The sequence below is a fragment of the Indicator indicator genome, chromosome 7 (assembly GCF_027791375.1).
Source record: "Indicator indicator isolate 239-I01 chromosome 7, UM_Iind_1.1, whole genome shotgun sequence".
Taxonomy (NCBI): Eukaryota; Metazoa; Chordata; class Aves; order Piciformes; family Indicatoridae; genus Indicator; species Indicator indicator.
Window position 1 is genome coordinate 8286461 of NC_072016.1, and position 72089 is coordinate 8358549.

The window sequence follows — 72089 nt, forward strand, 5'->3', positions numbered from 1 at the left end:
CCCAATGACAGGACAAGGGGCAGTGGGTGAAAATTGAGGCATAGAACGTTCCATGGAAACAGGAAGAAGAGGTTTTTTTGCTGTGAGGGTGACAGAACACTGGAACAGGCTGCCCAGGGAGGTTGTGGAGTCTCCCTCTCCGGAGATACTCAAAACCCACCTGTATGCTCCTTTGTGATCTGCTCTAGGTGATCCTGCTCTGGCAGGGGGTGTTGGACTGGATAAGCTTTCCAGGTCCTTTCCAACCCCTAACATTCTGTGCTTTCGTGATAATCAAAGCATCTTCTCAACTAGCACGAGATGCAAGAGCTCCATCTAGACAAAAGGCAGCTGCTATACACCAATCCATCTATTTAAAATACTGTTTATTTGTGATTTAACATTAATTAGCATTACATCTATGAGCGATTTTCAGATAACATTTATATATTTTTCCACAGGACACAAGAGTTGGCTGGCTCATTCTTTACGCCAAAGCAAGTAAATAGAGGCATTAGCAAAAAGGTGCAAATAGTTCACGGTTGCATTTTAAAAAATATTTATGCACATTGCATTCATTTTTAGATATATTCTTAAAAAAAGTTATGAAAAGCGTAGTTCACAGGTTACTGTTTCTACATATGTTGTAATACAACACAAATAATGTAGAACATTAAAAAAACAAAACAAAACAAAACAGACCCCAGCAAAGTAAGCAACTGAAAGTTTCCACTATGATTATTAAAAACGCTGATTCCAGTATTTAGTGAGAGCTAGGAAATTGTTTCCAGGATCCATTCCAACGTCGCATTATCACACTGAACACGGTCAAAGCTAACCAGCCCCCTGAACATGCTATAATCAACATTGGGTTTTATTTTTTTGCATGCCAAACCACTCTCCAGCCATATTTAACAATTATATATTGCATAATATTTCAACTGGCAATTTAGGAATCGCATGGATCTTTAAGAAATAAAAATAAAACCAAAACTGAACTCCCTACTGCGAGGATGATTTACAGACTATTCGACACAGCGAAGAAGGAAAAAAAAAAACTCTATGTTAGCCTCTAGGTTTAGTTTGTATTTACAATACAGTAAAAGTACTAAAATGACAATATCAGTAAAAATGAGTAAGTGGCAGTACAGCCTTTACCCGTGGCACTAGGCTCTGATTTGCTCTGGGTTCATCCAAAGGACAACACAGATTCACGAGACCCTTTCAGAACTCAAAAGAAAGCCAAGGAGAAAAAGCAAACCCAGCCCAACCCAACCCACCCCAACGCGTTGCGCTCTGCATGAATCCGAACAAACGGTTTAAAACCTCTGCTATGGAAATGTCACTTTGCTGATTTAATAAAAAATATTCCACAATCTGCTATCGTATACTTGGAAAAAAAAATAATAATCACCCAGCTTTTTACTTTCTTTGTCTCTTCCTATTTTCTTTCTATTTCACTTTCCCTTTTACCAGTTTGTGTTTCCTTCATTTGGTTATGTTAAGAGATTATTTTTCTTCATTCATTAGCGATACCACGAGAGGAAAGAAAAACAGCCAAACAAACAAACACCACAAAAGCAACCCACATGTACTTTTTAAAATACAAATCCAGTTCAATTTTATATGCTTTTATCCTTTGATTTCTAAGCCCCTGGATTCCTGAATTATATTTAAGTATACTCGAAACCAAGCATTCTTAAATACACTCTACTGTTAAATGCTTGATTCACATGCTTATAATACCTTTATACTGAGCGGTATACAAACATTTGAACATATAAAATCTTTCTTTTTGTTTTGCCAGTTAAACTAAATTATCAATGTTAAGTGTATAAAATCCCCCTTTCTTGAAAAATAAGGGTTTCCCCACCCACCCCCCCCCCCCAAAACTGATAGAATAAAAAAGAAGTCTTCAAAAATTATATTTCACTAAAATGAAATATTTGGCAAAAAAGTCATCGAAGAATGGAATTCTTTAGACATTTTGTATAATTCCAAATAAACTTTCTCTTACAGTTCCCCCCCCCCTAATATTATGTGCCAGTGTATCATATTCTCTATGATCTAACCTTAAAAAAAAGAGATTTAAAGGTGTGCTGTTAATATGCACCCACTCCAACAGCGGTGCAGAAACAGAAAAGAGATGGTCAAAAAAACTCAAGATAAAAAAATGTTATGATCTGGTTACCAAATGAGACAGTAGTTTAAAAAAGTTACTCAGCTGTAACTTTAATAAAGACTTTTAACTGTACTGAGAATTTTAAGGTCTGCAAAATACTCCCAAGCAGAACTTGCTGCTGCATACTGGGATGGGATTTGATCTTGCTATGATGGCAACTGAGCACCTTCCAGTGTGCTTCGACGTGAAACTAACGAATGTTTCCAACCCTCATAGCAATTTTGGACACTTTTAGGTGAGAGATGAATTAATTTTCAATTAACATGAAAATTTTATTTTACCTTATTTTTGTTTGTTTGGTTTTTTAAATGTTTGGTTGGGTTTTGAATTCTTTTTTTTTTTTTCAAAGCAAAACCTCTTCCAGTTCCTTTTCCTTTAGGTTAAAAGTCCGTTTACTACACACCCCTAACACTAAGCTGTTAATGGTCAACTGAAAGGTTTAAAATGTGCAATGTCTCCTCACACCAGAACTGCACTCATGCTTCTACTTTCTCCTTCTTTTTACTCTTTTTCAGGAAGGATGGGGTGCGGAATTTCTTCTTCTTCTTTGATGGGGATTTGGAAGGTGACCCTTCAGGGGACAGGGCCTCTTCTATCTTTTCAGAGCTTTTAATTGTAATCTCTACGCTCTCCACAGTACTAGTGGTTAACTGACTGACTCTCTTGGTGAGATCCTCTTCCACATCATGGGCATCTTCCTTGCCGTTCACCACCACAACTGGCAGCTCCACAGACATTAAGTTAGCATTCTGGGTATAGAGATCTTCATGATTTTCTGAAAGAACAGGGAAATATGAAATTATTTATGCACGCCACCGTGCCAAAAGCCAGTAATGAAATGAAGTCTGCCAGTCTGCAAAGGGATCCAATGAATCAAGTCCTTAGGTGCAGCTTTTTCCCCCTTCATTTGTGCACACTTTGCTCGTTATAAACAAATGATGTGAAAATGTCATTGAAGCAAAATGGGCTGAAAAAAAGTTAACCTTAGCTCTGCCAGGCAGCTCAAGCTGTATACAACAGGTACAGACACAGCCTGCACAGCACATACATACAGTCTCAAGCATGCTCAGAATTACACCTTACTGCAAGAGACTGATTTATGAACATGCAGTCATTTCACACGGAAGTATTTAGAGCACTACCCACTCCAAATGCTGCCTTAGACTTTGCTGGAGAAGCCTCAGACAACAAATAAATCTAATCTTAACACTTCCAATAAAATAAAAACGTAACAGCTCTTTCCTCCACGTCATCGATATCTAAATTTCGATATACCCTGAGTTATTTTCTGCTTGTGAGAATTACACATTAGGAAAAGATTGGGGAAAAGAGTTTTCCAGAGTCCCACCCAGACTTGGTAAAAGAAGGCTCTTTTTGGCTCAACCAGTGAGTACAAAGGCTGCAGCAGAAGAGTGGCTGACTCAGGCTATCAGAGCCATTGGCATTGTACAGAAAGTCATGGAATACCTTCTAACTTTGATGGGACATTTTGCGGGGATTGAGTTTGTGACTGAATTTGTGACACAGATGAACCGTCATCTGAGAACAATTCCTGTTCAGCATCTGCAGGACAAGATTGCAGTTAGTAGCCATGCAAAAGTAAAAAGTCAAGTAAGAGTGTCAGTGCTAGTGCTACAAGACTTGCAGCTCTGCTAGCATTGTGTTGCTCATGCTGACAACCTCAGGAAGTTACAATACACAATTTCAACTCTCTGGGACTATGTATTTACACATTTTACCTGCTGACAAGCATTGTATATTAGTTTCTTAATAGAAAGCATTAAAAAGGGTGGCAGGACTGGATTCCAGGTAGCATGCCTCACCTAGCCACCAAGTCACACAGTTTGCTGTTAAGGTAAGCTATTACACTATGCCCAGAATGTGATATATATAGCAAAGTTGGTTTGTTGCACAGTATTAGTGAAGACAAGTGCATAGTAAGTGATAAAATAAAAATCAATCCTGAATTAGTAATTCCCTATGGAACAAAAGTACTGGAAGAAGGCATAAAAAGTGAAAGCAGGTGAGTCTTTCACATTGGGAAAATAAAGGAAGACTAAAAGAAGCCAAAACCAAACAGTTCCAGAAACTTCTGGAAAGAAGTTGTTACAAATGTGTCCTCAAGCCCACTGCAATTCAAGAGTCAAAAAATGGAGACCTAATCGGCATAGCTTTACCAAATGCAAAGTATTGTGGCACATTTCACTTTCCAATGAGTCTAGGAGCCTGTTCCTGTGAATTCTGATATCAGAACTGGCACGAAAAGAATCCAGAGATCACAGAGCTTTTTTTCTCCTTTGCCATGTGTTTCAGAATCCAAGCAGCAAAGATCACTTTTCAGAGTCCATCACCCAGATTACCTAGCAAGCTTCCACAATGAGGTGGAAGGTTACCAGACTGGTTGTGGAATTGTTATCCTTACAGGTATTCAAGGCTCAGCTAGACAGACCTGAGCAACTTGATCTAACTTTGAATTCAACTTTGAGGAGGAGGTTAGACTAAGATGACCTTCACAGACTCTTTCAACCTGCATTATTCCATGATTCTGACAGAAGAAGGAATTAAAAAGGGAAAAATAAATGAATCAATAAAGGTCATTATGTTAAAGTGTGGGTTTGAAACCCCATGTCTGCCCAGACCTTTCACTGCTTTAATTCTAACATTAACCAGAGCAGAAAAAGAGAACATTTCACAAAAGTCTCTACCATCCAGAGGAATGATCAGTTCTAAAGCAAAGAAGTGGCCAAAAATAAATATGCCGATAGCTAACATGCATACATTTGTTACAGCAGGTATTTTCACACTAGAAACGAGCTCGTTATTAAAATGCAAACCCCAACATCTAAAAATGCAGCACTGACCTTCTAACCCTTGCTGCTTGCGCTCAATTGTTTTCTTGTACTCTTCCAGTTCCTTTTCTGTGAGATGGCTGAATGGATTTGGTGGTGCTGGTGGTGCATGCTCATCATCTTCAAATTGCATTGGCTGGAAAAGAGAAACACACAACATTTAAATTAAAAAAGGAAAAAAAGAGAAGTAAGCAAGATGTACATGGCAAATCTCTCCTTTTAGCTCAACGTTTGGTGATACCAGGCTGGCAGAGAATACAGAAAAAAAAGCCTCACACGTGCATCCAGGCTAAAATGTTCCCATTTAATAAGCATTCAAATAGTAATGAACACTGACCACTGAGCTGTAAATCACCATCCTTTTGCAGCTGCACAATCATTATGTGAGGTTCTTTTGGTATCAAATGGAACAGCTAAAGGAGTAAAGAGCTGCCTCCAAAACTTACACTTCAGGGACTAACATAGTCTTCAGAGTTCTTTCAACAGGGATTCAACAAGAAGGCTTCAAACATTTTCTGCAAATGCCTCAAGTTCTAGGATTACTTATTTATTTATTTTTTGTGTGTGAGAGTGTGTGTGTGTGTAGGAAAGCAGCTGTGCTCACGCTCCAGTTTAAGAATCCAATTGGAAAAAACTCTTCTGAGATGACAAAATTCAAATTCTTTTCATATTGCAAGAAAACTCATTTGGAAAATACCTTCCCCCCCAAAAAAATAAATAAGCAAACTCAGAGTCATGTCAAAAGAATGTTAGAAACCAAAATGAGGAAACAGATGCATTAGCCCACAGATGATGGGAAGGAAACTCTTGAAACTATAAATTTCCAATTACAGTTCAGCACAGTTTGTTAAATACATTCCTAGTGATGTCTGTACTGTTTGGAAGTAAGGATTTATTACTCAAGATAAGATGGGGTGGACAAGAAACTGGGAACTCTCCCTTGCAATAACAAGTCTGTTCCCAACGTAAGCCGCTTTCTACCAGGTCCCATCCTTCCTTTTAAACTCAGTTATTTCCGAGTTTCCTTTAGCAGTGGTTTCCATTGACTGATGAAAGGACTATTTTTAGCACTATGCACTGCAAAGTTCATCACTTGCTAGCTTAAATGATCTTAGACAGGGGTCCTGCTTCATTAATATTAATGGCAGGCAGACCTAGCACGCAAAGCTCCATTTAAAACTAACACTTTAAACCTCTGAAATGAGACATGAACAGTTTGTACTATACATCCAAAACCTGGCACTAAAATAATCAGTTCTAACAAAAGCATTTAGAAAGAAAACAGCCCAAAGTGCCAAGACAGGCAGCCAAATCATCTAAATATATGTAAATCAATTAATTATGTCCTACTCACTGGACTTGGCTTTTTATCCACCACGATTCCAGCCAGCAGCTGAGACTGTGGTCCTGCAGTCTTTAGGTCATATCGGTTTTGCTCCCTTATCTATAGAGAAAAGAAATTGGGTTAGAAACAGATACTTCTCTTTCTGTGTCCATCAGCAGTGAATGGCTGGAAAATCAAGCTGCTGCACCTAAAAGTTAAGATCTCTCCTTCTAAATGCACTGCATATGCTGCTTAGCACTTTGAGTTCTCCCAAATAGCTGTCCCAGCTTCTGTGCTTTATGTAACTCAGTATTGAGAAATAAGCTCCAAGGAATAGTATGTCTCTCAACCTGTCCTCTCCTTCCCCCAAAATAAGCACTCCATGTTAAGGTATTAGACCTCTGTGAGCACAAAAGTTTCTGAAGTTTTTCCTCCTGTGAATACCTCACTGTTTTCCCCCAAGCCAATAGCCCCAGCTTCACATTGTCAATGCTTAAGAGACTGACAGATCAGATATAAACACAAATAAAGCTGAAAAAAAAATGTACAGAAGAAAAAGATAGGAATAAACTATCTAATGAGATGTGACATGTATGAATTTCAAAATCATTGTCTGGGACTTGTATTGGTAATCTCTAGATGATTAGAAGGTTCCTTTCCAGTTCTAAGGAAGGGAGTTGCTCCTTCTGACTCCAGTTGAGTCCCCACGGATACCAATATGATGCTTTCCAAGAAACAGCAAAATATGCAATCAAATGGAAAGTATCCTGAATATCTGCTAATATTGCTCTGCCTAGGGTGGAGTATTTGGTCAGTCTGACAGTCAGTGTCTTATGTGCTGGAAGGGAAAAGCAGTGAGATACTTGTGTTTACAGAGAGGTCCAACAATAACTGTCATTTTCTATTTTTGACAGCCACTGGGAAGCAAGACTGGACCACAGAAACCTCAGCCTAGTAAATGCTAGGAAAATTAATACAGAACAGGGTGAGATTACAGTCTGAGGTTGAATCATGCTATGGACGATGCACAGCAATTTAGTTCATGTTGACATTGACTAATCACCCACTAAAATATGTAATGCTAAATAGCAGGGACTACCATTTACAATCTATCATTTCCAGAGTTAACATTTGCCCTTCAAACTACTGCATTCAAATTTTACATATATATGAATCATAGAATTGTTAGGGTTGGAAGGGACCTCAAGGATCATCTAGTTCAAATCCCCCTACTATGGGTAGGGACACCTCATACTAGATCAGGTTGCTCAGAGCCACATCCAATCTGGCCTTAAAAATTTCCAGGGATGAGGCTTCTACCACCTCCCTGGGCAACCTGTTCCAGTGTCTCCCCACCCTCATGGTGAAGAACTTCTTCCTAACATCAGTCTGAATCTACTGTTGCACATGTATCTACAGACTTCATGTATAATGCAAAACCAGAGCATTTGAAAATGTTACTTCACTGCTGTGTTAAGTAATTACTTCAACATATAATTTTATTTGGAAATGTTACTGCTTTCATTCCATTACACTTTTTTACCTTATTTCTCTTTTCCAACACTTCACTTGGGTTTGTGTTTAGAGGAACAAATTGGTTTGGATCTTCAATTTTGATTGGTGTTCCTCCACTGATGGAGGAGTCATCAGCTTTCATCCACTTAAAGAAGAAGAAGAAAAGGCAGCTAAAAAACTCATCATGATGGAGAGAAACAATTCTCAGTATTGTCTCACTGTTAAAGAAGAGATATAAGGAAAAAACGTTCTGACTTTATTCTCAATTCCACATGACACCCACAAAATAATCCCAATTCTTTACAGGTCTGTGTGTTTGCCCTAAAGGATTTCAGTTGCTTTGAGCATGCATCATCAGCATTACTGTTGGGAAATACTGGAATACATTCCTGCGAAAGGCAGTGCTAGCTGTGTACTAATGCAGGCATATTTAGAAAGGATCTGGCATATAGATCCACCAGCTCCAGAACCTTTTAAATGCAGTCAGCTTCTGCCTCTGCTAATCACACACTTTGCAGCTTTTTCACCTCTGTAAGCAGGGTTTTGAGTCGGCCGCTGAGGATGTTTCTCCCAAAGGCTGCCAGCAGGTGGAGGTAACGCTTTTTTACTGTTGTACTATGCAACTGGGAGTAGCCTGAGAGCAAATACCATGGCTTCCTAACCCCACTAGAGCCACCTCTCTCCAGGCTGGAAACACAGTGAAGGCACCTTGGTGAGCCGCAAAAGAGGAAAAAAAAAAATCTTAATCATTAAAAGCAGTAACATGAACAGACTCCAAGTCTGTTTTCAGGAGGCTCACAAACATGAAAGGGGCAGTTAGAGATGAATCAAAGCACGTGTCTCCCATGTATAGGGAACAAACCATGAGCTATTTAAAAACGTTACAATGTTTGGTGGATAATTAACAGCTCAAAAAGAAGTGGCAGAAAACCTGTTTTCTACTTCAGGAATTAGAGCAGCTAGCAACAAAAGGGAAATGATTGTTAAATTTTATCATAAACTGTTACTTTTCCAATAAAACCCCTCTTTCCCTAACAGAGGGGCCTCTTAGTATTAATGTCATTTAGTCTCCCCAAAGCCTATTTTTACTTGCTTGATAAACTTGCTTGCTAATCTTGTTAAAGATTTCCTCATATAAACTATCTGTAATTTACTTTCAAGTAGTGCAAAAACTATGCCACTGTCTAAACCATCTACCTACCGTGATCTTAGTCCTGGGACTGGTTTCCCCGTTCCAGGACTCCTCAGGCACATTAACTTTCAAGTATGTGTTTGGAGAGTTCAGCCATCTTGTCTTTTCCCTCTGTTGCCTCTGAGCCAGGAATTTCAGGGGGGAAAGCGGGATTGTGTCATCTTCAAAGGAAAAAGCAGTCACAGTGGCTGGGATCTCAACATCACTCTTGTGTCTGGGTTTTTCCCTGACTAATGGTTGCCTATAGGCATAGCCAGTCCTGTATCCCTATAAAGAAGATAAAAGAGACCCAAAATATGTTAAAAAATTAAAATAAAACAGGAAATAGTACCCAAAAGAAGTCATGGAAGTTTTGTGCTGCCCTGTATGCATTAAACAGGTTCACTGAGCTGTTCAGAGAACAGGCTCATGGTGCTGTCTATCATTCCTCCATACTAATAACATTCAAGAGACTGTGCAGTAGCCATTGGACAGGATCCCACTTATACTTCACCTTCCTCCCACCTTTGTGGATGCATGACCACCAAATGGCCTCCTGCTCAGGTTATGACCTAGGTAGGTCATGAGAACATTTATCTGCCTTGCACAATGGCACATCCTAGTTCATGACACTCCCTCATTCCTCACTCTGTTTGCATTGCAGGCTGTTCCAGCATGCAGTGCAGTGAGATGGACATTTCAAACACGTAACAAGTGATCACCTTATTTCCTAATTTTCCAGCTAATAACAAAATATAGAGGCAATCTGCCATGTCTATTTACTAGATGGTGATTAAAACATATTTCTACTATTAAGCTACTATAAAGTGCAAACATGATTCTGAGATGGGATAGACAAAATCTAAGTTCAAAATATAGATTCTTACCAAGACAGAATAGTACTGTCAGATACAATGATAAAATAAAACCTAAGCTAAGCAGAAGGTATTTCACAGAAGGTATTTCATATACAATAAAAAATATTCTTCATTTGCAAACTCAGAGACCAGAAAAAAAAATAATAATTAGCTTTGCAGAAGCTGTTCCTACAACTCAAAGGAGACTATGTGGCCAATGTCATTGATGTGCTCTCACCAGGTTGTCCAGCATCCTCATGAGTGCTTCAAATTCTTGCTCCCCAACTTTCCACTTGTGCTGCGAAGCCATATTAACTCCACCTCCTCCAGTTGCTGCCACACCATGTGTGGAAGGCTTGAACTTCTGCAGATCCAGTACTAGGAGATTGTCTACCCCACCTGCTCCAGCTAATGCATGGACCTAGAGACATCAATAAGGGCATTTCATTTGTGGGAAAAAAAAACCAAACCAAAACAAAACAAAAACTTTCACACTCTTCACTTTTCTGAATTCACAGGAGAAACAAACCTGAACACATGCTGCAGTTATTTCTCAGGCTAGTCTCGTGCAAAAAAGTATTAAAATAGTGACTCTTAAGAAAAAGGATGATAATACCTACTAATAATTGCACTGTAAATGGAGTAAACTCAAACCCTAGCTTTCAGAGTACCTCATAAAGGTTTTTCTGCATCATGAGGCTAAATTGTTTTTTTTTTTATATCCCTTTCAAGATGAATGAGTGATTGAACTTGAAATAAATGGCTGAGTAAAAGAGGCAAGGAAAGGATTGCTCTGTGACCTGAGCTAGATTGTGTGGTCCTGCTCTGGCAAGGGTGTTGGACTCGATCTATTTGGGTCCTTTCCAACCCCTGACATCCTGTGACCCCATGGTTGAAAGACTGCCATTTGCACCTCCTAATGCCTACCTAGGAGGACAGGATTCACTGGAGAACAAGTATGAGCAAAGTGGAGTATCTAAGGACAGATTTAAAAGTTATGGAAGGTGGGGACATTCAGTGGTCTCTCTCTGGAATCTAGGTATTATCCATGACATAACTAGGTAGACAAAACAAAACAACTGATTTTGGGACTCAGATTATCTTTAAATGTGCTACCCTCTGCCATTGCTCCAAAGACCTTCTGTTTATTTAGTTTTACGAATCTTTGTGATCACAGGGAGAAGCTTTTTTTTTTTTTTTTTAAATTTTGTCACAACATTCAGCTTTGATAAATGAGCTGTTGACAGATCTTAAGTCACACTGCCCCATGCAGCAAGTCCCAGCAAATCTATTATCTGACAGATTCTCTCCTTGAAGCTCACACTCCACAGCATGGAACACAACCTGTGCCCTTTGGAGTGGAGCAACACCAATACTCATTCAAGGAAGAGTGATACAGTATTTGTGCTGTTCCTTCTATGTTCCCCTGGCTATTCCAGTTTCTCTCACTTTGGCCTGGCACATGATTGCAGGATTCCACAACCCCAAGTATTTTGTTAATTAGAGATCTTCCTATCTGGGATGTAATCTAGAACTCAGCAGCAGAAGTGTTTGAAATCAAATACAGATAAATTCTCTCTTACCTGTGTTTCACAGGCCAGCTGCACATTGAAAATATAGTGGAATGCTTCTTCCAGTGTCTCTCCTAGTGCTACCACACCATGATTTCTCAAGACTAATACCTAGTAAATGAAGACACTAATGTTAAATGGTAGAAACTGGCACAGTACATGAAAATCGTTTATGAAGAACTTGAATGAGGTTGAATACCTTGCAACTGGGTCCAAGAACCTTCTGAAGCTGAATTCTCTCTTCCTGTTCATCAAGAGACCCTTGGTAGTCATAGTAAGCAACATCTCCCAGAATCAGAGCCTCTTGTGATATGGGAAGGATGCCACACTTCATAGAGGAAACCTGTTTCAAGAAAATGAAGTACTAATAATTAGGGAAAAAAATTAAACTCTTAAATCCCACATCTCAGCCATGCAAGCCTCAGCAGGATGTACTTTGTTTCTTTGCTAGAAAACAGAACTCTTCATAGTGAAAACTTAGAAACAATCAATACTTCCCTACTGCCTTAATCTAATTTGGAATGGGGTGACAGAGCTGTTGCTATCCAATCTTGGGACAGATAATTATAGCAAAAGATCAATCATCCCAACTAAGTTATTTTTTGTGGCTTTTACTGCTGTTTAATTCTCAGCATAAGCCTGCTTAATGGCTTTTTCTTCTTTCCCACATTTACAACTCGAAAAAACCCTAATACAAAAGAACTTACCCATAGCTTTTTTTTTTTTTTGTCTGTAGTCAAGGAATGCATATGTATGCATTTACATATATTGACATAAAATAATACACATTTATCTCAAAACAGTTCTTTCAAGTCTCCTTGTATTTTTATCCTTGTTACACATAACATCTTTTAACTTATGTTAACTGTGACTTTTTAAGAGTGAGGTAAATCCAAACAGAACATAACTGCTAATTCAGCCACCAACAAATGGAGTTGCATAATGCAAATTAGGATGTATACAGCATGCTATGTGCACTAAGATGCTATAAATGAAGCTTGTGTAAACTATACACTTTACAGCCTCCCCAATCCAAGTATAACTGTATCTGAGCATCAGTTTATTCCTGTCCATTTCACTGTGGTGGCCCAGCCCTCTTTCTCTGCTTATTTAATAACCTCACACCTCCCTTTACCAGTGTAGAATCGATGCTAAAACCAAAAATAGAATCATAGAATCAAGAAGGCTGGAAGAGACCTCAAAGATCAGTGATTCAGATTCAGAAATGTGCTTTAAATTCATGAGGTAAACCAAACCTGTTTTCTTTTACTCTCTACACTAGAAGGAATACTTACAGCTGCTGTGGCAGGGGTATGTATGTGTATTACACATTTGACATCAGGGCGTGTGGAGTAGATGGCCACATGTGGACTGAATCCTGCATTGTCAATACTTAGAGTTGTGCTTCCCTGGTCAACTACATCTCCTAGGATGTTTACTTTAACCTGGAAAAGTCAAACAGAGGAACAATACTCAGAAAATTGGCAACAACTGCCATTATCTACAAATTACTCTCCCTTTCTCACTTAGTACCCAATTTCCCCACACGTATTTAGGGCTCAGAGCACGAATAAAGGAGAGTAGCCATGAATCTGTGTGTCAATAAACCACCCTGCTGTCCAAGCCCTTGACAGCTGTTGGAAGTCCAGCCATGGAAGAAATAAAGATGAGACCTGATACAACATATTTTCCTCTCTGAAGAAAATTCAGCCTCTCAGAAATTTCCATTAAGGGAATTAAATGCATAGGGAGTTTTCAGTTTAATGGAAGCATTAATATAATCATTCCACACTCAACAAAACACAACAGCAGGGTCGTATCAGGTCTTGCTCTCATGTTTGTATTTTGAGTCTGTGTTTGCTGGTGTAATGCTATCAGTCTCAGTCTGCTACCCCTTTCAACTGGAGGTAGTTTCTTTGTAGATAGATACTAACATGAAGAACATATGGCATGTTCTGCACCAAAAGATGTGTGACTTGCAGCTACCATTGCCTAAACACCAATCTGTAACTTCACTCAGCTCCTTTGCTGTGCCTGGGGAAAATTACACAACTTCATTTCCCCACTTGTAAAGAGAAGAGCTGAGTCTACTAACACACCTCCTACAAAGTCATTTCATATGTATTACCATATTGTCAGGTTATAAAAGGTTGCTGTTACACTGAGGCTATTTGATGAGCTTCATCAGGGAGAAAACAAAACTTTGCTGCTCCACATTGAAGCTGAAGACAAAGGAACAGAAAGCAAAGCTAAACTCCAAAAGAAATGCTGAGGACAAAGGATGTTGTATCCAAACAGTTAATCAGCTCTTTATTTAGTGGGTAAAGATTGGGAAAAAAAAAAAAAAAAAAAAAGCAAAACCCACCAAAAAGCAAAACCACCAAAAAAACCCTCCAGCATTATTCTATGATATAGTTTAGAAATCCCTTTTAACAGCCATGTAAGGTCCTTCAGAAAACAGGCTGAGCCTTGCTAGTTAATATAGCAGGTGAATCACATACCAAATTAGAAGCTGAAGCTTCTGAGAAGGACAGACCTCTTGGAATGATTAAAATATGGTCATGTTCTTTGCTTACTCTTACCTGCAAAGGAGGAAGAAAAGGGATTACCAATGTATTTTTGAATTCACATTATTCAGATGGAAAATTATTTTTAATGAATAGGTAAGACTCCAAATAAAATATCTGACTGTCTAAAATACTTACTGTGATATAGGCATTTGGCAAATGTGCCCACCCAAACAAGTCAGCCAATCTATATAAACTGGCTAGCTTGCAACGAGTAAGTTTCTCTCCTTTAACAAATGAGGAGGTATCTATCCCAGGTAGGTCATTGATTGGTGTAATCATTCCATGGCCTGCAAAACAGGTTAAAAAGATGAGGGCCAGTCAGACAATTAAATCATTTCTAGCTCTGCCATGATCTTCCAGAAGCAGCATGTTTAAACTGTTAGCACAGCAGTAGCAGCTATTGTTAGACTGGAATTGCACTGCTGGGATTTCTAAGGTCTTTATGGAAAACTTCTGTTACTTTAAGACAATAGGAATCATATCCCCAAATTAAGTCTTCATCTCTTTTTCAAACACAAGAGAGGTGAAATAAAGGTTTCCTTTGAAGTACCCTTTGGATTTGGATCTCTCTCCTGATGCAAGAGCCTATAAAGGACTGGGACTGTGCTTTAAGGTGTTTGCCACTAATGAAGTATTTTTACATGTTACTTTGAAAAGTACAGGAGAACACATTCATGCTGAACTTCTGACACCAGTATAAATAATTTAAAGAGATATCTCAGTCTTAGCACTTTGATTTAGTCCTAATGGAGAAACTGAGATTAGAGTAAGAGTTCTCAAACCCTTAAACAGAAGGGATCATGTCTTCACACAAAAGTCACAAAGACTGATTTATCTCTGACTTGTGTCTAGATAAACATATTCTTCTCCTCTTCACAAATACATGATGTCCCTTTTGAGAGCTACAGCTCTTGCTTACAGGGAGAGTTATGACCAGAAGTCATTCTGGTTTTCAACAAAAAGACTTTGATATTAGTCACCCTGTCCTGACCCCTGGACAAATGCATCAGACAACAGCCAGACCCACAGCCTCACTAACCAGAGATGTGGAGATAAGACTTTTGGTGGCTTTCTGTTGTTTTCTTTCACTTGTTTTGTTAAAATGAAATCTGAAACACTATTTTGGGACCAGTTCTCAAAAGATGCTGTCAGCTGCCAGTATACTTCAGGCTTGTAAGCTCTCATATGATGTCCACCCACTGAACTGAAATCGACTTTAACGTTTCAGTGCTTCCTGAGTTGGAAAGAAGAACTTGGGTGTTAACTGAAAGATTCTAGTGACATCTTCATAACTAGAGTGCACACTACAAATTGTTTTTAAATGTGGGAGCTGTTTGAGTAATGATTCAGTTTGCCAGGCTATTCTACTCCCTCTATTTTTTTTTTGTTTTTAATTGCAACAGTAGAAAAAGAAACAATTTAAAGGTTTATGTATTTCACATCTCAGTTTATGCTCATGCTAGGCTAACAGTAACAGGGTACAGCATTCTGTTCCCCATCTCAGTAAAACTTTTGTTAGTGAATTCTAGAATAACTGAGCATAAGGGACTCCAAACATTTTGGATATTAAACAAATTAAAAACTCTGAAAGAAAAAAAAAGCCTAAAAAGGAAAGTTAAGGTCTGTACTACCTTGCAGCTGAAACAAGCTCTGAGAGCAAACTGTGACAGAACTCCTGAAAAAGGAGATCCCAGCATTGGTAAGCCCTGGTGGTAATAAAATAATTAAAAAAAAGAAAAAAAGAAAAAAAGAAAAAAGATAGATAAAAAGTGCAATTTGAATTCACTTACTGAGTGAAGATGAGGAAAAACCTGAAAAAGAGCTTGCTGTAATGTAGTCAGCAATCTGCTGTAATGCAAGCAGTCCAGTGGGGTTATTTCCCTTCTTCATCTGTTCTTGAATAAGGCATTCCAGATCTTCTCTAAAGGCCTGTAGAAACATTTGAAAATCATCAAGGAAACCTGGCTTTGACAGAAATAAGATTATTATAGGTGGGGCTGGTAGCTTTGCCTGTTATTAATGTTACGTGAAACTTCCCCTCGGACCTTGTTTTTAGTTGCTTATAACTTTGCCAAACTGTAACCTTTTGACCTAAATTATATATGCTAAGTACGGGCAATTTGGGAGGTGGGAGGAAGGAGTTTGGTCACAGCAGGTTAACTATTTCCCAGAACAAGAAAATGTAAAATGTATTTTTGTGAATGATAACAGACCCTCCCCCCCCACACACACTTTTTAGCAACAATTAAAGAGTCCTCCATATTTTGGAAGAGGCACCTGAAATTTGATCAGGATATGTTGTTTTTAGTGCTGAATACTTTTAAACTCTGTAATCCCCCCTGGAAATCCATCCTAATGTGATAAAGTTATAAACAACTGGAAAACTGGAGCTCATCCATGCTCAAGAAGTATCACTGACAGGCAAAAACTAGAAGGAATGCTGGGATATCTTCTCCTTTCCATTTCTTTCCTTCTCCCAGAAGAATGAAAAACCCATCCCCTTCTCCTGTATAAAGTGTCCATAACCCCAGGAGATAAACGCTTGCAGAAGATATAATGAAAAGGTTTTCACAGCATCAAATTTAATATAGTAGGCAGTGTGGGCAAAGCCTGCTCCTGGATGAACTGCTATCCACAACAAATGCCTGTCCTAGAACTGCTTCAGTACTCACTTTTCTAGATTAAGTAAATTCCACTCCTTTCCTTACAGGTTATATTTTCTAACCCTCTCATTAGTTCTTGGCAGCATTTTCCAGCTTTTGCCTGAACCAGCAGTACACAAAGCTGCACACACCATGAGCTGAGCTATATTGTGAATGTTCTTGCTGGTTAATTCCAGAAAGACATTTGGTGTCTTTACCACGCAGCTGGCTCCTATTATAACTCCAGGCTACTCCCTCTGTGTAATTGCTCCTTTCACTTTGCCTTCCTTAGCAGAGGACTTGTTCTCAATTAAAAAAAGAAAATAGTTCTGCATGGCAAAAGGAATTTCTTCACTGAATTTTAATCCAGCCTTCCAAAACACTCCATTTATGAGGTCAAATCCATCACTCTCATGACATAGCCTGTTTGTTAATGAGTTTTGACTACAAGAGAGTGCTACTAGACTCCCAGAAAAACATTCTCAAGACTCCGCTTGTTATGGCCTCTCAGCTGGACAGCTCAGCATCTGTAAGAACATTTGAATTTCCAAGTTTTCAGACACTCAGGATCTTCCTTAGAGGAATTTTGTCAGGATTGTGTGCACCTTACACTTGGCAGATTTCCAAAAGTCTCTAAAAATTCACATGGCCTGACTATGCAGCAACCTGTTACATGGATCTCTCAGTGTAGACCAGACTATGCATCCTGCATCCTCCAAACAGCTGAACAACCTCTTGCTAGCCTGAAGATACACAGATTTTTCTCTTTGATGCCTGCTGTAGGTAAGATCTATGCAGAAGGGGAAAGATGCACATGGGGGAAAGGAGAGAAGAAACATGGAATTGATGAGGAAAGGAACCTTGCTGGGAATGGGGGAAAACAAGTAAAGATATGGGAGGTGCATCAGCATTGAGCAGTCAGAAGGGAAACTGATGAGATGTGTTTATGGGCACACAATTGCCAGAAAGGCAAACAAGGGTTTCTAGAAAACAGCAAGTGGTTAGAAAAACCACCCTGACTTTCAGCCCTCATCTCTCAGCAGATGAATGTGAAACCCATACTTTTCAAGCAGATTCAGCTCTCAGGATGGCCATCATCAGGACTCCACGTGTTCCAATGGCAATGAGCAGTGTCCCCAGCCTGGAACCTGAATATGGCTGCAAGCCCAGACTGCTGAAAGTCAGAGATGCAGAAGATGACCCTCCTGCACACAGATAATAACCTTTAAGCATACCACAGTCATTTTGTCCCTGTGCCTCATTTGGCACACAGTGGCTAGTTCTCAGTAGAGAAAAAAAATCAGTATTTTTTCTTGTTCTCATGGCTAAGCTTAGGCCTTTTTGTTGTTGTTGTTGCATGCTACTGGTACTCCGTGGCATGACAAGGATTATTTATCTGACAAGACTTTCCCTGGGCAGATAATTACTCTAAAACCAAGTGCTCAATAAGCACGAACTTACTAATCTCCAAAACACACCTTTAAGGTGCAGTAGGGCCCTGTCATCATTTCCACAGAGCAGCAGGGAGGAGGCTGAGGTTAGATGCTTCCACCAATTTGGTACATTCATGCTGAGGTCCAGAGCCCTGTTGGACAGTGAGCAGCTTCTTGCATACTCAAAGCACAACCCTCAGTGAAAACTCAAGTGCAGGACTGAGTGTTTAATGTGCTGCTGTGCTTCAGGGTAACAAGGGGAATACACCAAAAATCACAATCTGAATAACCAGGAAACAGGTTGGTTAGAACCTGAATCTGAGCAACTCTCACCACAAAGTGGTTTGGAATGAAACCCAGATGCACTTAATTTAGACAATCCCCTATAGAAGACAAAGACTTTTCATGTAACTAGAGGAAAGCATTTTGGTGGTTGAACAGCTCACAGTGCATAGAATCACACAGAATCACAAAATGGTTTGGGTTGGAATGGAGCTGCAAAGGTCATCTAGACCAACCCCCTCTGCAGTAAGCAGGGACATCCTCTATTAGATCAGGTTGCCTAGAGCCCTGTCAAGCCTAATCTTGAGTATCTCCAGGGATGGGGCCCCAACCACCTCCCTAGGTAGCCTGTTCCAGTGCTCCACTATGCTCATGGTAAAAAAAAAAAAAACAACTTGTTCTTAACATCCATAGGGGAAAAAAGAAAAAAAAAAGACTCAAGGTCCTACCTTTGATTTCTACTAACCTGCTTGAAAGGTCAAAAAATGTAGAATAACATCAGAGGTGCTTCCTTGACCCTTTGCCCATCATCTCCTTCATCTTACAGAAGGCTTCTTCACTAAGAAAATCCCCCAAACCCAAATCCATAAAACAGGCTTTCTAGCACTAGTTATCACAGTATCCCAGCATATCAGAGGTTGGAAGGGAACTCAGGAGATCATCAGATCCAACCCCTCTGCCAGAGTAGGATCACTTAGGGTAGTCTGCACAGGAATGCATCCAGGTAGGTTTGGAAAGTCTCCACAGAAGGAGTTTCCACAACCCCCCTGGGCAGCCTGTTCCAGGGCTCTGTCACTCTCACTGTAAAGAAGTTTCTCCTCATGTTGAGGTGAAATCTTCTATGTTCCAGTTTGAAGCCATTGTTCCTTGTCTTATCACTGTGAACCACTGAAAAGAGCCTGGCCCCCTCCACTTGACACCCACCCCTCAGATATTGATAGACATTGATCAGATCCCCTCTCAGTCTTCTCTTCTCCAGACTAAACAGCCCCAGGGCTCTCAGTCTCTCTTCTTAGGGGAGATGCTCAAGTCCCCTAATCATCCTTGTGGCTCTCTGTTGGATTCTCTCCAGCAGGTCTCTGTCTCTCTTGAACTGGGGAGCCCAAAACTGGACACAGTATTCCAGGTGTGGTCTCCCCAGGGCAGAGTAGAGAGGTAGAAGAACTTCCCTAGCCCTGCTGGACACACCTTTCTTGATACATCCCATGCCAGGGTCAGCTCCCTTTTCTGCTGATGGTTCACCATGAGGCTATAGTTTTATGGCTCTTTGTCCCTCTAGTACTGTGATCCATTAAGAATGGAGAGAGCCAATGACTGGCTAATATATTTCATCAACAAGCTACACCAACTCTTATTTTCAAGTTCTGTCATTCCAGGATATTAAATTACTTTACAAGTATTCCTGAAAGAGACCCCCCTGCAAGAAAGTGCTGCCATTTCACACTCTGCAAGGCTGAAATGCTCTTTCACTCTTGTTTACAATACGTACATAAAGAAACTGCACATTTGTGGTCTCCTGGGGGCCGTATGGAAGGCAGAATTCACGGAATTCATGGAAGCATTTGCTTGGGAGGAGATGGAGCAAAACAGTTATCTGCATTACATTAAATGGCACACTTCAACAAGGACAATAAAAATGATCTGCAAAAACATTCACACTAAGCTCTTATTAGTCATATTCAGATTTTTTTTTTTAACCCCTCTAGGAGTAATGTTACTTCCAGAGCAGAAAGAAGGTACTATAATGTATTTTGGGCTTTCCCCCCCCACCCCCTAGATTTTTTTTTTTTAATTGTCTTTTTCATTCTGCTTTCTGCTTGTGCTATTTTCATTCTTCTGAGCTCAGTTTTGCTCTCTGATGCTAACTGTAGTAACTCATATACTTGCTGAGGCTACTATAAATGAGGATTTGGTGTTGGAGCAAGGATGTTGTTAAACTGAACAAGCAGCTTCCCTTAAAAATAATTTAAGAAATAACAGAAGACAGGTACGAGCCAGGGCAAGGAACAAATAAGGAGATTTGAGATAAGCTGTAAAACAGAGTTAAGGCTATAGAAGAAGGGATAAAGTATGCAATTTGTCCCCATGCCAGTGCACAACAGTGTTTTTTAGCAGACTGCAGCTTTCAGCATGTCACACACATGACTCATGCACGTTCCTCCATGCACACTTATGAATATTTCAATACCTTTGGCTCACTGCTACAGACATTTAAAACTCAGATCTGTATGCTCATAGATAACCATCCCACATATGCTAACACAACCTTCCTCCAATGCTGGTCATTCCTGATGGGCTCATACAAAGGCCATGACCTTCTTCTGGACAACAATTTACCTTGAATACTAGCCCATTAAGTGAATGATGTTTATTGGAGCCATACTGGTTTCTTTAAAGACTACCCAGGACTCTGATTTTGGGGACTGATCCATTCAGCAACAGGAATCTGCTTTTGAAAAACCCAACTGCAGCCTGAAGACCAAGCAGTTTGGTTTTGCTTCAAAATCATGAGAGTACAACACTATCCATCCGACATTACAGGGCAACTGTCACAAGTGACCAAGTGAAAGCCATGCTTGAGTGAGAGGTTTTCAGTAGAGTGACAAACACTCTGCTCTGCCACAAAGCTGACATTTTTCCAGTGGAAAGGTCACTAGTAATTTCTAGATGTAGTATTTGACAAGAAAATGCTGACAGAGGAGAAACTGTACTGTCAGATGAATGAAAAATGATGTTATTCAGCTGTCTGCTCAGCATTGCTCAATAAAGAGAAAGTTTCAGCTCTGGGATTTAAATAGTTATTTGGGTACACATGTGTGTTGTTTGTTTTAAAACACTATAACTTTAGACATAAGATGATACAACAAGACAGTAAATTTTTACAGCAATATATGTGAGAAGCACAGCATCTTCTAGCTGCCCATGCTCCCCATCAACACAGCCACCTTGCCAACCCCCCTGTCTGTACTGCTTCTGGACATGGTCTGTGCCTGCACTGGTGCTACAGCAAGGCTGTCACCTAGATAGCCTATCCACCACAGCTGAGAATTGCTTCCTCTTTGCACAAGCATCCTTCTGCCTTCAGTGAGCTCACCTGTCCAACCAAGAGCCAGTGTCCCACTTCATTTGTGCTGGAACAGCACTTCAAGAATCCTGCTCTAAGTTCACATAGAAAACAGGTTGTGGTATGAAAACTTGGCCCACAACAGCTACTGGAAAGGAGGTAAAGCAATATTTTAGGCAAGATGCACAGCTGTAAGAATGACGAGCAGAGCTTTTATTCACCCGGCAGCAGTCAGCCACCTAAGTGAGCCTCACCTCAGCATGCACTGGCTGCAAAACTTCTCTGCCACTACTATCAGCTGAGGTTGCTCTCCTCAAAACTGCAGTGAGCTGAACTACACTAAGTTGCACTGGAGGAAAACAGCTTTGCACTTATACCATGAACACAAGCATCCCCTGCATAGTCAAGCCTGTCAGCTGCTGACCTGACTGCCCTGACCTGGCAGTGCCCAGCTGCTTTCCTTTCATCTCAGCCACCTTCTGAATGCCACTTTGCTACCTTGCACTGAAACATGAATTTATTCACAACTCACCAGTGAAAATACACAGAGCAGCTCTACTTGTTCCTAAAACTCCACTGTTTCAAAACTTTATAGAAGTCCAGCCAGCTCTTTTACACCAGCTTAGCCAGGCTTGCGTGCTACTGCAGCCTGCAGAACAGATACTTCTTTGCTTGATGAAGTCATTAACTGCACAATTAGGTCTAGGTCTTTCTAATATAAGCAAATTACTTCTCCAGAAATACTTGCAATCATCTTCCAAACACACATCATAAACTCAAGCTTTTAATTTAGCCCTGCAAGGGCTCTCTGAAAGTCAAGAGTGAAGTTACAAGCCTCAGTTCTGACTCATTTACTTCCATTTTCTTTCAGGACAGTCTAAGTGCAAGCAGACAGGGTAAATTTGGGCTTTAAAAAAAAAAAAAATCAAAGCAACATTTGCACATACTAGTTGACAACTGGTATTTTTCAGTCAACATAAGCAGAAAAACTAGAATAACCAACTTGCTGGAATAACCTATTTTACATGTATACACATTTATATATAGCACAAAATAATCATGGTACTAGAAAATTTTAGCACTAATCTCTTCATCTTGGGAGGCAGCTCTCTGAGGATGTTAAGAAGTATACAGGTTCCTAAGTATTTTGAGTATCCTTTTTTTTTTGCATTGTTTCTTGTTTGCTGACCACTGATTTCTCCATGTAGTCATTGTTCACTCAAAAGAAGTAGAAATACAATAGTAAGAATTTCCACACACACACACCCCTGTACATAGGAAAAACAATGGTAGACAGGTCACCTACAAGCACCCCACACCACTGCAAACCTTCAGGAAGAGGAAGCATGTGCTCCCATTAGGGCTAAATAGAGTAAGGTCCAAACAGCTTGATAGGTCAGTCTATATCACAGTATATCAGAGGTTGGAAGGGACCTCAAGAGATCATCAGGTCCAACCCCCTGCCAGAGCAGGATCACTTAGGGTAGTCTGCACAGGAATGCATCCAGGTGGGTTTGGAAAGTCTCCAGAGAAGGAGACTCCACAACCCCCTGGGCAGCCTGTTCCAGTGCTCTGTCACTCTCACTGTAAAGAAGTTTCTCCTCATGTTGAGGTGAAATCTTCTACGTTCTAGTTTGAACCCATTGTTCCTTGTCTTATCACTGTGAACCACCCAAAAGTAGTTACGTGAGGTCCCTGTGTTTAGTAACAGCACAGCTGCCAGTCTAAAAGCTGTGGAATACTACTGGAACCCCCTTCACCTATTTTCACATTTGCCTGGTTTTGATCAGAGTTTATATACTTTAAATCCTTTTTTTCAAAGGGATCTCATTCAACTCATTCATACAGAGGTGTGCCCACAGGGAGTTTTCTAAACCAAATCAGCACCATTGAAGAAAAGTTTCAAAACTTAACTGGTATTTGGTTCTTGAGAGCGAAGAAGAGACGTTAACTTTGACTCCTGTGCTGTAAAGGCAGCTGCCCCCGGAGAGGAAGACCTTCAGTGAAGCAGCTGATACAGCTTCCTAACAGGCTGCTTCAAGACTAGAGTTTAGATACAAACAACCGGTGCCCTAAGTGGAAAAGGGTGGAGCTGGCCACAAAAAAACCGCCAGTGAGTTCAGGCTGGCGGGGAAAAGATAAGAGTCACAAAAAGCGTTTGTTAACACCACCGAGAAATGGGGGAGGGTGGGGAGGCCTCTGTGTTAAGACTGAAACCAACTGGGTCAGTAAGAAACACGGGGAATTAGGTAAAGTTGTAATAATCTCTTCACTTGCAGTGAAGCGTGTGGGTATCTGGGGTGGATTCAGTGACTTGATTGACAGTAAGCTGGTGTCACATACGGAGCTCAGCCTGCGCCGGTTTTTCCTGCTCCTCTAACCTCTACTTTCCTCTGCCTCTACTCCCCTTTACCTCCTCTACTACCTCAGCTTTCCTGAGAGCTGAAGCAGTGTGTTTACTCCTAGAGATAACCTATGATTAAAGCAAAACCTGCAGCACTGAACTCCTTTGCACAGCCCATCTTCAGCACACCCAGCTCCCAAGTCCCAGCAATCCCCACACTCACACTATTGCTGCTTATGAATTGAGGGTATGGTTCCTGCCTCGTGCTTTCTCATGTAGGACAGCAACGCTACGCAGCTTGCTAGATGACACAATTCCCAACATTCAAAAAGCCAGAAGAAATCAGATTTCAGGGTTTTTTCAGGGATCTTACACATTTCTGAGTATAATTGGGTTTTTTCAGTAAGAGCAGGGAGAGTAGGAGCACACGTGGTGACAATGCACCAGGACATGACAGGCAGAGGTCTTGCAGGATGGTCTGGATGCTCATACTCCTGCAGCCAGAGAGGAAAGGCCATCAGTCACAGCTTTCCAGGATTTTCCAGGAAAAGGACTTAAAAATTTATACAGCTAAGTCCTTTTGATTGTTATTTATTACTTGTACTGCAGTGGAAACCCCTCTTCCTGCTCTCACATGAACAATTTGATGCCTTCATTTGACACAATTTATAAGACTAGTGAATGAAAGAAAAATGGTGGATTTTGTTACAACACATTTTATTTTATCTCCTTATCATATATTTACTGTGTTCAGTTCTGGACCCCTCAGTTCAACAGAGATGTTGAGGTACTGGAACGTGTCCAGAGAAGGGTGATACAGCTGGTGAGGTGCCTGGAACACAAACCCTATGACGAGAGGCTGAGGGAGCTGGGGGTGTTTAGCCTGGAGAAGAGGAGGCTCAGGGGTGACCTCATTGCTGTCTACAACTACCTGAAGGGAGGTTGTAGCCAGGTGGGGGTTGGTCTCTTCTCCCAGGCAACCAGCACCAGAACAAGAGGACACAGTCTCAAGCTGTGCCAGGGGAGGTATAGGCTGGATGTGAGGAGGAAGTTCTTCACACAGAGAGTGATTGCCCATTGGAATGGGCTGCTCAGGGAGGTGGTGGAGTTGCTGTCCCTGGAGATGTTCAAGAGAAGCCTGGATGAGGCACTTAGTGCCATGGTCTGGTTGATTGGATAGGGCTGGGGGATAGGTTGGACTGGATGATCTTGGAGGTCTCTTCCAACCTGGTTGATTCTATGATTCTATGATCAATTACCTATGGAATTAATCCAGATCAGGGTGTTATTTACAATGAATAACTTCAAAGACATCTAGGAGCATAGGAAAGCTGTCAGGCAACAAGAGGATGGATCTGATTGTTCAATGATTTGAATAATCTGAAGAACATGGTACCAAAAGTACAGACAGGATCTGCAGACACCCCCCTGAAGTAACCAAAACTCAGTGCCAAGCACTTAGCAACCAGCAGGAAGATTAGAAATATGGATGGGGTCAGGGCAGGGGCAGAAGGAGTTGGAAATCATTGGCATTTATATCTAATGAAACCACAGTTTAACCTAAATGGAAAGCAGCAATATGGAAATAAAAGAGGAATGAAAGGTAACTCTTGACAGAAGGAAGCAGGGAAAAATTTCACCATTGCACTTGTGGTACAGGACACAGGTATGAACTGACCATGAACCTCCACAGCTATAGAAATAGAAGTTAGACCATGGAATTTCTTAGTTTCTCCTAGAGATCCAGTGGATAGCCTTGACTTAAAATGTTGAGCTTGCCCAGTCTCCAGGTCAACCCTGGGCTCAACAGGGACCTCAGAGGGACACTGTGTGCCATGTCTTTAAATGACATGCAAAGTTGAGCTCATCTCCCCTGGTGAACAGAATGCTGCATAGGTTGTATGACAAGAGCATGTGATTAAATAAGCTCTTGTGATGAGGCAAGAGTCATGCCTCCCCATCAGGATGCCAGGAAGATGTCAGAGAAGACCAAAGCCTGAGAAGAGAATTGCAATGTGAGAGGCATGTCCAACTAGGAGGTTGCATGGGGATGGATAAGGTTGTGAGACCTTCTTGGTCAAAGGGTGATGCTCCTGAAGGACATGAAAGGCTTTTGAACTTGTGGTGAAAGAATTGGAAGCTGCATCATGTGAGGAGCTGAAAGGACACTGATATTTTAAGAAAATAAACTGCCCCAAGAGGGAGTGGCACTGTGAAAATACTGCACATTCACTCAATACAAAGTAAGGTAAGCCAGACATCTGTGAAAGCTGGGGGGAAAAAATAAATCAAACCATCCTTCCTCTCTGTCCTGGTGGTTTGAAAATAACACAGCCAGAAAAATTCCAGTGTGGGTGGCTTTGCTTGTTTTGGGGGAGAAAAATCTGCCTGCGTGCTAAGCCAGACCTCTGAATAGATGAGTTTCTAAACTAAGCTTATCTCCTCATGCTTTTAGGCAAGACTAGCTGATGGGAGAGGCAGGGGTGTGTATGCATGTACAAGGCAGGAAGGAAGAGCAGCACAAGAAAGAACTTTTGAAGCTCAGCATAAAAAGCCCTCTCTGATTTCGCAATCGGGACGGCTAGACCTGAAGCAGCACTCTCATGCTGTGGCAGCATCAAGGCAGAAATTGCCTCAAGCACCTGGAGAGCCACAATAGATTGGTACATTCTTTCTCCATCCAACATGAAATTCAAGCAAAGCATAACGAGATCCTGCCCAAGTGCTCAACTTAAAACCAAAAAAGCTTCAAATAACCGTGTTTCATAAGTCAAGATCGCAAGGGCACATTCGATGGGTCTTGACGAGCCACACAAAATTTCCAGTAGTGAATTTAAAACAGAAGCTGGGCACTTACCTGCCCAATAATGGCCTATCTTTATGTTTAAACATTTCAGCTGTTCAACTCATCACTTCATGTACTAATTTGACTATTCCAGCATTTTCTTACATCAGTAAAAATAATTAAGTTCTCACATAACAGTGTTTCTTCTGTAGAAGATTGCATCCTCTTCCATTTCCACTCTGACTTGTATTTTCTCTTCAAATACAGATGTAAGGTGCTCCTCTGTGGAGTTTAAGCAGTGATCCTAATTTCCTCTCAGGTCACACACAGAGTCCTGTTAGCTAAAGCCTGTAGCTAGCTTTCCTGCTTAGATAATTATTTCACATGGTCTCACCTCACTGGAAGCTGTGTGGCACTGCTGTCTGCCCACAGAAACACACACCACCTTCCCTTGTTGCTCCATGAGGGCTGCAAGGAGTTTCTCCCTTCTGTATATTCATGCAGCTCCTTGATACTGATCTGACTGTTCAGTCTTCATACACTACAACTGCACAACCATTGCTTATTTAAAGTGTTTTTGAAGCTTCTGGTTGCCATGGTGAGGGTACCAGAGAAGTGAAAGGAGGAAATGAAAGCCAGAAGCAGGACTTGTATACCATAACTGAAATAAGGGTTTAGATGATACAACAAATAAACATTTACTCTTTGAAAGAGGTAGTTACTCTGTGTAACAAGCAATGTATAATTGTTTAGCATATAAAAAGAAAAAAACTACTTTTAATTTCAGACTTAAGCTGGAAAACCTAAGATAAGCTGATAAACCCATCTTGGCAAATTTTGGATATGTTACAGGTCAAGTATGTGAGATTCAGTGAAAAGCAATAGAATTAGTCCACTGCATCGAGCCCTCAATATAGGAAGGGCATAGACCTGATGGAGTGGGTCCAAAGGAGGGCCAAAAAAGAATCAGGGGGCTGGAACACCTCTGCTACAAAGACAGACTGAGGGAGCTGAGGCTGTTCAGCCTGGAGAAGAGAAGGCTCTGGGGACACCTAACAGCAGCCTTCTAGTACCTGAAGGGGACCTGCAAGAAGGATGGAGAAAGACTGTTTACAAAGGCCTGTGGTGATAGGATAAAGGGCAATGGCTTCAAACTAGAGAAGAGTAGATTTAGATTGGATGTTAGGACAAGTTCTTTACCATGAGAGTATTGGAACACTGGAACAGGTTGCCCAGGGAGGTGGTTGGAGCCCAATCCCTGGAAATATTCAAAGTGCAGCTCGACAGGGCTCTGGGCAGTCAGATCTAGTTGAAGATGTCCCTGCTTACTGCAGAGGGGGTTGGACTAGATGACCTTCAGAGGTCCCTTCCAACCCAGACCATTCTATAATTCTATAAATGCAGTAATGACACAGTAACTAAACCATCACAACTTGCAGACATTTCTGAAATCATCTTTAACAGCTTTATCTTAAAGGTTGTCCAGCAGTACCTCTGGATGCTATCAGGCTGCTCAGATCCAGCAGATCCTAATTTCTTCCAACCTTTCTAACAGACACAGAACAAGGCACATGCAGGCCCTTTCAGATTCTCCAAGCCATCCAGTGCTCACAGGTTTATGTCCAGCATTAAGAAAATCTGTCAGAGAAGTCACTGATAACATCAGGATATTCTTTGTGGGCAGTGGTCATAACATGATTTGCTTAGACTTTTTATGAACAGACTTTATAGGAACAGACATTAAGACATTAGCAAACATCAGAAGTAATGGGAACAGCTTTCCAGTAGCTTTTGAATTATTTAATTTAGGAAAGGGAAATCACACCTCAGAGGGGAGTAGTCAGCTTGCACATCAATATGTGCATCAAACAGCACATCAGAGAGATGCAGCAGTTTGATGTCTGAAGATGTCTGGTCAGGGCTGTGGCCTTTAAAATGCCATGTCCTATACAAAATACACTGTGGTTCCTGAGATATATTCTCTAATTTATTTTCTTGCTGAAGGATTTAGATTTTCCTACTTGAAAGAAAAAGGCATCTTAATAAAACAGATTAAATCAGTACCTAAGCTTCCCAGTATATGACAGTGATTAACCCTTTAGTTTTACACCATAATCCTTTGCTCAGAGGCAGTGTACATTCAAATGAGCTCACCTCAAGTCCATACATGCTTGTGTATCTTTAAGGAAGGTATTATCCTTGCTACATATGCTTCATATTTACTAATACCTGCCAGAAGATGAGTCAATGACTATTGCTCTGATTTGAATGCAAGCATCTAAGACTGGTTGAAGATTTACCACTGAGCAAGATCTTTAAAATGTGTGATAACCTCTCTTCCTTTTCTTCCAAACACCTTCAAACTATTTCCTCCTTGTTGACTGGAATAAACCAAAGAACCAACAAAGCTCTAGGCAAACTCCTCATGCAATGCAATTCTGCATCTATAGAACAAAAAACGTTACAAGCAATACTCCTTAATTCAACCCTGAACCTGTATTACAAAGACTGGCACCAGGAAAAGCCCTTTCTAGCCCTTTTGTGACACTTTTTAACTTCAGGAGAAGACAAGGCAATTATTTCCAGTCCTATGAACACTATGGTACATTGCAGCTGGAACTTGGAAGAAATAATGCCGTTTCTATCCCCAGATCAGTTATGAAAGGCTGTGGATGTTGTTTACCTGGACTTCAGCAAAGCCTTTGACATCATTTCCCACAGCATCCTCCTGGAGAAACTGGCTGTTCATGGCATAGATGGATGGATGCTTTGCTGGGTAAAGAAACTGGCTGGATGGCTGAGCCCAAAGGGTGGTGGTGAATGGAGTTAAATCCAGTTGGAGGCTGGTCACAGGTGGTGTTCCCAGGGCTCAGTTTTGGGGCCAGTTCTATTTAATATCTTTATCAATGTTCTTGACAACAGGATTTGCAAATGACACTAAGCTGGGAGGGAGTGTTGATCAGCTTGAAGGTAGGAAGGCCCTACAGAGGGATCTGGACAGGCTGGATCAGTGGGCTGAGGTCAGTTGTATGAAGTTTAACAAGGCCAAATGCCAGGACCTGCACTTCAGTCACAACAACCCCAGGCAATGCTACGGGCCCAGGGCAGATGGGCTGGAAAGCTGCCCCATAGAGAAAGACCTGGGGGTGTTGATCAACAGCCAGCTGAACAGGGGCCAGCAGTGTGCTCAGGTGGCCAAGAAGGTAAGCAAAATCCTGGGCTGTATCAGGAACAGTGTGGCCAGCAGCAGTAGGGAAGTGACTGTGCCCCTTTACTCAACACTCGTGAGGCCGTGCTTCAAATACTGTGTTCGGTTTTGGACCACTCACTACAAAAAGGACAGTGGCATCATGGAGCAGGTCCATAGAAGGGCAGTGAAGCTGGTGAAGGGTCTAGAGAACAAGTTTTATGAAGAGCAGAGTGAACTGGGGTTGTTTAGCTTGAAGAAAAAGAGGGTGAGGGGAGACCTTACTGCTATCTACAACTACCTGAAAGGAGGTTGTAGTGAGTTGAGTGTTGATCTTTTCTCCTTAGTAACAAGTGATGAGAATAAACAGCTCAAGCTGACCAGGTGAGGTTTAGGCTGGATATCAGAAGAAACTTTTTCATTGAAATGGTTATGAAACACTGGAATAGGTTCCACAAGAATTGAATCACCATCCCTAAAAGTGTTTAAAAGACAAGTAGATGTAGTGCTAAGGGACATGGTTTAGCACCAGACTTGGTAATAAGATTAAATGGCCTTCAAGGTCTTTTCCAACTGAAATGGTTCTATGAAATTTGCTTGATTGTCATTCAGCCAGAGATAGTGTATTAAAAGTGCTTTTCTCAGATGAGAAATCTCAACAGGGTTCCTCTAAGTTGTCTACATCAAGAAGAGCATCAGGAGCTACTTGAGGGGAACTGGTAGCTCAGACACCTCTTTTTCGTGCTCGATTGCACGCTCAGCTCCCAGGTTCCCATTTCTCCCTGGCAGACACTAAAAGCCAAGCAGGCAGCAGGCCCCTGGCCTATTTGGACCAACTGTTCTCTTACACAACAAAAACTTGCAATTTATTGGCAGCTCCAAACAGTCACTTGCCAAAAAGCGCTCTCCTCAGCTTCTTCTGTGGCAGGACTCTAACAGGATTTGTCCTCCTACTTTCTGTTAAAACAGTTACCTAGACAAAGAGCATCAGCAGCAGCCCCCCTTCTAAAACCTGCATACTGACACAACTATTAAAAAAACCACCATAGAGGCTGCAGCAAAGGGACATGTATTACATTTGTCAGACTTGGCAAAAGGTCCCCCAAACTACTAAGGAAATAGTTATGCTTATTAGATTCAACACTGCTGTTGAAAGGACAAAAAACCTCCCCCCAAAACCCAACATACATACAAACCCAAACAAGATCTCTGTAACTTATTATTATCTGTAAAGATAAAGATCTAAGTCTTTGCTGTGAGTCCTGGCTACTCAAAGTGAATATTTTAACAGGAAGCAGCAGACTGTGATCACATTTTACAATCAAGTGTTTAACATAAAATTATCATTATTAAAGCATTATGCAATACCTCATTAGAGCATTGGCTTTGCAGCCAAGCCCTTTTTTAAAGAAAAGCTTGCACAAATTGACTTGAAAGTAATAAATTCCTCAGTCAACAGGTTCACATTATACTCGGAGCAGCACAGGGATCCAAGAGGCACTCCAAGACAACACTTCAGCCATGAATAACAGGATTGTTTGCTAACTATAATAGGGTGATTACTAACAGCTGTTTGAAATCTCATTACATATGGAAAGGCTTCAAAAAAATTAAAGCAGCACCCCAAATTACAGAGCTACTGAAGACAGAAGTATCTGTAAAGCTGCTTAACCCCTTCCCAGTCCCATTATCCTCATTACTCATGCTGCAGCCCAACATCCCCAAAAGGCTCACCTTCATAGTCCTTACTCACTCCCTATGGCTTCAAAATACCCATGACAATAGTTTCCAATGTATTCATCAGGTTAAACCCAAAGCACACATCTATTAAAACAAATTAAAACTAATAGAAACAATTTAATAGATTTAATAATATTATATGGAGCCTACACAAGTACTGAATTCAGACAACAAGTAGATGAGTGCTAATATGGTCAAGTAGTGGTGTGATCATACCAAGGACAAGGAAAGAACACAGTCTTGCTTTTAAACAAACTGAACCCAATTAAAAAATGTTATTTAAAGCATTCCTGATGCAAATGACAGGTGAATATTTAAACCCAGAAAGCAGCACATCATGTAATGCCCTCATTTATTCCTACTTGACCAGTGACTCCTTCACTCTCTTCTCTGCCCCTAAGTTTTAATGAAGTACCCTGCAGCCAGCCAGATCTTTTTGTAATGCTGCAGTGAAGCATAAAAATATAAAAGCATCAGGAGAAAAAACAACACATAAAGGCTGCTTGCTCACAGACCAAAAACTATGCAAACAAAATGATGGATAATTTGTTTAATAGCTCTTCTTAGAAGATGGTCCAGAGTTATTCTAGCTAGCTGTGACGTAGATGTATTTATTTTTTTTTCCAAGTCTCAAAATCAGGAATCTCAGAAAATAACACTCTCTTGTTCTCATCCCCCCCTTAATCCCACTCACAGGGCTCTGCAGGATCTGAGTGACCCTCTTCCTTTGCTCCATCATATTGAAGTCCTGTCTCAGGTCAGGAGACATGTTTCTCTCCCGAATATACTCGGGGTCATTCTCGTCGATGCGATCGAAGTACCGCTCTTTGTGAGGCATCGTGGCTGAGGGAGGAGTAGTGATCACCACCTGGCTGGCATCAGTACTCATGCTTCAATGCTGCAGATGGTGGGCTTCACCTGAAGCAAATTCAAAAAGAAGGAATGATCACTAACCATTTAAAGGAAGACATTCAATACAACTTCCAAGTCTGGACACGAAGTTTTTTCATCCCTGGAGGATAGCATCTGAAATGAAAGGAGCATAAGTGAACAATTACTGTAATCAGAAAGCTAAGGAAAAAATATAGAAAAGAGCTTTAAAACCATTAATGAGTTCTCTCATAGTACATAATCATCTCTATTCAAGCCAAATAAAAACCCAACATCATACAATTAAAAATTATGACATAATGTATTTTACAACAAACCTTCCTGCTGTACCATTTCACATTGCACTCATCACCCTCCCCACCACGAAGTTTCATTTAGCTTTTCTTCCAGACATGTTCAAACATACACACACAGAGGACAGGGCCTCTGTTTCACATCCGCTCAAAGCTCATCTCCCAGTTGGAATGAAGACATTCCTCAATTACAGCATTTTCCAGCTGTAACAGCCCCAGCTCAAAGAGGAGGCCTGAGGCCACTCACAGAATCAACCAGGTTGGAAAAGACTTCAGAGATCATCAAGTCCAACCTGTTACCTAACACCTAACACCTCCTGACAACTAAACCATGGCTCCAAGTGCCACCTCCAAGCTTTTTTTGAACACTTCCAGGGGTGGTGATTCCACCACCTCCCTGGGCAGCACATTCTACTGGCCAATTACTCTTTATGTGAAAAACTTTCTCCTCACCTCCAGTCTAAACTTCCCCTGGCACAGCCTGAGACTGTGTCCCCTCGTTCTGCCACTGCTTGCTTGGGAGAAGAGACCAACTCCCACCTGTCTACAACCTCCTTTCAGGTAGTTGTAGACAGCAATGAGGTCTCCCCTGAGCCTCCTCTTCTCCAGGCTAAACACCCCCAGCTCCCTCAGCCTCTCCTCATAGGGCTGTGTTCGAGACCTCTCACCAGCCTCACTGCCCTTCTCTGGACACATTCAAGTATCTCAATATCATTCTTAAAATGAGGAGCCCAGAACTCAGAGATGACCAGGGATCTCCACAGACACTGGCTGATGCTTGCACTTTCAAAGGACAGTCAGAGACACCAAGGGAACTATAGAAAAGGTTCTATGTTGAGTTGCACAGGACTGAGACTGCATCCATGGCAAATAGCTGATATTTAGCTTTTCTCCTCTTGCGTGCCATTGTATGCAAAGATTCTCAGTGAAGTTCATTACATTATGAAAACAAAACAAAAAAATACTCCAAAATAACTTTCATGTCTTGGTAGAAAGCTATGCTTAAAACCTTATTACAGAAACCTGATAAGCATTTGTAAACACAGAACTGGATCAAAAGCAAAAAGGCAGACACCTGAATTTTCATACAGAGAATAAGGCACAGAAGCACAGTCAGGAACACCATTCCTCAAAGAGGAGGGATATTTTCTCAGGTTTGAGGAACAAAGAGAAGCAAGATTTGTAGGAAGAGATAGTGTATTATGAAAATGCATTTTTAGCATGCAAATATCCACATTCAATAATACAGTTCATAAAACAGTTTGCATGAAAATGAATTTGGTATGTAAATAATTCACATCTTCAGAAGAAAAAAAACAAAGATGAAGGAATGAGAGTTGTGGAGCAGTATTCAACAGTGTGGCTGGACATTATGGTATCAGTTGTGTCCCTGCCCTGTGGCACAGTTCACCTATCCTTTGTTTGGGTCACTGGAGCTACCGTTTGGTAGTTGCGAACAGTGAACTGACATGGAGCATCTGAACTCCTCCAGCTACAACCTCACATGTTTTCCAGATGAAACATTTGAGATGATTCCTGTTAAAACCAGCTTCAGCAGCCCAAGCCCTCCTCCTGCCTGTGACAAGCTTTTTGGTCCTTGGGCTGCACCCTCTGCTGCACAGCCACCCACTGAAGCAGGCTGGCAGGAGGATGCAGATTGGTTTGCAGCCAGTTTCCCACACTGATGCCCAAATGGCTTTGCTGGCACGCTGCAAGAAATGGCACATGGACAAAATCCTGGGGCACTGCAGCTCTGCTACCAAATACGAAACCTCAGACAGAAAACAAGACAGACACCAGGAAAAACATTAGCAGATAAAGGTACAAGAAAACTATCTATGACTTTCTCATATACTACAGATTATGATAAAATTTGAGGTTGAAATGAAACACAACTAACACTTAAAAAACAATCACTGCAGGTTGTAATTGACTCTGTGTCCTTGTGCTTTTTTGGGTGTTGTTTTTTTTTTTTTTTTTGAGGGAGAAAATCTGGGGTGCAACATTATCTGTTCATGCTAGAGATAAACATTCTGGGATGTATAATCTGCATCCTGGAGATGTGCTCCATGAACTCTGATGGCTTTGAGAGAGAGACTGGAATCATAGTGGTGAGTTGTGCATTTTCTGCTGAGGTTCAGTATAAATTCATTCAGCATTTGCTGACTGTCCCCCAGGAAGCCTGCTATGTGTGATCACCTTTGGGGTGCTGGGAAGATGACAAGGAACTTGCCTCAAAGGAGTGAGAGCTTTAGCAAAAGTATAAAAAGTATAAAAGGATCTTAAGTTTTTAAGCATGAACTATTGCCTTTTCCAGCTGGAAACACTGAAGAACAACAATAAACTTCATGGGCCAGGGTATGGGGATATCACGGAATCATAGATTTGTTTGGGTTGGAAGGGACTTCTAAAGGTTACCTCATCTGACTTCTCTGCAGTAAGCAGGGACATATTCAACTAGATGAGGTTGCTCAGAGCCCCATCCAACCTGACCTTGAATTCTTCCAGGGAAGGGGCATGTAGCACCTGTCTTGAGCAAGCTGTTCCAGTGTTTCACTATCCTCCTTGTAAAAATGTCTTCTCTATATCCAGTCTGAATCTACCCTCTTTTGGTTAAAAATCATCACTCCTCCTATGACCACAGCTCAGCTTCCCTCTGTTCAAGTTATAAGAGGTACCCTTATAAACATAACCAGGCATTATGCCTCCCCTTTCATCTCCACACACACTTCTTCCTTTCTCCTCTCCCCCCCTCCCCTTCCCCCAGCACCCAAATATGTCAGGATTTAAGCAAGAGGCGGGGGGGGAGGAAAAAAAAAAAAAAGGCATCATAAGAAGACACAAGTCCATGAGCTCACTCTCTAAATGCCACAAGGTATGAAGAGCTTGAGCCAGATTTCTTTCTCTGTCTACAATGTTTTCCATGTATCAGAGTAAGCACCTCCAGCTCAGACAGAACAGACATCTTCCAGCACCTGTTAAGTGGTGAAAGCAGTCTAGAAATGCAGATGGCAAGAACTCTGCTTAAATCAGTGACAAGCTGTGACTCCTGCTCTTGTTACTCCTTCCCAGGAGCTGCCTTATCCAACTGTTTTCCCCAAACCACTCCTGAATCCCCTCTAACCCCAAGTGGCAAACTTGCTCAACTGTTGATCCACTTGGTTGGCTGGACTAACTACATACATGTCTGAACTTCCAAATCCTTTATTGTTATTATTATAATAGGTTTGCAGGACCATAATCAGTTCAAGTCTGTTACTTTACAATTCATCATTGCCATGACAGAAAAGTCCATTCATCTGTAAAAAGACACAAATGTGGCTGGCAATACCTAAAATCCTCAAAAGAGACTTTTCCAATTGCTTTGGACTGAATTTTTTCTTCCTTCTTTGCAGACTTGTCTCTTACCTCTAGCCATTAAGATTACAGCATTAAAGTTCTTGTACAACAAAACCCCTTCCATTACTTAACATAATATTGGTATTTGGTCCAGTGGTTCTGATTAGGTCTGGTTCAATGCCTGCTCTGTTGGGCCAGGCAGACTCTCACACAACCCCTAACGTTTGGCTGGAAAATTGTCAAACAAATCAGCCATTCTTTTATTAGTTATTTGCATCATATGTTAATTGAAATATTTTTCTTTTTGGTAAAAGAGGACATTTGTTAAAAATTCACTCAGCTTTTTGAGATCTAAAAATCTGCACCTCCTTCTGAGCACAGTGCTGGCAACGATATATAAGTATTTAGAGACAATCCAGATCTCAAAATCTATGAATTGTGATTGAGGATTCTCTTCCCCACCCTCCAGCCCCCAGCCTCCACTCTTTTTTCTTTTCCTTTGTAATTGTGACATTCTTTTACCTGGAAGAAAAATCAGCTTTGCTGCAAGCCTACTTTTGGCTTCCACCCACTTTGATTGATGTTAATGAATTACAGAAAGTGAGCTACCACCTTCCTGGAGTACTAGCCAATGTTTCTTATGCATGCTGTACTGCATAAGCAGTTCCAGAATTGAGGAACAGGTGGAAATGAGACACTATGCACCCCTCTAGGAAGACACTATATTCAGACTGGTCAGAAAGGACAAACATACATAGAGAAATCAAACCTAAACCAGGATCTGACTTTGTCCTGGTGAAAGGCACCACTCTTACTTTTGCTAAGACACACATTTTAGCTCATATTTGCCCTAACATGTATTTGCTGTCAGGCCAGAAAGAGATTTGAAGTACACAGAAGAGTAGTTTTTCCCAGCTATGGTTCAACTGCTCCAACTGGGGGGCAAAAGAAACGTAAGAAGCACAAGTCAGCTTGTAAAAGTTTTTGTTATACAGAATCTCCACCTGCTGAAAATAATTCTAGGGACCTGTGAGACAAAGAGGCTCCAAACTCTTGCTATAGGGTAACTTGTTAATCTAACCTCTGCTTCCCCCCCTGTCTAGTTATGCCCTCCTGGTTCATACCCAGCTGAACTCTGACAGTGCTACAAAAGAAAACAGGTCATGTCCTGTCATGCTTTGATGCCTTCTACAGCCCATGGGTTTGGCCTCCATGTTCTGTCCTGCATTTTGTGTCCCTAACTGGGCTATAGAGAGAAAGCAGAGCATTCTACCTCTGTCAGGAGGTTGCACGTCTCTCTATTTAGAAGTTTAATTTAACAAAATCTTCCAGTTTATTCCAGGAACTTGGAACTGATGATTTTAGGCTGCAGTATTAAGTCCAAGCATCCCCATCTGATACTTCATAAAGTCTACATAACCTGCTGTGCTGCTTTTGTTGGAATAACTGTTTTCAATGTCAAATTACAAAAGCAGCTCAAAAATAATAATGAGGTCAGAAAAACAAAGAGTACTGAAGAAAAAAAAAAGGCAAGAGACCAAATGCAAGGAGAAAAAAAAAAAAATCTATCTTGCCAAAGAATATCCCAGAAAGCACTATGAAAGATATAAACATATCAAAATGCACAGAATGTACACAGAGATAAATATGATCATAAGAGAACAACAGAGAAACTGAAAAGTCATCAACTTACTAGATCACCTAGCAACCTGCCATTAACCTACCTTTTATGCTGATTTTTTATGGCTGGTTTCAGACATCTCCATTTTCCCTACGCAGTACAATCCATCTGCTTGAGGGTTCCCAGCACTGCAAACCAGCAGTGTGTACACTGCATCATTAACCAGATTTCAGGTCTGAGCACTTAAGACAGACTATACTGCATCTGAGCAGTGGGTTTTTTTTGAGGAGCATGTTGTGTTATTCTGCTCTTGCCTGCTTATTTTTAAGGAACAGTCTGCTCTTTATTCCCCCCCTGCAGTATCTTGTCTGCCAGGAGACTTGTTGGAAGCAGACTGGGTGTCTCTTGATCTCAGTTCCAGGCTCCCTATGAAGCAGGCAGGTTCCAGTCTGAATCAAAGCCTTTGCTTTAGCCAACACTGTCAGCTACGTTAAGTAAGATAGCATAAAAAAATATATGCTTAAGGAATATAAAAGAATGGTTAAGAGGGACACAAAAATATGTGGGTGAATATGGACTGAGACAAGGCTGATCATTGCTATCTTCTGGCATTAGAAAGTCAGCTCTTCATTGTCCCTCCTATAAATGTTAGCAATGATATAACTGAGTAATTCCATCTGAAAAAAAAAAAAACCAAAAAAAACCCCAAAAAACCACCAACTACTTGGATGAATACCTCAAAACTATTATTTTTATAATTTTCCTGGTCAGGACATCAAACACCATAAAAACCTGAAAACGCATTGAAAGTTTATTTATTTTTTTAACATTTAATGGGTTTGGGTTTCATTTATCAGTCTCACGCATGGGTAAGGTGAGTCAAACGTGGTCAGATGTTAGTGTTTTCTAAATGCAATTTGTGGAAGTGAAAAATTATTCTGCCACCCTAGATCAGTAGCATTTGTTCACATTTTACTAATATACAGTGATTCTGCACACTAGCATTCAAGTCAAACTGTGTTCTCAAATTGTCAAGGCAGTGTTTGCCCTGAAGTAGTCACAACCTCCCCAGCCATTCAATCTTTCTCCCTGTAATCAACTCTTCAGATTCATAACATCAGATGTCTGTAAGGTCAAGTGGTGGAATGGATAGGAAAAGCTCCTCTTTGACTAAGTTTAAGGGTTGGTTTGGGGTCGTTTGTTGTTGTTTTTGTTTATTTTTTTAACTGTGGATTTTCAAGATGGAATTATTTTCAGCTGTATCAGTTCTCCCAGACAGTTAACTACATAGCTACATAAATATTTGTGCTGAAACAAAGACAGTGATGATACACAGGTGTCTAACACCACTTCTTCCAGTAGCAATGCAGCCACAACCAATTTGTCATACTGCAGCCCAAACTGGTTACAAATCAAATATTCTAATCCAGTGCTGGGTATTTAAATTAAATCCTTCTGCTTCTACACAGAGTAAGCTAATAAAATAATCATCATCTCCTTTCAGGCACCACATTAAAGAGACTGTGGCAGCAGTGTATGTTTTTCCTGAGAAATAAGAACTTGACTGTATTTGAGACTTTTTTTCTGCTGTGTTAAATGTAAAGCATTATTTTTTCCCCTGATTATATGATACAGTATTAAAGTCAAGTATTCAAGATGTGCAACTCACATTTTACTCAGTGTAAACTGGAATTGAGCCAGCTACTCTATTATCAAAAACTAGTATAAGGTAGTAGGTTGCTGACAGCCAGTCAGCATACAAGGGCTATGCCTTGACCTGAAGATGTGACATTTTCTCTGCTAAGGAAGGCTCCCTAAAATGCACCCAGTGTCTAGCAGGTGCAGTTTGCACCTCCACATTTGCAGGCCAGCCTGCCAACATTTTGCAGCACATGCAACAGGGGAAAAAAAAAAAAAAAAAAAATCAAGCCTAGGATGATGAGCTGATGTATCCAGTATGCTCTACCACATGGCCATAAATGCCATTTACATGTGTTAAGTCTCATGAATGAACTTGCATGCTTTAACCCTGTAAGTCCCAACTGCTTTAATTATCCACACTCTGATATTCCTTCACTGCTGCATGACACTTTTAATGATGGAGAGAATCCCTGGTAAGAGAGTTAACCCAGTATACTTTTCTAGGTGATAGTATGATAAAAGACAAAACCACTCTTAAAAGAGCAACCTCTACAGTTCAGATCCAAGCTTCATCTTGCCCAGCATTGAACCTTCTGTGCTGAGGAATGGCTGCATGCAACAGAGCTGTTTCCATTTCAGCATTGCATGACCCTTGAGCAGTCAGCAATATAGGGGCTTTTCTCCTTAACATGTTTTCACTAATAGATTTTTATGGCTGAACAAATAGCCAGAACATTTTGATTTCATACTGTTCTTTATAGAAAACATTCAAGTCAGAACAAACTCAGTCACACAAGCAAACTGTTTACAGAGAAGTAATTCAAAGTTCATTGGGGAAATGATGCACTCATGTACTGCTGTACTGCACCAGGAAAGGGGTGGCTGCACCATGAGGAACATGACAAAGTACTGAAATGTCAGTGGTAAAAGGGGATTCATGTCATTTGCTGATTATTCCCTACAAATCCTCTTTTACCATTGGACACAGCTTGCCACACCAGTTATCTGTAATGGCATGATACAAGCAAATAAAAAGTATTAACTTATGAATGAAACACAATAGATTTAAGAAGGACATTGAGACACTTGAACGTGTCGAGAGAAGGGCAAGGAGGCTGGGGAGAGGTCTGGAGCACAAACCCTATGAGGAGAGGCTGAGGGAGCTGGGGGTGTTTTGTCTGGAGAAGAGGAGGCTCAGGGGAGACCTCATTGCTGTCTACGACTACCTGAAAGGAAGTTGTAGCCAGGTGGGGGTTGGTCTCTTCTCCCAGGCAATCAGTGGCAGAGAGAGAACAGAGTCTTGAGCACAGAGTCTCAAGCTGCACCAGGGGAAGTTTAGGCTGGAGGTGAGGAGAAAGTTCTTCTCAGAAAGAGTGATTTGCCATTGGGAGGTGGTGGAGTCACCGTCCCTGGAGGTGTTAAAAAAAGGATTGGATGTGGCACTTGAAGCCATGGTTCAGTTAGTCATGAGGTGCTGGGTGATAGGTTGTACTTGATGATCTCTGAGGTCTTTTCCAACCTTGTTGATTCTATGATTCTATTATATTTTGTTGTATGCAAGCTTTATTTACATACATAAGTGCATATATTTTGAAACAACACTATGCTGCCCTTCAAAGTGCTGAGAGTTGTCACCTCTGCTTGGGTACCCAGGGTGACTGATCTTCTGAAACAGTGTGGAGTCCATGGAGAAGGACTATTTCCAAGGCAATAAAAAAATATAAGAAATATATATATAGAATCATAGAATGATAAAATCATTCTATGATTCTACATATATAAATCACCTCCTTCAATTTAGTGAAAACACCAGAAGAGCTAATATCTTGTCAAACTGTAAATAGCTTCTGTACCCACTAGACTTGAAAAGCACTATAGTGTGACTTCACAGAGTTTTTCTCTGGTTTTCTTTCATTTTCTATGTTATACTGAAGTTCACAAAAAAATCCACAATAAAAATGAATTCTGTGATGAGAATGGAAGTTTCTCTTGGTTGTAGCTATTCTTCTACAGCAGCATTAAGTTAAAATTTCATGCACAGGATATGAGATCACTCAAAAATATCTGAGCACTGTGCTTAAACAACTTGCTTCTTCCCAAAGGCAAGGCTGCTGCTTGGGAAGTGTCCTCACTGTAGCAGAATGCTAAGGAGATGTATAGGAGCTGCCAGGGAAAAGAAAACTTCTTCCTATGGCATGTGCAAAAAGGTGTTCTCACACAAAGCACAGATGCACTGCATGACAAGTTCTTCCTCTCTTAACATTTTTCTTTCTTCTCCCACCTCCTAGCCTCTACCACTCCAGAGGATTTGGCAAAGACCAGAGCAGCATGAATTAATGCAGATTTTCAAGTTGCAAGTTTCTGAAGCTGTTCCCTTACAGTGTTTAGGACTTCTACAAAGGAGAAGGATCTGAATGCAGACCTCTGTCATAGGAGTCAACCAGCACAGTGATGGCAGCAGGAGCTTTCACTCATGACCACTCTCAGTCAAATCATGGGCAGCAGGAGCCTTCACTCATGACCACTCTCAGCCAAATTATGTGCAGCAGGAGCCCTTGAGCTGCAAGAATTCAATCAAGTCTCCTCTAGAAGTGCATTTTTTGCAAATCCAAATGAAGATAAAAGCACTGGCTCTTTCCCAGTGCCACCTTGAAACTTAGACATTATATAAAGAATAAACTATGCATCCAAATATAATAATTTTCAGAAGTATATTATAAATCTACCCATCACAATCATCTCTAACCAGCAGTTCAACCTTAAACAGCACATGAACATGTGTTTAACTCCAGCATGCCAGCAGGCCATGGCACCACAGGAAGGTCCAGGCACTCTGCACAGTTCCCAGCAGTACAGTTTGCTTCAGAGAGCTATCTTGTGGGTCAAGCATGGCCCTGATGGGCTCTCCCAGACTGCCAATGCATTTCAGCTTTTGCTGACCCTGTTTTGCTACCTTTTTTTAAATACATGACAGCATTTACCCACCCACGTCAAACCCATTTGGATGCCTGGAATAAAAGTAAAAATTATTATCAATATTGCATATTTCAAAGAATCCATCAGTGAGTGCAGGACTTACTGGGAATTAATGTCCTGTATTTAGCCACTCCCAACACTAACTGATACTGTGCAGAGTTAGCATCAACAACGGATACAAGCAAGCCATAGCTGCAAAGCAAAAATCAGATTGTTAAGGAACCCCTTAAAACATCAGGGAACTTTAGCCCCAAATGCATATTTCAGTTTTATTATAAAAGTGAAGACATGAGATAAATATTAGTGTTCAATAGGAATAACTGTGTTTTAGTTTTAAGGATTCTAATGAAACATAAATGGTGCAGCACCAAAGTTGCTTCAAGTTTTGATTCTCACATTCCTACTCATATTCCTGCTATAAAGGGGACAGAGGAAACTGCAAGTGAGAGGAAAAAAAGCCCCAACCAACAGTATTTTGAATTCATATACATTTGAGATATTTGGGACTCTGGTAATGAAAAAATCAGGTAGTATTTTGCCAAACATTGCAACCTAAAGACATGAAAAAGCTTTTTTTCCTTTTTTTTTTTTTTTTTTTATAAGAATAAAACCCCAACACTTAGCTCTGCTTATCTATATATTCACCTGTGGGTAAGTTGCCTAAAAATATTTCACAAATCAGTAGACAACAGAGAGCCAAATTAGCAGATTATGTTCTGTTAGCACTTATCCATATTAAGCTGTGAAAGTAACAGAGACATAAACCCCACATACAGACCATCAGTGGCTGAAAAATCTCCCTAAATCCCTGAAAAAAGACGAAACCTAGGTTCCTCCATAATATAAATTAAGAACTTATCTGTGCAAAAAAAAAGAAAAAACAAAACCCCACATAACTGGAAAAGCTGATTGCAGTCAAAACCTTTCACATTTTGCAACACTCCTCCTTTCCCTCTCTCCCCATGTGAAGCCGCCAGGTTCCTCCGGTAACATTTTTCTTCAGTGCCTCTCAGCTGCACAGATGAAGAGGGAAACAATTTCACACAGAGTTATTGAGTAAAAGAACCAAGTTTGTTATGTAAGTAGTTTTTACGCGTCCCACTGATTTACACCAAGCTGGCAATTGCCATTTGGAGTCATGAGGGCTTTCTCAGAAATCTGCAAGAGCCACCCTCCGTCCCTGTTACAATGTGTGACATTAGATAGCAGGGAAAACTTATTGATCCCAGGGCACATCAAAAGCCTTCTTGATTGATAGGAGTTTGGATTATTCTGAGAAATGTCATGGCCAAAGCAGCTGCCTCCTGGGTTTGGCTGGAGGCTCAGAGGCTGTGAGGGTGGGCAACCCAGATGATGGACACGAGGCAACTGCTGAATTTTACAAATGTTCACACAGAACAACCAATCTCATGTATGGCAGCACGCAGCCAAACCTTTTTATAGCCCGAAGCCCTGGAGTTCCTTCTCTTCACATCAAATCCTGACCTTTCTCATCACCACCAGCTCCGTGTGGATCCCATTTAAGACACCCACCATGCATTGACCATAAACTGCAGCTCAGCGCCCTCTGTAACTCGTAAGTGAGGAATGGGAAATCTGGCCAACAGCTAATCTCAGTGGTGACATTTGTAACTGGAGACTTCAAGAAAAGATGAAATTGTGCCAGGTCTTCGATCATAAAGTCTTCAGGACAAGTTGTATCTTTATTTATGTTGTACACCACACCCTGCACGATTCCCCCCAGTTCATCTTGGGATCTCTGAATCATTCCATTGTAAATTTTAAGTCACATTAACACAGCACTATCAGCTTGGCCATGTCAAAATGAATTGGCTAGCTCCTCAAAAAAGGAATTTTAACACTTCACTGACTTGTACACGCGTTCTCTCATTAAACAGGAAGCATCAAGCATTTGGAACAAAGCTGATTTATAATAGTTAAGAGGCAAAAAAGAATCTCTCAGATAACACAATTGCATATAATGATTTCCCCATGAAAAACAGGCAGAGTGGGACTATTATGCTTGCATTAAGGTTTTTAAGTGTAGTTTTAAAATAGTGATTTCAGGGACCAATGAAAACGTGAGACAAATGATGCCAACCAACCAAGCCCAAAGTTTGACTATGCAGCAGGCACACTGCCACTGATGGGCAATGAAAAGCATGGAAAAAAAAATCCCCAGGCATCTCGAGAAAAAAGGAAAGGCTTTGTTGGTAGGATGCAGCTTGTATCAGCCAAGGGATGGCCTAAAGGACAAAAAGAAAGTGTAAATCACTGTTCCAAAATTATCTTGACAGTGTCTTTTCTCACCTCACTCAGTCTCCAAGGGATCTTGGGTTTTTTTCTCCCTTGCTAGACATTTTTTTCCTCTGTTTGGTGCATTTGTAAACATAAATGTCACCAAAACAAATTAACAAACATGCAAAATTTGATTGAGGTTATGGTGACATGCCTAGTAAGTATAAAATAATCATCTTTGGAGCACTTAAAATAAGCACAACTTATGCTAAAGTTTGTCATGTTTTCCTGTCTGGAAATCTTGCCCCTCTCAACTCACATTCTTCAGCTCCCCACCTCTGAAAATGCCCTTCCCTAGCTGTGCCAGCACACCTCTCCATGAAGCTAGGGTCTAAACTGGATACACACAGACCAGGGTAAAAAATAATTTGGGCTAGGAGGACAGTACAGGGCAGAGAAGAGCCACATGGAAGCTCAGGAGGCAGCCAGGTTCTCCTTCTTGAACGTTTAAAAAGACAGCTACTTCATTAGCTGAGTTCAAAGTATGCTGCTTTGATTAACCTTCCCAGGGAAATCCTTAGGATTTATGGTGGTGCAGCAACACTTTCTGTGCTTACCCTTGTCGCCAATATTGTTTTCAACTTGCTTCCAAATAACTAAACCCCCCAATCAAGTACTGAATAAGTAAGTAGCAATGGTTTAATTAGCAGTAAAGTTTAATCTACAAAAATAGGCACTTCAATCTCAATCAACTTGACCTGCTTCTCCTCTGTCCACCTTTTGTTCATGGTACTAGAACAGCAAATTGAATTTAGAGAGCCAAACGTCTTCTACACCTTCAGGACTGGAAAATTACTCCACTTAATTTCAAGCAAACCAGAAGGGTCATTTTGGACTTTGCTACAGCACTGAACAGAGAAGCAGATGAACCCAGAGCAGCAGCCAACACATCCCTGAACAAGTGCTAAAGGTTTACTAACAAAAGCTTTGGTAGGACACACAGCGAGGTGACTCAGCATTAAGCACAGTAGAAAAAGCAGGGTTTTTATAAAAGTAAAAACCAGAATATATAATTAGGTTATTATTCTTTTCCAGTCCAAACAAGCAATTATTTTACTTCTATCCCACGATTCTCCATCATCACTTGTAAGCACTGTAAGTCTGGATGAAACACTCCACAACAAGCCACGGCATTATCACAGAGCACAGGTGGATGCATCCTGGCATCCATCAAAAATCCTGGGGACTCATGAACATCTGCAAGGGTTGTTTCTAGGATACAAAACCAGCTTGACACCAAACCCTTCTCCTTGAGGTTTAAACCATCCTCTCTTCTGTCCTAAGCAGTTGCATGAAGCCTGAATATCTTTACGTCCAAAGATGAGCTGGTCCAACATAGTGAGGACAGAATTTCCTAGCAGTCAAGGCAGCACAAACACCACCCACCAGAGACTGCTTCAGAAGACATCTTCTACTAAAATGTTGTCATGCAAGTGAATAAAAGCTTCTTCATTTTTTCATTTCAATGAGAAACAAACCAGGCACTTGAATGAGTTGCAGCATTGGTGACTTAGGACCAGCTGCAAAGACCTTAGTTACAATTTTGAAGGTATGTGCAGCCTTTGATTGCTCACACATACAGCGTGAAAGACCCTCCCTCAAGTCCTTCCTCAAACATTTCTTCCAGTTTTTGACTTCTGTTTGAGTTTGTTTGTTGCTTTTTTTTGTTGTTTGTTTTGCTTTTTTTCATTTGTAATTTCAAGCATAGTCTGAAGCCAACAAATACTACCTGGATCTGTCTCCTAGATAAAACTACTTCAATATACTGTATAATGAAAATGCATAAAACAAAGTTGTTCTATTTGAATCTCTAAAGCTCATCTGTAAACCTGGCCTGAAAATGGTATTTGCCTGCTTATAATTAAACCTGTTTATGTTTATACAGAATGCAAGTATCAGATGTTACCCAGGCACTGGAGTTCAGAGGACAAGTGCAGAAAGATGTGGGGGGAAATTTTTCTCTCGATTATATTGTTGTGAATCATAAGCAACCAACTAAAAAGAGTCCATTAAATGCTGCAAAAACAGCTCTGAGCTTTGGTGATGTTTATTGTTGAATATTTAAATAACTCATGGAAACCAGCCCAGGTAAACATGGTGTTTCAGCTTATGATGTGAGAAAATTACTGATATAAAAAAAAAAATATATATCTGAGGATAGTTTACATCTGCTCAAGGAGTGACAGTAAATCACATCTCTTCTGTGGCTTTCAGTTGTCTCCTTCACTCACATGTTGGGTGGGTTTTGTTTTGTTTTAAACTTCTCTAAACCCCTAAGATTATTGGGAATTAAAGGTCTCTGAATTAATATAAAAGCATGCCAAAGAATACCACAAAACTTGATTAATCAGGTGCTGAATAATAGGTGATTAGATGCCTGCCAAAGGCCCGTTCATGACAGCTCCCACAGACGTGCTGGAATGCTGTGGAGGACAACACAGACCCAGGGCAGCCAGAGCTCTGCATTAAGCCACGGTGTGATACAGATGAACCCCATCTTGTTTGGAACTCACTTCCTAATCCAGACAGGAAAAAAGAATCTGGAGGATATATCTGGTCCCAAATGTTTTGGAGAAGCAGCAGTAGATGCTGCTTTCAGAGGTTGTTGGATCGTGTTTTTTTTAATGCATTGCTCCAATTTGTTAATTTATTGCTTTATTTTGGGTAGGGAGATAGCTAGATTATTATTTTTATCTTAATTATTCAGTGATGCTTCCAGTACACATTGGAACAAGCATTTAAAATGCCATTTGTGGGTACTTGTGGGCTTTATTTGTTTTGTTCCTTTTAATTTGCTGGCAAACTGCTCTGGGATTTTGCTTTCTGCCTGCCTCATCAGCATTATGTTCTCTCTTGGTGATGAATTATCAAAACTGATTAGAGTTTGTACTGCAAAGCAGTCAGGAAGAAGTGATGAAAAGCATGCAAAAGTTTTGTGCTACATGAAGAGATTTTCTTGAGACTTCTAGCTTCAAATTTAGAAAGCTGGAATTCATAATGAAAACCACTCCTACCTGTCCCTCACAGAGTGCAATTATGCAGAGGAGGGCAATGAAGCTGGTGAGGGGCCTGGAGAATAAATCTCATGAAGAACAACTGAAGGAGCTGGGGTTGTTTAGTTTGAAGAAGAGGAAGCTAAGCAAAGACCTCCACACTCTCTGTAACTACCTAAAAGGACGTTGTAGAGGGGTTGGTGTTGGTCTCTTCTCACAGGTAATTAGCAATAGAACAAGAGGGAAAATGGCCTCAAATTGCACCAGAGTAGCTTTAGACTGGACATTAGGAAACAAAGGTTTTCAGAAAGAGTGGTCAGGCATTGGAACAGGCTACCCAGGGAGGTGGTTGAGTCACCATCCCTAAATGTGTTTGAAGGATGTTTATATATGGTTTAGAGATGAACTTTGTAGAGGAGGGTTAATGGTTGGACTTGATGATCCCAGTGTTCTTTTCCAACCTGTATGATTCTATGGAGTTAAGCTGTAATCAGGTGATACTGGACTAGAAAACCAGCAGTTTGCAAACTGAAATGGATGGAGCTATTCCAACTGCATACAAAGCTTTTGATAATTATACATCTGATATCCAAACAACAAAACATGAGACAGAAAAAGGTAAGTAAACAAATCCATCCCCTCCTGGCATGGTGTAGCAGGTTATGGGCAAGCCCAGCTGCCCAGAATTAAGTCAACAGCTATCTGTGCTAAGGGTGCATTTCACCTTTTCATTCTGTATTAGAAACTACTGCCCCAACCAGTAGGCACAGGCCAGCTGTTTCATCCTCACTTGGAACATACACAAAAAGAAGTTATTAAGTGCTGCTCTGTGTATTGTGACAGCACAACTATGAATGCTTTCAAAACTACAGTTTTTGGAAATATAATTAATGCCTCAGGGTTATTTGTCCATATTAGATGGGAACACCTTAGACACCTAAGTAGGTTTTGCACCAATGTATAAAATACTTTGAACTTGAGAATTTAAATTGTTGTTTGGTTCAGCAAATTTGATCAAAAGTTCAATTAATCATGTACAATTATATTGGACTTTAAGTTATTGCCCAGTTATTTATCAGATGGAATTAACAACTTGTACCACTCTTCTGCCTCAGCATCAAACCATTACCTCTTTCTCTTCTAACCAGATATCGACTTCTGCAATGTATATGATATTTTATTTTGTACCATGTTTGGCTTAAAGTAACCAATAAGTTAAAAAATTAAGTGGTAAGAGTGAATACATGCACAGGCATGATCAGGCAAGATCTTACTTTCATAGAGCAGGTGAGCAACAAGCAGGACATATAGGAGGAGCCCAGCTATGAGCACAGTGCCGAATTCAGTCATTTCAAAACCCCTCCCACAACAATTAAGCTGAACTTATGAATGAGCACAATGTTGCAAATGTGGACAGTCAAATGGGAACTTGGATAATCATACAGAAGAGCAAATATTTCTCTTAAATAAATAGTGTTTATGCCCATGGTGGCAGTACTTCCTGAAACATGAACAAACGAAGCAATAGAGATGTTTGGAAACTGAAATTTGTAGTTTAAAAGACAACATGAACTGTCAAAGGCTAGCCAAAGTTTAAGCTGGTATCTATAAATAGCCTCAGTACATACTTCTGAGGAGATGAGCGTTCAGACATCCCCAAGCACCAGTTAACAAATGACCTGAAGGAGTCAGTTCTGCCTGAGCAATAAAAGCACTCAACAGAATTAGGAATTGTACCAGCAGGGAAAGAATGACTTAATTTTTTTGTCTTTCATGCCCTCTTCTTCCATCTCCAGTTGCATCACCACCACTAACAAAAAAAATTAAAAAAAAAATCATGACATTCAAATGATTCCTATGTGAAAAAAAACCAAAACAAAACCCACAAACCCCCCACATTTTCATTGTTACTCTTGCAGCTCATCTAACCTCCTCAGTGCAACCATGACAAATGCAAAGTCAGAAAAAGAAAAAATCTCCAGAAAAATAAAAATCTGAACAAATTGTTACATAGGCTTAGTATCAGTTAAGAAATATAGCTGCCCTGAAACATTTAAGAGAAAACAAAAGGGCCTCTACAATAGTATAACCTTTGCCTCTGTCTGCTAGCATCACAGTTTACATGGTTTCCATGGAAACCCTCTGCAAACATATGAATGTGCTTGTTGCACTAGATGTTGAACAGAAAATCCTTTGTGGCAACTCTGGAGGGCCATGGCCAGTGCCAACCTCCTGAAGGAATAATGCCCTTCACTATGCCTTGCCCAGCAGGCTCATGACACACTCTCTCACATGGCCACAGCTGCTGCCATCACTTGTTTTCCCTCAACTGTTACAAAAAACCCCAAAAAACCAAAACAGAGAGAGATGTACATCCCAATGTTCAAAAATTTCTTCCTGCATGGAAATCCCAGTTTGCCCTACACCCCACCCTAACTGATGGCAAAGCCTCCAGTACTGGGCTCTCAGATGCAACCCAAGAGCTCCGGAGTGAGCCTCTGGACTGGGAGGCTTCCAGGCAGGGTGCTGGGGAATACATTTACATAATGAGCAGACAGCTACCCAGAAAGTGAATGGTACAATTCTTTATTACTGTGTATTTTGAGAAAAACATATTAAAAAAAAAAAGTAAAATTCTCAGTATGTGATAGGGACATCAATCCAGAAGTTAACACTAGCTTCATCATAACTTTGTTGTTTCTCACCATGAAAAGATCAATTTATCTACAAATAACTCACATTCTGGATGGACTCCTCCTCCAGCAAGAGAGGCCAGAAAACCCTACCCAAGACAGTCTGTAATGTCATCAGGAGGGCTGGTTTTCTTTGTTGGTCATTAAGGGTGTGTAGGTGAAATCTGAGACACTAAGGAACTTATTTTGATTTTACAAAGGAGAGTCTATTGTCAAACACCTGAATGTTATGTCCCCATCTGACTTTCCTCAAAATGCACATTGGTTCTGCAGCTTTAAATATTCAACCAGAGTATGGAAAATGTTTCAAATAAACTGACTAAAAGGCACACCTTTAAGACTAATGGCACACATAGCTTAAGCATGTCCTGTTTGTAAATTAAAGTATTCCCCTATATCCTCATTTCTCTAAAACAAATCCCTAGTACAGCCAGTTTGACTCCAATTTCCAAGATATCAATAGCACAATGCGGCTAATTGCTTACAGATGTGCAGCCATGGGAAGGACCATGGCTCCAGAGGCTGCATTCAAGATTAAAATCAGGTCTGCAGACTCTGGATGGGAGGTGAAAGCCTGCCTGTCCCATTCCATGTAGAACTGGAGAGGCCTTTTTGCTTGTGATTGGACACTTCACCTGCAATTCAGCCATTTCCAGTCACTCTGACACACACAATGACAAAAACTCCCACAAAAAAACCCCCACACAAAACCCGATTCAAAACAAAACAACCCATGAAAAACAATCAATGATGTAATAATTTTGTTTTAAGAGCTGCTGAGTGAAGGAAGACAGATTTTGTCTCAGGAAGAGAGAAAAACAAGCATCAAAAGCTATCGAACACCATTTTCCACTTTGCCAACATTCTGGATTTCTAAGTTTCTGTCACTTTTACAAGAGGCATCCTCTTCACAGGCCACCCCTCACCTCCCACCCACAACCAGCCCAGGCCCCATGCACCAGCCACAAAATTAGCTCTGAGGGTGGCCGAGTTCTCATCTCAGCCCAGCCTGCACAATGAAGCCCAGCCGGGTCAGCCGCAGCTCCACCGCTTTAATGGCCTATTGTTCCCTGGCCGTTGGCGCAGTGAGATAAAACACCTACAGCCGGAGTTTCCTGAGGGGAAAGCGAATTCCCACCGTGTGTGTCGCAGGACGTAGGCTGAGGGCTTGGCTTTGCAGGGGGCTGGCCCGCCCCACAACCGGGCAAGGAAACGGAGGGTTTGTTTGTTTTTCCATGCAGGCGGTTTGCAGGAACATCTGCTCAGGGAAGCGGTGGTGTGGCTCTTGCCCACCGCTGCCCGCGGATCCTTCCCTGTGGGTCTCTGTGAACCCGAGTTGACTCCCTCTACACGTGGCTGCCACCAGAAAGATAGTACGTGGACGGTCCTTCGGCTAAAGCATCGCTCATATTTATCAATGTTTATGACCTGCTCCCTGCCTTGAATTGTAGAAGGTTTGAAAATTCAATAGTCGCTACTGAGCCCGGAGCCAGGGCATGGGCTCAAGGCAGAGCAGCCTGACAGAAATGCTGGAGCATCCCCAGCATCACATCTACCAGGTTACAGGTGATAACATTTAAGTGTTGGGATGGAAGAAAGGACACAACAGGCAGAAGTTAATCCATCGATACAGGAAATTACAAGATCGAGAAGTCACACGTTTTATATTTTTACCACATCCTCTTGTCCAATAAAGAAGTGCACTGCACATCATTAATGTCCCACTAATGAGACACCCAACTGCCCAGAACACAGCAATAATGAACGTGAGCTCTGTTTCCACCAAATCTACCAGAAAGATTTGTAAGGGTCTGCTTTCCCACTGAAACAAACACATGACTCCCATTAGCCTTAATAAAGGACGAGTGCATTCAGTAGGAGAGAAATTTCCCAAGGCTGCATAACTGAACTGCGGCATGCTGAAGACAGCATAGACTGCTAAGAGAAGCTACTCATCCCAAAACTACACTGATAGCCTAAGTGATTTAATAGTTTTCCCATTAATTGGTTCAACTTTTATCCTAGTTAGAATGTCCTTGTTTTAAGCCAGAGGAAAATTTCAGAACTTGTCTTACAGAGCAAGACTACGGAAAAGCAAATCAGATAGTGGGATGCTTAGCTCCTATTTTGAGGCTGGAAAACATCATTTCAAACATGCACTTTATCTTAATGCATTGTCCCTTGCATGCTGTTCTTGAATATAAATTCTTACTTCTGTAACAATGCAAATTTGTTGACAGAATTATAGGTTAAAGTTTATCTTTCAGGCTGTTTCCCTCCTACCAGTCAGAAAAATCTTGTTATGTCAATTTATGTCCCTTTCAGTGCTCAGCCAGGCAAGGAAACAGAATGGAGTGCCAGAAAGTGGAAACAATGAAAGAAAAAAAAAAAAAACAAACCACAAACTAAAACACCCCCAAAAAACCCCAAAACCCCACAACAACAACAACAAAAAAACCCCACCCACCTAATGCTAAACTGAGTATCTGACTCCTAGGCTAAGTTCTGCATACCCTCACAAAACACAGACTAACACTGCATTGAAAAACTGCATTTAAGAAAACTCTTAATTCCAGATGGTGAAAGCATAATTAACCTACTAGAAGTTAGAAGCTTTTTCTACAGCTTTTCTCCCCATCTCAAGTTTATGCATTTTGAAATACGTGGGTCTTTGTCTTTTTGAAGGGTTTGCTTGGGTTTTGACACCAGAAAACCGAATTTCATAGGCAATTTAAAAATAGTTGGTCATGTGTTTATCATGAGAACATGATGTCATTTAAGACATTCAATGCCATTGTAGTATGTATCAATGAAGGCTGCTTCATCCATTCTGCTATGGCTTTAAATAAGAGCAGACTTTTATCTCCCACTGCAATGACTAATACAGGAGGATATCTAGTCTGCTACTACTTACACACACGATAACACACATGATAAAAGTCTGTTATCACACATACTTACAGAAGTTGAACTACTCTGATACAAAAAAAAAAAAAAAAAAAAAAAAGAGATAGGGAGCCAGTGCAGCAACTGCTCTAACTGTGGGACTGGTGCTGTGCTACATTTTCAGAACCACATGTTAAAATGTATTTCCCAAATTAAATCAAGATTATCTACCTATTTCTGCTCAGCTAAAAAGAAAGAACAAACAAACAAAAAACCCCAACAAACCAACAACAGCAACAACAACAAAAAAAAAAAAAAAACACACCACCAAAACCCAACCAACACCAAAGCAGAAAACCAACCAAGCAAAACAACACACCAAAACCCCACCCCCAAACCCAATCCCAACCACAAAACAAGAATAAATCAAATGTATTTAAGTTCACAGAGTTAAAATTAAAACCTCAAAAGCAAATCCTAGTAGTGCACCACAGCAAAATCAACCCTGTGCCTGATGTGGTTGTTCTCACTTTAGCTGCCATGTATATGCAAAACTCAGTCCAGCCCTGCTGAGGCTGGCAGTCTCCTTGACTTAAGTGGAAGCAAAATCAGAGCACAAATTCCTCAAGATAAATTAATATGCAGAACAACTAAGGCAAATTGAGTAACTGACTCATGAATTATACATATATTAACTGCACTGGAAAACCCCCTTCCAACAGAGAAATTGTAACTCACCAGTTGTGCCATGGCATTGGCGATAAAAATCACACAAGTCTGAAAGCGAAAACAATCAAAACACAAGACAACTTTCTGCAGCATCCCATCCCCTACCATTCTGTCAAATCCACAAGGGCAACAGCACAAAGCATCTTTATGACAGAAATAAAAGGCTCTTTTAAATGCTGCTTTTATTTTTTTATTGAATGAACCCACTCTTACACAAAGTTCATGCAACGATGTCTCGAGCTTCAGTACTGCCAAACTCTGTATTCGATTAGTCAAGTAAGGCACATCCAGTTGGTATTTCAGATTGCTCTGCATGTAACTGCCTCACATAGTAAGGCTGGTGGCTAAGACACTGGACTTCAGCATGCAAAGGTATGTAGCTGTCGGAAAGATTAAAATATTTTCAATATTTCACCATAACTGACCAACTATTTCTCTGCTCCAAGTCACTGGTAAAACTTAAGGGAGCTGCAAACCAAAGCCACAGACTCCTCCCTGCTACAGTGTTAGCATTTTGTGTGGTTGACTCCTCTCACAAAATTAGTAATCTTTACAAACTCTGTTCCTCCCTCCAAGGAAGCACATTGCACCACACCTCCCAATTGTTTTAGAAGTACATATATACAAAGACCACAGCTGAAAGAGATATCATCAGATGTGGCAAGTCCAGAGAAATCTTGACCTAAATATTTTTCAAGTTTATTCATGAGAAAAGGGTGGAGGAAGAAACCACAACTACAAGATTCACAAACACAAATTCATTTCAGGTTTGCAAAGCAAATCATGACACCAGTCTGTCACTTAACCCATAGGAACATGCAGCTGCAGATTACCTGGTTCGAGATACTCATTTTTGAATACAACTAAATTGCCCAGCTACTACATCAGTTCTTAAAAATTAGCTGGGCTTTTTGCCACTTTTAGTCTCTCAGACAGGCACTACATTAACGTGAACTAGGTAATGACATGAAGCCAGAGCAGAAAGCAGCCAGTTCCTAAATTTTAGCAACTTCTTGCACTACAAGGCAATTAAGATGTTCTTATGCATTGGTTCAGCACCTTGAAACAGACATAGTTGGTTACTGGCCATAAAAACAACTGCAGCTCTATTATGTCTTAAATATTTACTAACAAGATACACCAGAGTACAAACCCCAGAACTGTATTCTGATATTCAGACTTTTTCTGTCAAAACAGAAATAGACAAAAAACCACCTTTTGCTAAAAACACTGCAAACAACTTTTACACTTTGGTTTTAAAGTACAGATCTTCCTTTTCCCTTTCTCCCAAACACCACCCACTCTTCTAAACAAATAAGTAACCCAGCATTGCACAGGAATTTTAATTGTTTCCATAACTTCTGTTACCTGCCAAAAAAGTACTTAGCGTGACACATGGAGGACAGGGTGCCAACGAAACATGTATATTTAAAATAAATTGTGAAGATTTATCTACATACCCACATATATATACATTTATAACATACAATTTATGTAATAGTTGACTTCTGTATAGCTATAAAAACTAGAAGCCTTTGAAAGAAGCAGCCTTCAGTCTTTGAAGTAACAGCCATGGTTCGAACATACTTGACTCTCTGGCTCAGATTTACAGTTGAGTTACTACAGCTGAAATGCCTGCATGCCATGAGAACCAAGCTTGGTTTGGTGTCTACTCATATGCTGCTAGCCATGGCAGAGGAAGGTTGGCAGCAGAAATCCCTTGCATGACAAGCTGAACTAGGATGCACTCCTTTGTTTCAGCTCCAAGCAGAGTCACACAGATCTCCGCAGCAGTCGGGCTGATGTGGGTTCTGTGACTGGAAGTCTGGCTCCTTTCAACAGTTGTGTAACTTTTTTTTTTTTGGGGTCTGTCACCCCTTCCTCTCCCTGTGCAGTATTTCTTACCACAAATAATGGCTCTGGGTTTCAGTGGGACCTTTGAAATACTCATCTTGTGGTAGAAATAATTGCACAATACAAGCTGGTGGGGACATTTCCAGCATTATTTCTACAACTTAATTTACTCAGTTAGTAGGACCAGGTCTTAAAACTACTAAGATTTTTCTCTAGAATTTGTTTAAATAAACAATCCTTTCTACTTATCGTAGGATTTATCAACATACAACATGCAATTCCTCTGTATCCCTAAAATCCCTAAGACAGTTGTAGATATTTTGGCAACAAAGCTTAGAGATGTTCCTGAGTAAATTGCACGGCAGCATAAACCTGCCAGTAAGTGAGGTGTGACAATTCCATAATACAAAAGTAGAGATAGAACAGTTTAATAAACAAGGAGGGGGGGACACCTGTGGATTTACAGGGTGGAAGCTAACAAAATATTATCTTTAACAACAGATGCTACCCATTTTCCTACCAGTTTGACAACTAACCCCAGCATGCTGCAGCTTCTGACACCATTAGCACTCAGAACCTCCTTTTGGCAAAGTTTTTTTGCTTTGTGATGGGTGGTTTGTTTTTGCATTGTTATGGGCTGGGTGAAGCCTCAAGGCAGACATGCAGCCCTGTTGATAACATGAGTATTTTCCAACCCCATGATAAATTTCCCATAACTGCTGGCCTGGAACGTGACTTTCAGCAACTTGACTGTTTCACATTTGTCTAAAAACAACATGACTTTTGATGTAATAGCTCTAGGACTACAGCTGGGAGACGACCATTTTCACAACAGATTACTTTCAGCGCTCGACTTCAGAAAATTCTGATTGTTGCCTTCAGAAAGCCAGATCTCCCCTAAAAGATTTCAAGCTGGAAATGAGTTACTTCTGGAAGGTGCCACTGCAATACCAGCATCAACAGTGGTGGTCGTTACAGCTTAAGAAAGGATTTACACTCAAAATAAAGCCTAACAAATGTACATATTTCAGTACTTTTTGCATCACTACCCCTGAGAAGGTCCATGCTGTTTTCAAAGCCTAAAAAACTTGCCTTTCACAGCTGCAGAGGAAATGACAAGAGAAGAAAAACACAGACAGTGTATATCAGCAATTAATTCCATCCACAACTGCCCAGCTGTTTGTGCATGGAGGAACCAGGCTGTTTCCTCTCTGAGCTTTTGCCACTGAAAGCTGATACGGCACTTTCAGAGACGTGGGCTGGCGGTAACGCGTTAGGAATGCGCGCGAGATCACACGGAGCTGCTGAAGAAATGAAATCCAGACCAGAGCGCTGCCTATCTGTGTTATGAGGATAGAGTTATCTGGGGGAGAGGGCAGCAAGAGGTGGGGACAGGGATGGGGAGCTGCCAGCAAAGCCAGGTTCTAGCATGGAACAGGCTGCTCAGAGGGGTTGTGGAGTCTTCTTCTCTGGAGACTTTCCAAACCCACCTGGATGCATTCCTGTGCGGACTACCCTAAGTGATCCTGCTTTGGCAGGGGGGTTGAACCCAATGATCTCTTGAGGTCCCTTCCAGCCTGTAATGTACTGTGAAACTGTGTGACATGACTGTCACTTACTGGCAAGAGACAAGGTGGGATACTCTCAGAAAACTGGGCATCTGTCCAGTTCTGCCTCGATGGTTTCAGGTTGATGCCAAATGGCAAAGAGGTAGATTGGAGGACACTTCATAAAAGCAATCACTTTCACTTGAGATTGGTGCTTTTACAAGGAAGCTGCTGAAGACTTGGCTCCACCTATAGTAGAGTATGATTTATGTTATTACCAGTACATAGTAAGAAATCTTAACAATCCTTGCAGCCATGAAAGCTCTAGAACATAAGGCAGAATACAACCCTTTATAGTCTTTCCTAGGAATGAAGTCTTCTCATGCCTCTCAGGAGATTACAGGAAAAGTACAGAGTATAGAAGAGGGGGATGCTATGGGTAACAGCTACAAACCCAAGCTCACCCACGTGTCTGGAAATGCCCTCCCACTCTGGAATACACTCAGCAGACTACCTCGACAGCACATCTTTTTCCTTTAACGGTGATACCCATGTAGTTTTTTCCTCCCTTCATCCAAGTTGGCCCATATGTCAAAATTCCAGTTGATCCATATGGATTCCTTACTGCTGGGCAAAGCCATGCAGCAAGCCTCTTCAGTATATATTACTGACGTTTTTTCTTCAGCTCCAACTTCACCAGTTAAAAAGAGCTCTTTTGATCTTTCGTACGAGTAGGTCACCAGTAGGTTTGCTGGGCCACTCAACCAGGGGCAACATCTCAAACTGTGCTGGTATTCAGCACAAACACTAATATGAAAATATCTGCACCTGATTATTTACAGGAGCAAGACCTAAGGTAAGAAGGAACTACTGAAGGGCTGTTCCCTTGACAAGAAGACATTCTCAAGTACCCTCTTGTGCAGTTTGCTGATTAAATTGGGTCTACTAAAACTACAGGCTTGTGTGTAGAAAGAAAAACACTGCATAATTAAGACTGTGATACTGTGTCCATACAGTAATAAAGCTAATGTCAAAATGATATTCTTTTAGTGAACAAGACTGATGAAGTATTTAAACATTATCTTCTTTAAATATGAATCTCTAAAGTTTAGGCCAATGCTCTGGAAGAAGGGTATCATCCCTGAAACACTAGACAAGCAGTATTATCACTAAGAAAAGGCAAAAAGCAGAGAACGTTCAGTAACTTAGTTTCTCAAGCACAGCAAATCCAAATCCTATGGCTGTCTGGATAGTATGACTTCATACAAATAGCTTAAAATACATTCTCTTTTTACTCTCCTAGAACCAATGACTCAATAATGGGTAAACACAAGCAGTACATTTTGTTTTCTTTTTAAAAAAACAGAAGTATAGCACACTTCAGACTGCAAGTAATCTCACTATATTGTTGCAGGAACAGCTCCTCTGCTGCTTGAAAGCATGAAGAGCACTCATTGCTCCTGTAATCTCACTTCTAGTTGTTCAAAATGAGACAAATCCACTAGGGGATGAATTCTTACATTGTTCACTGTCTGCCACAGCAAAACCTGATGTTCTTACATACTAGAAACATACACGAAAAGTTTCTGTATGATCAATCCAGTTTTACATTGAGGAAGAAGGCATGAGGGGAACAAGGTGGAAGGCAAGGTCACACAGCAACAGTTGCACTGAGCAGAGCCAGGACCTTCAAGGCACTTAGGTCAGCTCTCCAAGACTTAGTTCTTTTTACATGAAGTGCTGCAATGCAAAGAAATAATTATTAATAATAAGCATTATAATAATTCCTTGCATTACTTCATATAGTACTTACCCTAAAGATGCAATACAAGATAAAACTATACTTTGAAAACAGTTTAATCCTTCTGGGTTTTTCAGATTAAAAGTCTTTTAGACCTAACTCAAAATTTAAGATACTTCAGCAAACTAGTGGACAGTGACAGTGTTGCAACTGCTTGAAGAAAATGGGTATCTTAGAAATTCATGCCATGTTTATTCTAATAAGTTTTGAACCAGTAGTTACTGATTTCAAAATTGTTTCCCAGCCTCAGTTTTCAGTATTATTTTAATAGAAGGCTGCAAAATTATTGACAGATGTTGAAGGCAACAAAGCGAACTTCACTGCAGCAGTAAAACTCAGCTGAGCACTACAAACAGAAATCATTCAGGTGAAACTTGCAGGTGTATGTATGCCAACTATCTAGCTAAACAACTGTTTGCTGACTAGTTTCTTCTCATCTTCCTTCCACAGAGCAAAATTCTTTATTATGTAGCAAATTTAGCCAGGATCTATGCATTACTTATTCATGAAAGATGTGTCCCAAAAATGAATGGCATAACTCCTCTGCTCTTAAGGATCGAGCATTTAAATTTAGGCAAGATGTTTCAAGGTGGAGATAAGTTTAAGTGACTAAGTCTAAATATCAGATGCAGAGAGGGCTCCAAGCCCCATGTATCACTTACATCCCAAAATAGACTTAAGGGCGAGGAGCAGTGAGGTGTTAAGTGGTGCATAGCTCTTGGATTTGCTGCACAGCATGGAATTCCACACTAGAGGAATGCAAAAGGGGTTTAGAAAACCCCTAGTTTTCACATTTAGCTGTAACATGAAAAGGTTGTATTTAATCATGCTAAAAAAAGTGCCCACATGAATGAATAAGCAACACATACCACATACTTCAAAATAAGTGCTGGAATATGGAAGGTACCTGGCAGCACCTAGAAATACTTGCATTGTATAATGATTAAGGATAAATCTTGACTTGCTAGAGGTGTTAATACTTTATTGTTAAGTAATTTGTGAGTCACTTGGAATGATCTAAGTTTTTTTTCCTTTCTCTGGAATTTCAATCAGGAACAAAGTTGCTCAATGTCTAAAATTTCCCAGTCTAAAAGGAAAATTCTTAAGTCCTAAAGTAATCATTTTCATTTATCACTCATATGTGTGAATTACTGAAACTTAATATCTTCATGTTCAGCATTTGTTCATGGAGTCATCAGCTCTTGCAAGCATGATGCTTTTTGCCTAACTTTAGGTCTGGAACACAAGCCCTATGAGGAATGGCTGAGGGAGCTGGGGTTGTCTAGCCTGGAGAAGAGAAGGCTCAGGGGAGACCTCATTGCTGTCTACAACTACCTGAAGGGAGGTTGTAGCCAGGTGGGGGTTGGTCTCTTCTCCCCAGCAACAGAACAAGAAGACACAGTCTCAAGCTGGGCCAGGGGAAGTTTAGGCTTGATCTTAGAAAAAAGTTCTTCACAGAAAGAATAATTGCCTATTGGAATGGGCTGCCCAGGGAGGTGGTGGGTCAACATCCCTGAAGGTGTTTAAGACAAGAGTGGATATGAGGCACTTAGTGCCATGGTCTAGTTGATTAGATAGGGTTGGGTGATCAGTTGGACTTGATCTTGCAGGTCTCTTCCAACCTGGCTGATTCTGTGATTAATTGCCTAAGTAAAGTCTCTCTAGAACAATGTGAGTAATTCTCTAGACATCACTTGCTGCACTGCAGACATATTGATTACAACAGAGGCCTCTAATTCACAAGTAGACAACCATATTGTAGACCTCTGAAGTTAAGCAAGGCATGCTGCTCAAACACTAGCAAGCCACATGTGAGACTGAGGAAACACGTGAGAGATCATTCACACATTTTAAACACCAAGGGGAGAAAAAAAAAGGCAAATACTGGATTTATAAACAAGAAACTACTCATTAAAGTTCTTGCAATTGACACAGCATGACAGTGAGATGCATAGAGGAATGTACTACCTAACTTCAGAGGCAAAGGGATCTTTTACAAGCCATATTCCATACTAGTTTTTTGCACTGTGATACAGCACAGTATAAAATGGGGAGCTAGCAGTACCAAGCAAATACTAAGACCTGGCAACAGTAGCATGTGTGTGTAGACTAAAATATGCTGTGAGAAATTGTCACCATGCACAAACAAGATTTCAGAATACCAAGTGCATTAGCTGCTAACATAACAAATGTTAACTGAAAATACATTTTTGATTCCTTAAAGGATATAAAATTTTTAAATGTCAACATGCATGGAGTGGAATAGAGCAGGAAGAAAAGCAAAAGGAGGAGGAATAGAGGGAAACAAATTTATTTGGTTTGTGATCAAAATACAAACTTTCTTGATTAGGAACATGTGCATCCACAGAGACTACTATAAAACAACCAAGTTTAAGAGAAAATGGTGTTTAACAAGTTCCATAAAAGACACTTCAAGCAACAGTGCTGCCTTCCCTCCTGTTTCCATTAACTGCTTGAAGCTAACATACATACGAGAGACAGTCTTCTGTAATTTATTATTGATGTCAAGAAAAAAATGAGCTCAAGAGTCAGCAAATGCATTGCACAGCTTACACTTCTGGACATGAATGTGGTACTGAAGTCTTTACATTTCAATGTTAGCATGACATGTAAAATAAGCAAAGTACTCATTTATACTGGAAATCCTTTAACAGCCCATGTTGAAAGTTGAGCTACAGCAACAAACCCCTCGTGCCAATCAGGCTGCTACAAGCACTTCGCCCTCCTCGCTGCAGTACAGAGCTTACTGAGGTGACATGTAGTGAGTGTACTGCACTCACGTGTGTCTGGGGAAAGCTAACTTAAGCTCACCTCCTTATCTAGCTGTGTTATAACGTGGAGTTGAATTGGCATCACTCATGGCAAACGTGCAACACTACATTAAGTGAAGACTAAAGGATTTTTGAATACTTTGCTAAGTCATGCAAGTTTATCAGTACCCACCTACACACACATGCTTTCTTCTGTTAGCAGAAGAACAGCAGTGCAAACTTGGTGTATTATGCTTCAAAAGAGAATCATCATATATATGATCTGATGATGATCATATATCATCATTTATTTCTCTGTCCAGAGAAGAGCAAAGAAGCTGGTGAGGGGTTTGGAGAGCATTTTGTGTAAGAGGGGGCTGAGGGAACTGGGCTTGTTCAGTATGGAGAAGGCTAAGAGGAGATCTTACTGCTCTCTGCAACTACCTGAAAGGAGATTGTAGTAAGGCTGGTGGTGTTGGTCTCTTCTCTCAAGGAGCTAGTGATAGAATGAGAGGAAATGGGCTTAAGTTGTGCCAGGGGAGGTTTAGATTGGACACTAGGAAGAACTTTACTGAAAGCAGTGAGGCATTGGAACAGGCTGCCCAGGGAGATGGTGGAGTCACCATCCCTGGAGCTGTTCAGGAAGCCTGTAGATGTGGCACCTCAGGATGTAGTTAGTGGTCATGGTAGCTGGGTTACAGTTGAAACTGATCTTCGAGGTCCTTTGCAACCTTAATGATTCTATGAATAGCATAAATTTATACAACGTATCTCCCCAAAGCCTGAAGGACAGGCCTAGTCAAAGAATGTTTCTGTGAAATAACCCAACCACTTTGGTAATCTTCCCTCATTTTATGATTCCTTGGTACAGAATTAATATACAGCTGACAGATGGAGGACAAGGCCTTTTGGCTGCTTTACTGAATCTGTTGCACTTTGAAGCTCTTTCACCATCACTAAAGCATTAAAATTATTACACAAATCAGTATTAAGGTTATTTCCTGCCCCCCCCCCCCCCCCCCCCAGTTACTTATCTTTTCAAACATCCACAGGTCATCAGCAACTTTAACACCTGATGAAATGCAAGTTCTTCCTAGGAGAAGCAGTTGAAAAAACCCTCACAGCATATAGCCTTATTGCTCTCTGCAACTGTTCATTGCAAGCAAGACACCATGAAAACAAGTCTATCAAACAGCTCTTTTGAGCAGGTATTTTTCTTTTGCAGAAGTGTAGCTAGCAAAATACCCACTTACTCTCAATGAATTCACACACTTATGATGAACTTGCAGGGGAAAAAGTAAAACAGATGTTTCATTCTAATGCAAACTTTCCACACTGAAGAAACTTAAACTGTATTGAGTCTACATACAAAGCGAGACACCCTGAAGGGGCTATACCCAGGAAATAGCTTGTATGAAGTCACTATTATTAGTCCAGAGAATCCTTTTTCATCTGATGATTTTGTATTCTCTTATCAAGAGGTATGGGGAAAAAAGGAAACAAAAAAAGAGGTCACATACATCCAGTTCAATTCTGTGCCAATCATGTACAAAGAGAGGAGAAAATTCAGACTGGACAAATTTCATAGAAGAAACATACAGACCATGCCATGTTCACCAAAAAACTAAGCTTCCCCTATATCTTGTAGTCAGAACTTGACCAAAAATGAACTAACACTCACATCTAAATTAAGGTGATGGCAGTCATGGATTTTTGCTACATACAAATCATTTAGTGGCCTAGATGCAATACAACTAAATTTCAGTCCACTCTTTTTTTACAATGTAATTATTTATTGACATCTATCTAAAGCTACACTCCTATACAGTATACTGTTTCTGGATATTAAATATTCATATTTTTTCACAGTAATTTGTTCTGCAACCATGTGACTTTTTTTTTTTACAATTGATAGAACTGTCAGTTTCAGTTCTGCAAGATGGAGAGAAAAAAAAAGAGGAGACCCAGTTAACTGCATGTCCCACACCATCAGGCTAAAGACCATCTATTTGAAATGTACACATGCAGTTCTCAAGCCATGAGGTAAGCCATGTGTCCACATGTTCATGAGGAACAAAGACTACAAAACTGGTAAACCATACCAACTTGCCTGTACAGACCTGCTAGCCTGTGGTACCCTGACTATTTCTGGAATGCTTTTAATACATTGAAATTGTTTGCCTACTTCCCTGCCTCTGATCCTGCTGCACTTCTAAGTCCCAGATCACAGTTGCCAGAGCAGTGTTGTCACATGCATTTATCTTAAGATCTCTTGGGCCAAATGTTATCTACTCCTAGCAATCTGCTAGCTACTACTTTTTAGGTTCTAAAAAAGTTTTCTACTATTTCAATTTGAGACCAATTCTCAAAGTATCACTTACAAAGCAAAGTTCCTACAATAAAACCTCTCAGGAAAGTCATCTTGGATACAAATGATTTAGCTTTCATTGTATGCCTTATCTTCACTAAGCACTTTTTCACTTCAGTCATCTATCAGCTCTCCAGTCTGTCTGGCAGAACATCCATGTCTGATGCACTTGAAACGATTCAATTTAAATGACTTATTGTAGGCTCTCATACCTTTAGGAAATTGTTTCTCAGAATCTGTTTTGGCCAGACTTATTATACTTTTAAATTTGATTTGCAAGAGATTTTTCTCCTTCCTATTTTCCTTGGAGAAAGCTTCAACTTCTGAAAGATGTCTTCCTTCTAAGAGATTCCCTGACTCTGCTATATAAAAAAAAAAAAGTGGAAACAAACAACAGAAGGTAGAAGTCTTTGGTAGATGGTATGTTTTATGCAATTAACTCACAACATTTAAGGAGCTGCTTTACTACTTGCAAGCTTCAGCTTCTTTATAACAAGCATTCTCATTTTTATGGCTAGCAAAAGTAGAAGGCTGGCATGAAAACCACTGTATTCAGTTCTCCAGCTGAAGTGTTCCCAGAGAACTTCCAGTTCAACAATACAAACATATTTGGAGCTAGGTAAGAAGCAGCTTGGCTATCCCTGACCTTATACTCCAACATACTCAGTGTGGAGCCACTGCCTCCTACAAGCTTGAGACTGGTATCAACAGGCTTCCTCCTCTGAAACCTCTCCAGAAATTTCCTCATTGTGTACCTTCATGGTAGCAGATTACTACTTCAAACATCAAGGTTATTTGTTCAATGTATTCCAACCAGGATCAAAACTCATGTGAGTAACAATGATTCGTATCGTGTGCTTCAGAGTTTGTTTTTGTTGTTTTTTTTGGGTTTTTTTTGTTTTGTTTTGTTTTTTTTTTTTAGAGTTTTTCAAAAGGAACATGTATTCAAAGACTGCAAACAGGATACAGAGGAGTTTGCTTTGTTGTTGTCACATATAACATTTGGGGGCTTGATTGCTCTAGTTTACAGAAGATTAACTCAATCTTGAATTACAGCTTATGCCAAGTATAAATGGGCTATTGCCTTTTTTATAATTAAAGATGGTTAGCTGAGAGTAAACACATTTGATTCCACAGTTGTCATGCACTAATTTGTGTAGCTGCACTACTGGTAATCCAGAACCATGGATAAATTGAACTTGAAAGAAGCAGTTATAGATGTCTTCTATTACCTGTGTAGACAAGCTTCAAACTGAACCATTTGACATGAAACCCTACTGATCTCTCTTAAGGTATAGATGCTGGGCAATTACAGCAACTATTGACCCCTGAGAACAGTTCCTGAATGCAGAGCATAAAGAAAACAGACTTGCACTTTGTGCTATGCTAGTGATCTGATCCCTGTCCTCCTTCAGCCAAAACTCTCCTCATCTTAAAGATGACACAACACAAATTATGTTTCCTAGCACTCCACACTGATAACCAGCAGAGACCATAGTGTTGGAAAGTCTCAGTTAACAGCATAAACACTTCAGGAGGAACACAATTAAGAGTGTAGCAGCAAATAACTTGACTGACAGTTTTAATCTGACATGCCAAGGTACACAACTAAACCAAGGCTTAAAACTACTTCCACATTTTACAGATGGTTTTCTGTGAGGAATTACTGGTCATTCACAGATAGCAACACTTCATGTTACTACAACAGAACTGTTACAAAGTAAATCCAGCTTCAGCAGAGGGGAAACAAAAGGCTGTGTGTTTATTGAACTGACTCTCTAAATATCAACATTTGCTAAGAAGATGGTCATCACTGAACACAGTTCCACCAGTGAAGAGGTGGAACAAAACTGAGTGAAGGGGGCTGTCACTGAAACTACTTAATCAGTATTGAGTGTGAGAGAGTTTTAAGGCTTAGGACTTTCTTTGGGAAAAGATCAGTTTTTAAACACTTATTCCTCATTCAATCCACTAGTTTACAAATAAAGCCAAGCCAGACTAGGTTGGATAAAAACCCAGTCTCCACTGTAAAGCTCATTGCTGTGACTGTCATCAAGCACAGACTTTACCCCTGAGCTAAGGAGCAATAAAAAAAAAAAAAAAAGTACAATGTGGTAAAGATAAGGTGACATAGTTACACCCATTTTGTTAATAGTCATAATGCTAGCAAAATAGAATGATTTTGCCATTTGGAAACAATATTTAATATAAGCTAGATCTCTTCTCTTGTACTTATAACTTACTGGGTTTTGAGGTAAGACAGCCTGCAATTTCTAATCAGCACTTTCAGCTTTAATTCCAGCATCACATAGAAAGTGTTGAAAATCTGACCCCCATGTCACAAGCTACTAAATAACTACATGAACTTCTTAATTTTTGCAGAGCTCTTTGGTAATTCATAATTAGCAGGATTTGATAACACAATCTGTACCACTAACCTCTAACAGCCTGCTTGTGTCAACTGAAAAAGGACAAGTGCTGTTTGGTGAACTCCAGAGCTCCAACGCATCTCTCCCATGCCCAACAGCATCCACTCCTACAATGCTGTCTGGTGATGCCCACCAAGCTCCTCTGACCCCTTTTGTAATCAGAGACTTCACATGAACCTTGTTCTCTTCCTCCCTCCTGCCTTGCATGAAGTTACTTTATCACACAGACCGGGGAATCTGACAGGGACTGAGATATAGGAACTTATCTGCTGCCAGCAAACTGTTTCCGTGATAGAGACATCGGAAAGGGAAAACGGCAAAGAGCAATCCAACACTCTTCAACACCTTCCAAGCACTTGTATGAACTAAAAAAAATATGGGGGAGCACTGATAATTCAGGATTTTAACATATTTTAAAATAAAGCCTTCAAAATATACCACTGGCTGGGACAACCTGAATCCTACATCCACAGCAGAAGTTCTGCACAAACCCAAAGACTAGCACCATGCCTGAGGCAGCAGGATCTTTGCTTCAAGCACCCTTTTCACATCTGAAAAGGTTGCATGGATTTGAATAAACCTTCCTTATAATTAAGGATCATAGAAGCAATACCAATTCTGAAAGTATCCTAGATTGATTTTTTTTCCCCCATTTTACTTCAAAAGCTTCCTCGTTGTTAGCTACTAAGTTCTCCTCCTCCAGCTTTCCATCACAGTGAGAGAAGGATCCCAAACGCACAAGCTTAGTCTGATCATGCCAGAGAACTTTTGGGGCTTGTCTCTTTTGAGACAAGACAATCATCACTTGGTGTTGAGGATACAGAGAACCAGATTCTATTTGGTAAAGGCAATGCACGTTAAAAATTATGGTGGTCTTAAAATAATAATGAAAAATACACTCACCAACACACAACTCGCTCATTTGTGCAGTAAAGCAACAGGAGCTACACATAAAGCAAGAGCTTTTCCAGGAGAAAGGCAAAACCTAGAAACACTGAACATAATCTCTTTTTTTAAAAAACATTCTCTTTAATTACTTTACTTTTAGCTTGCACTAATATACATCCCACATTGTATTTCATTTTTTTATGAATACCTGGGCAGAGCTCCAGTACTTTGATGCAACTGGTCACAATGAAGTGCTCAGTTAAGCATGAGCACTACCACTAGCAGGGAAAGCTGGAGAAGTGTAGGAGATACAGCTCTGTTATGTCCAGTACAGGACAGGGTTAAGGCCGACCAAGCAAATGGGAACAGTTCCTGAAAGTTTCTTTATACAGGAAAAAAGTCTAACAAATGAAGGACTCCAGAAAAATATAGTTATCTTCACAATGAATGTAGCTATCTTTTTCCAATCTGAATAAAAGAGTGCAGACACTGTACAAATAAATATTTCCACCTGCACCTACAAATATTTAGTGAGAAGATCAAGTCAAAGACGTAAGGACTTTTCTGTATTAAAACTCCTCATGCTAGGAAAAAAACGGAACAAAAGCTTCAGACTAACGCACTGTGGAGAACAAGGTATCAGATTACATGATTTTAAGAAATGTGCATGAGCCCAACTGGGTGTTTAATTTTGTTTGCTATCAGACTACAAGATCAACCTCTTTTTATATCTACTGGAAATGAACTTTTTAAGTTAGAAATACACTTTTGTCTCACGTATTTTACTTCCCCATTCATGCCAACAGGATTATGTAGAGTCACTGACACTTGAAGAGCACCACCTGGGTTACTTAAGTGGCCCCAGTTAAAGAAGTGACTGAAATAAGAAAGTTCACACCCATCACAGGACTCAAAGGGGACAAAGTGACATTTAACAAAAGATTCTCAGGCCTTTAGGATGCTAGAGTATGATTCTGACAGGGCTGAAAACTGAGACAAGACAGAAACTCGTCTTTCCACCTTTGCATGAAATGTTACACATTCAGGAGTAGACACTTAACTGAAAAGTTTCCTTCACTCAAGCCTAGAAAAGGGTGTGCTTACAGGGATTCTGAGCCACTGTTCATCCCAATTCTTCCTTGTGGGACTGGAAGGGTGAATGAGGGCTGGAAGGAAAGTGAAGACAGATGTATTGAAAGATGCATTGGTGTTGGGGGGAAGCATTCAAGAGCATGCTTAAAATAGTCCCACAAACATCAAGTCTCTCTAGGCTTAGAAAGTCCAGGGGCTCAAAAGCATCAACACTGCAGCAGCCTGGTTAGAAACATGACTTTCACAAGTGCTGCTACAGTGATCCTGCCAAACAGGCATGTCCCCATACCCTCTGTGCGTGCATAAAGAGAGGAATGGGATACTGAAGAGTGACACTAAGTAGGGTAGAGAAAAACATGGGTGAACTCCACATCAGTAATTGTAAAAATACTTTGGTAACTGTCCTCCCCTGCTCTATCTTGACCTCTTCAGTAGTAGTGTAAAGGGGATTTTAGATGTCTGATTTCTAGCAAAATGAGTACTATTAACTGGGGTATAGAAACATGCTTCATATCAGAGAAAAGCACTAAAAAGCATTTTTTAAAAAGGCAATTTTACAAGCTTGCTGAATCTTGAAGTGCAGTTTTGTTAGCTGGTTCCAGATAATAACCCCAACAGGTCCCTTGAATGTTTTAACAGGTCAAAGCCTTCCTCACACAAACCACATGGGACAACAGGACCTGAAGGGAGTGTACACTGACCAACAGCTAAAAGCCAACACTGAATTTCACTTAACCAGGTTAAATGGTTTGGGTTAATGCAGCCAGCTTTCCTATTTCAGGGTGAACTTGGGGTTTCATCATTTCAAGACAAATTCAGGTGAGAAACTTGAACACATTTAGATTAATCTTCCACTGTAATGTATTTTTATACCATTTGTTTTTAGACTGTTCCCAAGAGCAGGAAATAAAAAGGCAGTCGTCTTACTGCCTTCTCCCATTGTTATAATCCAATACACCAGATCAGGGTTGCCAAGTAAGCTCCTAAACCCCCAGGTCACATTCTTCTTCATCATCTGGAGCTCTGCCTTTCAAGTGAGCTCTACTCACATTAAAAGGACCAGAGGCTGTCCTCAGGCATACCCTTTCTCTTTGAAGATGAAGCCTCAGCTACATTTTATGGAAAAGACCTCTGGGTTCATACCTTTGCCAAACTGTGTAGCAGGTTTAAACAATTATGCAAGACTCTGGATTTGAACTCCAGGTTCCTCTTACTCAGTCTCAAGTTTTAAAAATAATATTTTTCTTTCTTCTAGGGCACTCCTGAAAGAAATGTTCTCAACAGCGATGATACAAAGTCGTTAAAGAAAAAAGTTACAGTTTAAACAGCATGACACATGAATAAAGAAACACTTCCATATGGAAAAGTTTTTTCAAAATTGACATTTCTTTTCAATATGAGTTAATCAAAAAGACAGTGGAGAATTCTGACTGCTTCAGACAGAGGAGAATCAAAGCTCCTGGGATTGTTACACAAAAGAGCAATCGCAAAGAAGGAAGAACAGTTTCTTCTGAAACTATTAGCTGTTTTCTGAAATGGCTGAGAAAGTCTGCAGTTTGGAGCCAGCCACATGTTACTTATCAATGTTTCAATGCAGGGTAAGAAAGGCCATGTCTGGTTCCTTTTGCAATAGGGAAAAAAAAAAAAATCTCTTTTGAAGTCCTCTGAGGGACTGATCAGGGAGAAAGTGTCAGGAAAAGAACCTTGACAGGTTTTGCACAGTGAGGGGTAAAAAAAAAATGTCTGGAGTAAAATCTCTTGTCTGAATTGGGCAAAGAGATAGAAACCTCTCCTTCATCACTGGAGACACCAGATAAAGTCTGAGACTCTCTTGTATCTTTTTTCCAGCCACACATTAATCTTACCAGCAGCCTGTAGGAGAGGCCAGTCCAGCATGGAAGTGAACACAGCCATGCTAGAGCTCCATGTACAGGAGAATCTCCCATGAAAACAACTATTAAACATCCCAAACATCACAGAAGACCTCAGTCAAAGGTGCAGGTAACCACCTGAATTTTCTTAAAGCAAAAGTCAAAGAACCAAAAAGGTACTCCACTCCTTGACATGTAAGGCATTGATACACACATCACTGCCAGTATCACTGTTTTGCTCTGGGACAGGATTTCTCTTCTGCATTTTCAGTTCTGTGCAAATAACTAACCTGAGAAGTTCCATATCACGTGAAGTGTAGTTGCTTACCAGCAGGTTAAGAACTACACACATTTCATTTTCACCAGCACTAAGTCACTGTGCCCTTTCTTTTGAATTCTCACACTCCTGAAGATATCAATCAAAAAGAAAAACACACGTTATTTTTTTTCCTCAAAGTTAAATGCTTGATATAAGCAGCCTCTAAAAGCTGTATTTGAATACTGAGAGATTGCTTCCATGGAAGCTGTACTCTTAACTAGCAAACTGCTTTTGCATGTGTGGCATAAGCAATCTACACTGTTAAAAATACACAAACTTAACATTAACTCAACAGGGTAGAAAGCTCCAGAATTCACTACACCACTCCTGAAATTTCATGCACTCAGTGGAAAAAAGGCAGCTCGGCACAATCTGAAGTACACAGAAGGATGCAGTGAGCACCTGTCTTTGTCTTTGCATTTTGATAAAGTGGCAATGTTTTGACTGCTTCCTTGCTTCTGCCTCACAGCATTGCATTTGCAGGGATTATTTTAATATAGTCTTTTTTAGTTACATAACAAGCATGAAAACTTGAGTTGTAACACTCTCTTATTTTAATCAACAGATGGGGAGCTATAGAAAAATACTGGTAAAAAAACCCAAACAACTTACAATCTTCAGCTAGGGATTTTAGTGCCTAATGTCTTAAGACATTGCACACTATAAGAATGTTTGCCACCTATTCTTAAGAAAACAGAGGTCACAACACAATAGATGATAGCTATATCACAGTAACACTTGTAAGAAAATAGCCAGAAGTTCTGAAAAAAGGTATGAAAATCCCCAGTTCTTCACTTGTGAAATACAGATTACTGCTCAGGTCTTGCTGCCTTCATGTTCCTCTGCATCTGCAGGAACTGTACATGTAATTGTTAGATAACATGCTGAAGTCTGCTAATTACTGTGATGAATGTCAAAGCTGCAAGCACCACATTCACTTATAGTTGATGATACTTATTGCCAGCTGGGCAGTGCACCCACTTGTACAACTAAGCAATATCCACCTCACCACAGATGGAAGTTGTAGGACACCCTGAAATCCTTGCACATAGAAGCTCCATTACATATCTAGAGCAAATACTATGCAGACTCTTGCACACACAACAAATGAGATTAATGTTATTGTGGTTGGGTTTTTTTATGTATGCTTTAATCAAACTGCTCTAAAGCAGCTGTTTGCTGATTCAGTTCCCCTCCTCCCCCTTAAATTCATTACACTAAATAATGAGCAAGAACACAGTCAAGAATTCAGACAGTAAAGTGGTTTAGGTACCTTGATTTTTTTTCCTCTCCA

At 40.5% G+C, this 72089-nt stretch overlaps 1 protein-coding gene across 2 annotated transcripts; it reads right to left on the reverse strand.

Moving 5' to 3' along the window:
• Nucleotides 1-1945: 1945 nt before the first annotated feature.
• On the reverse strand, nucleotides 1946-32393 carry ADD3 (adducin 3). Of its 2 annotated transcripts, XM_054382649.1 has the most exons (14): nucleotides 32190-32393; nucleotides 15809-15947; nucleotides 14154-14305; nucleotides 13950-14030; nucleotides 12744-12893; nucleotides 11648-11791; nucleotides 11461-11559; nucleotides 10116-10298; nucleotides 9051-9308; nucleotides 7878-7994; nucleotides 6365-6454; nucleotides 5023-5146; nucleotides 3629-3724; nucleotides 1946-2936 (listed from the first exon to the last, which is right to left on the reverse strand). In XM_054382649.1, exons 1-14 carry the CDS (start codon nucleotides 32382-32384, stop codon nucleotides 2638-2640), a joined length of 2127 nt encoding a protein of 708 aa, XP_054238624.1. In that variant the 5' UTR covers nucleotides 32385-32393; the 3' UTR covers nucleotides 1946-2637. The 2 variants fall into 2 exon arrangements, with proteins under 2 accessions (XP_054238624.1, XP_054238626.1); XM_054382651.1 differs by lacking the exon at nucleotides 3629-3724.
• Nucleotides 32394-72089: the final 39696 nt, after the last annotated feature.

What these genes read in the sequence shown, in the direction of transcription:
- ADD3 (XM_054382649.1), bottom strand. Translation starts at nt 32,384, where the DNA reads ATGAGTACTGATGCCAGCCAGGTGGTGATCACTACTCCTCCCTCAGCC. An exon ending in CTCAGATCCTGCAGAGCCCT is followed by an intron (nt 15,948 to 32,189) that starts GTGAGTGGGATT and finishes ATGTTTCTACAG; the next exon opens with GCCTTTAGAGAAGATCTGGA. An exon ending in GTCCCAGGACTAAGATCACG is followed by an intron (nt 7,995 to 9,050) that starts GTAGGTAGATGG and finishes TTCTTCTTTAAG; the next exon opens with TGGATGAAAGCTGATGACTC.